This window comes from Vulpes vulpes, chromosome 13, assembly GCF_048418805.1.
Source record: "Vulpes vulpes isolate BD-2025 chromosome 13, VulVul3, whole genome shotgun sequence".
In the NCBI taxonomy this organism is placed as follows: Eukaryota; Metazoa; Chordata; class Mammalia; order Carnivora; family Canidae; genus Vulpes; species Vulpes vulpes.
In genome coordinates, this window is record NC_132792.1 from 43,368,745 (window position 1) to 43,440,833 (window position 72,089).

Consider the following 72,089-nt stretch of genomic DNA (forward strand, 5'->3'; position numbering starts at 1 on the left):
GGTAAGTCCCCAGGCCACGTGTCCCTACTATCAAGCCACTTATATCAAAGGACCTCTGGGGTCAGAGGGGGCGTCGGGTCAAGGGTGGGCCTTTCTACCCCACTTCTCCATCGCCTGAAGGACCACGTGGCGACCTGATACCCCACGTGGGTGGACTACCCGGGGAGCTTCACTCTCATCAGAGCCCATCAGGAACTCTTGTTCCTCTAGGGCCGCCCGGGGGACTGTGGGTGCCAACGTCCCCAAAGCCGCTCGCCCCAACCAAGTTCCTGCGCAAACGACCCACAGGCGACAGGGACCCACAGGCGACAGGCGGCGGCCAGGATCCCGGGGCAGCTGGCGGCTGGGACGGGGTCTCGGGGGAGGGAGTGGAGGAGGGGAACAGGGAGGTAGGGAGGAGGGGGAGGAGGCCGGGGGAAGGGGAGGCGGGGGTGGGGGGGGAAAGGAGGAGGGGGTGGGGGGGAGGGGGTGGGGGGGAGGGGGTAGGGGAACAGGGAGGGAGAAGGGGGTAGGGGGCCAGGGGATAGGGAGGGTAGGGGTAGGAGGCTAGAGAGAGGGAGGAAGGGGCAGGGGGAGGGAGGAGGGCAGTGGGGGGAGGGGAACAGGGGGAGAGAGGAGAGGGGCAGGGAGAGGGGGGACGGGGGTAGGGGAACAGGGAGGGAGAAGGGGGTAGGGAGGGGGTAGGGGAACGGGGGAGAGGGAAGGGAAATAGGGGGACGGGGGTAGGGAGGAGGGGGGCGGGGGGAGGGGAACAGGGGTAGGGAGGAGGGGGCTGGGAGTGGGAAGGAGGGGGAGGCCAGGGGGAGGGAAGGGGGCAACAGGGGGAGGGAGGAGAGGTGCAGGGGAGGGGGGAGAGGGATTACCTAAGGGACCCTTACTGGTCCCGCCTTCACCTTGGACCCTTTGCGACACTGGGCACTGGTGACCCTTCCTTCCTTCTTAATATTCTCTCTTCCTTGGACTCCAGTGTAACGGTTTCTCCTGACCTTTCACGATCCCTGAACTTTGATTTTAAAACCTGTTTCCATCACTTTGTCTGTTACAGCCTCGGTAAGTTGTGCGAACTCAGGTTAGTTGAGGGAGGAGGGGGCAGAAGGAGGGGGTAAGGGGAGGAGAGCAGGGGGGAGGGGGTAAGGGGAGGAGAGCAGGGGGAAGGGGGTAAGGGGAGGAGAGCAGGGGGGAGGGGGTAAGGGGAGGAGAGCAGGGGGGAGGGGGTAAGGGGAGGAGAGCAGGGGGGAGGGGGTAAGGGGAGGAGAGCAGGGGGGAGGGGGCGGGAGGAGGGCAGGGGGGAAGTTGCGGGGGCAGGGGGAAGCGCGCGCCCGCCCCGGGAGGGAGGCGGGGAGCGCGCCGGGCCCCCACCGGCCCCCCCCCGGCCCCCCCCGGCCCCCGCCCGCGCAGCCCGCGTCCCTTCCCTTCCCGCCCCGCAGCAGCCCCGCCGCGCCGGGTCCCCGCAGCAGCCGCCGAGGGTGCGTCAGGAGGGGCGGGGCCAGCGCCGGGGCGGGGCCAGCACGCCGCCGCCGGCCCCGCCCCCGCGCCGAGGCCCCGCCCCCTCCGGCCGAGAAGGGGCGGGGCCGGCCGGCGCAGGGTCCGGACTTGGAGGCGCTGCGGGCCGGGCGGTCGGGCGTCGGTCGGTCGGTCGGTCGGTCCGCCGCGAGCTCTGGCCCCCCGCCCCCCGCCCCCCGGCCCGGGGCGGACGCAGGGAGCCGAGGCGGGGCATCCGGGGCGCCATGAGGGGCCGCCGCCCGGCCGGCGCCGCGGCGGAGGGGCTGGCGGGCTGAGCGCCCGCGGCGGCCGAGGCATGCGGGGCCCCGGCGGGCGGCTGCTGCAGGCGCTGCCCCGGCTCCTGCCGCCCGCGGTGCTCCCGGGGCTCCCGGGGCGCGCGGGCCCGCGGGCGGCGGGCGGCGGCGGCGGCGGCGGGGGCGGGGCCGGGGGCGGGGCGGGCGCGGCGGCGGCGGCGGCGGCGGCCTCGGGCGTCCTGCTGGGCGCCTGCCTGGAGCGGCCCGGAGCGCCCGCGGCCTCGGAGCTGCCGGCGCCGGGCGGGGCCTCGGCGGGCGGCCCCGGGAGCGGCGGCGCGCTGGGCGGCGTGGCGGAGGCGCGGGGCTGGCGCTGCTGCTGCCTGGGCAGCACCTGTTGGTGCCGCAGCGCCGCGCTGGTGTGCGTGCTGGCCGCGCTGTGCTTCGCCTCCCTGGCGCTGGTCCGCCGCTACCTGCAGCACCTGCTGCTCTGGGCCGAGAGCCTCGACTCGCTGCTGGGCGTCCTGCTGTTCGTCGTGGGCTTCATCGTCGTGTCCTTCCCCTGCGGCTGGGGCTACATCGTGCTCAACGTGGCGGCCGGCTACCTGTACGGCTTCGTGCTGGGCATGGGGCTGATGGTGGTGGGCGTCCTCATCGGCACCTTCATCGCCCACGTGGTGTGCAGGCGCCTGCTCGCCGCCTGGGTGGCCGCCAGGATCCAGAGCAGCGACCGGCTGAGCGCCGTGGTCCGCGTGGTGGAGGGAGGGAGCGGCCTCAAGGTGGTGGCGCTGGCCAGGCTCACCCCTATACCTTTCGGGCTCCAGAACGCCGTGTTCTCGGTAAGTGCGGCCCCGCCCCTGCGCGCCCGGCGCCCCAGACCCCCCGGCGGGGCCTCGGCGGGAGACGTGCTGCGGGAGGGACGGCCCCTCCCGGGCGCAGGCCAGTCTGGCCAACAGGCAGCTTTGCCCCTTGGAGGGGGAGATGCACAGAGGTGGAGACGACTGAAAAATGCACATTTTACCCATTGGTCATTTTTTTTGTTTGTTTTTTTCCTGCAGCAGCTTTGGCACCAGGGAGCAAAGGTTTCACATTCCTAGCTTTTTTTTCCTCTTGCTTGCAAAAATGCATCCAGGAAAATTAAAAAAAGGCGTCCAGGGTTTTGACCCAAGTTTTTTTTTTTTTTTTAACGACCCACGGCTGAAGGAAGTGTTTGGGTAAACAGTGCAGGGAGTAGCTCCAGAGTCCGTATGACAGTCTCCTAAAATTTGTTAAGAGGTCCTTTCTTCATAAAGGAATTTGCTTTGATAGAATGCAAAAGGGGAGATTCTCCTGCTTCTTTTTTTTTTTCTTTTCTCTTTTTAAAGATTTATTTATTCATGAGAGACACAGAAAGAGAGGCAGAGACACAGGCAGAGGGAGAAGCAGGCTCCTAAAATTTGTTAAGAGGTCTTTTCTTCATAAAGGAATTTGCTTTGATAGAATGCAAAAGGGGACATCCTCTTGCTTCTTTTTTTTTTTTTTTAAAGATTTAATTTATTTATTTGTGAGACACACAGAAAGACAGGCAGAGACACAGGCGGAGGGATGAGAAGCAGGCTCCCTGCAGGGCTCGATCCTGGGACCCCGGGGTCACGCCCTGAGCCGCAGACTGAAGCTCAACCACTGAGCCATCCAGGCGTCCTGCTTATTTTTCTTTAGAGGAACTTGGTTTTGAAATCACTAGGTAGGGGATACAACAAAATAGGACAGATAACCTTTTGCCTAGTGACCATGTTTTTTTTTTCTTTATGCACCCCTTCTACACTTTTTTTTTTTTTTTTTTTGCCTCGTATCCATATGTTCTGCTTATCCAACTTAGTTTTCTCTAGCTCCGTGCAACTGATTGAGGAATAGAAATACTGCTAGTGAGGAGACCATCTGACTGGAGGAAAAGAACCCAGTCTTGACAAACTTCCTGACTTTGGAACGAACGCATCAGTGACTCTATGTCCCTGCTTTCCTCTTTCCTAAGGTGAAGGAATTGAGCTAGATTACTGAGTTCCCCAAATTCAATGATTGGAAACTACCAAGAGTTCATATAGTGATTTCCAGGAACTCAACCCTTCAGCTTGACTTAAATAATGTGTGTGGAAGTAAAGGGTTACAGCACTCAAAACTGTAGGAATAGATGTATTTAATACTATGGTAGTGATTCTGACACATTGTATTGTTTCAAAAATAAATTGTTAGTCTCTAGAAACTTTCTCATCTTGTTTTGTATTAATAATTCCAACCGCTGATTCCTAAAAGATAAAAATTGGTGTTTTTAGGAGTGTGTTATCCTTTTAAATATCTCCTGAATCTTCTTCTTCTTTTTTTTTTTTTTTAATGATAGGCAAACAGTGAGAGGGAGAGAGAGGCAGAGACATAGGCAGAGGGAGAAGCAAGCTCCATGCACCTGGAGCCCAACATGGGATTCGGTCCCGAGTCTCCAGGATCGCGCCCTGGGCCAAATGCAGGCGCTAAACCACTGCGCCACCCAGGGATCCCCCTGATTCATTATTTTGAATGATTTTTACCACCACCAATTGCTAGCGCACCGACATACTACTTTCACAAGCTGTAACCACCAGGTTAAGCAATTTCAGTAAACTAGCAGTTTACCTAAAAAAAAAAACAAAAAGAAAAAGAAAGAAAGAAAAAAGAATTCTAACTCTACCATTTTTGTGATGAAATCAAGAATTTTTTTTTCTTAATTTTTAAATTCCTTTTGCAAATCTCATGTTGATTCTACTCAATAGCAGGAGACTCATAGAAGGAGACTCATGGAGGTGTGAAAAGAGATAAGGGTCTTTTTTTTTTTCTGGAGAGTAAGTTTTAGTGTTTTTGGTGTTTTGATATGTTTTTTGCCTTAAATTTTTCCCTTTTACAACAACTTATAGTATTAAGTATAAACATGAACTTTGACCCAACCTTGGATAATAATGGATCAAGTGTTCTAAGACTTTGGAAGAGGGTTGGGACTAAGGAACGGTAAAGAGTTTTGTTCTGTTAGTTTGCCTTTTTTTTTTTTTTTAGATTTTATTTATTTATTCATGAGAGACACTGAGCGAGGCAGAGACACAGGCAGGAAGAGAAGCAGGCTCCATGCAAGGAAACCCGATGAGGGACTTGATCCCTGGTTGCCAGGGTCACGCCCTGGGCGGAAAACGGCGCTAAACCGTTGAGCCACCTGGGCTGCCCTCCTTGTGATTTTTCTTGTTCACCTACTGTGTGCTTCCTATCCTAAGCTCTTTCCAAATGTCATTTCTAATCTTTAAACCATCCCTGCACAGTGTATTTATGAGTATAGTGTAGACTGTTGTTTAACAGTTTGGAGCACAGGACTGACTGCTCTGGAGTCCTACTGTCTGCACAGAACCTGTTGACCTTGGTCAAGTTGCTCATCCTCTCTGTAGTCAGTTCATTATTTGCAAAATGGGGAAACTAGTGGTTACTTACATCATAGGATTATTATTGGGACAATTACACAAGATAAATACATACAGTAGAACCTAGCTTAACAAACACGTGTTGGTTTTTGTCACCATTACTATTGTTCTTACCCAAGGTCACTTGGGTACTGAGTAAATGGTAAGGTAAACCTATGCCCTATGGTTTGATGATAGGGTCCCAACCCATGGTTCTATTTCTTCATTGTATGTTTAGTAGCTACTGTAGTCCTGGGTATATAATGAGAACTCATATATTTGTTAATTAAAAATAAGACCATTTTGGGGTGCTTGGTTGGCTCAGTCAGTTAAACATCCAACTCTTGGTTTTGGCTCAGGTTCTGACCTCAAGGTCCTGGGCTTGAGCCCCATATCATCTTGCTCCGGACTCAGTGGAGAGTCTGCTTAAGGATTCTCTCTCTCCCTCACCTTCACCCTCACTTCTCTCTCTCTCTCAGATAAATGAATAAAATCTTTAAATAAGATAGTTTTTTTTAATGCTTTTTAACATTACATGAATAAGAAGTTATACTTTGTGCTTGGGAATAATGTAAGGTAATTATGTAGTTGAAACTGCACTTGACAAGGGGTAACTCTTTTAAGTTGGTGCTGTGGGGTCAAGAGAAAAGGAAAAAAAAAATGGAAAACAGCCTCTTGCAATAGATATCATTGGCATAATTTTACTGTGAGAGAAACAGAGGCTCAGCCCTCCAGGGACTTTCTCAGGGTCACTCAACCACCAAGGGGGGGAGCTTGAAACCAGGATGGGCTGATAAGATTTGTCATACTGTTAAATTTTACTCGTAGCCATAGCAGGGGGGGTCGTAGAGCCAGGGGATATAGTCTGTTACATCTTGTTCATTTCTTAACTACCTGCTTTTTAGCAGTGCCTTTCTTTCTTTCTTTTTTCTTTCTTTTTTTTTTTTTTTATTAGCTTTTTCAACCAAAACAGTTTACTGAGTTCTCCCAGGGTATATGGGTGAAAAGAAAGCTTAGTGTAGGCTAATTCTTACTTTATTATTCTTTTAAAAGATTTTATTCATGAGATACGCAGAGAGAGGCAGAGGGAGAAGCGGGCTCCGGGCTTGGGGACTCGATCCCAGGACCCCGGGATCACACCCGAAGCTGAAGGCAGAGGCTCAACCACTGAGCCACCCAGGCGCCCCAGGCTGATACTTATTTTAGTCTGACTTTCTGAACTTGTGCTCTCTCTGGCTTCATTCCATCTTCATTCTATCTCCAAACTCTCTACCCTTACCCCTCTGCCTGCCCACAGCTCCCCACTTACCTCTCTTGTCTTCTTTCCTTCCTGTCTTTTAAAAAAAATCCTCCCCCTCCCACCCCTTTCTCCTCTATTCCAGCTAAAAGTCATTTTCTTAATGCTCGTGATTAAAGGAATTAATCTGAGCTTACCTTAAAGAGGAAGTAAGATGTAGTGGTCACGAGAGGCATAAGCTTTGGAAATAGTCCTGGACTGGCCCATGCTGAGTTATGAGGGGGCAGTAAGCTGGTGCAGTGAAGGCTTTAGGTGTTTGCCCGGCACACAGGCAATTCTCAGTCACTGTTAGCAGTTATTAGTGGTGAAGGTAGTGGTATTTACATTTTAGACCCAGGAACTGGATCGTAAAGGTTAGTATATAGAAGAAGGGAGGGATCTCTCCTTTGCTTTGTGACTATAACAGACTGTATTGCTTTGCTTTTTCCACGTGTGCTAAAGAGGGATAAGGAAGCTGACACTCTCCACTTTTGAAACTACTGAAATAAGAAAAACATACATATACTTTATAGTAGCAGTTATTAGATCAAAAGAAATGTAATTTCCCAGGTACCTATTGATATTTTTTCCTTTTTTAAAAAAACACACTTTTTCTGGGGGGGGGGGGAGCTGGGAATATTTAAAGCTCCCACCTCCCCCACTTTTAATGTAATCTTGTATCTGTAGTTATTACTGCCTATAAAGACAGATTTATAGACGTATAGTTTCTGCGTGTGTCCCTAAGTATCGTTCTGACCTGGACACATGTCTCGGATGAGCATTTCTTACAGCTGCAGTCAGGACAGGTTAAATTATGCTGTAGTAAAAACCCCTAAATCTCCATGGGTTAAAACGTAAAGGTTTACTTACCTGTGGACACAGAATCAGGTTCAGCTTGGTTTGGGGAAGGGGCAGGGAATCTTTGCTCTGGGTCACTTGTCAGCCAGGCTGAGAGCCATCATCTTTCACTTCGTTACTGTGACATGGTGAATTGCACACTGGTTTTTCAAGCTTTCATCTGGAAATAATCTCACTTTTTACTGGCCTGAACAAGTTACCTGGCCAGCAAGCGGTAACTTCAAAGAGCTAGGCATGTGCCAGGAAGGAGCTAGGACTGGGGTGTTCGGTGGCAGTCTCTATGACTCGGTCACTTGATTATCTCCCTTCTCTCTCTCTCTCCCTCTCTCTCATCCCCCACAACTAATCATTGGCTCAGTCCTTTGGATCTTAACCTCCTGAAAACTTCCATTTGACCTGCTGCCATTACTCTGGTTCAGGCATCTCAGCCTCCTACCTGGTCTCCTTGCCTTTGGACCAAGAATTTCCAACTTTCTCTCCAGAAAGATCTTTTTAAAATGCAAATCTTTTTTTTTTTTTTTAAGATTTTATTTACTCATGAGAGACACACAGAGAGGTAGAGACATAGAGAGAGGAGCAGGCTCTTTTCAGGAAGCCTGATGCGGTACTCGATCCCAGGACCCCAGAATCAGTCCTGAGCCAAAGGCAGATGCTCAACTGCTGAGCCACCCAGGCATCCCCTAAAGTGCAAATCTGATCTTGTTGCTCTCCTTTGGGAAACTCTCCGGTGGGTTTTCTTTTCCCCTAAGGATAAATTCCAAAACCTCTTAGCATACATACCTCTCTCCCGTGTCTTGCCTTTCCTCAATTACTAAGTGAGTAATAACACATCTTTGATATGTTAACTTCTTTAATCCTCAGCATTCTAGGAGGTAGACGTGAGATTTCTGATTCAAACAGCAAACCTGTCTGTAGCTTTGAAACGTCAGGTTCTCCTTTTTCCTTTCCTTTTCCTTAGAAGAAACTTGTCTGTAACGTTGGAAAATAAAAACATTCACAGGAATAACATCCCAGTTATTATTCCAAACATCCTACATGTAGTGAGCATGAGAGTAGTCTCTTAAGATCTGCTCTCAGATGCCCCTTTGGAGACATCTGGACTTTCTGTAGTTTTGGTTTTGTTTTTTTTTTTTTAAGATTTTATTTATTTATTCATGAGTGACACAGAGAGAGAGGCAGAGACACAGGCAGAGGGAGAAGCAGGCTCCATGCAGGGAGCCCGATGTGGGACTCAATCCCAGGTCTCCAGGATCGCACCCTGGGCTGAAGGCGGCACTAAACCACTGCGCCACCAGGGCTGCCCCTTTCTGTAGTTTAAAGTTGCCTTCTGTGAAATGTCGGTTTTAATCCAAAAAGTATCATGTGATAATTGGTTGACATGGGTAACAGAATTCAAAATGGTACTTGCAGCTTCCAGAGGGGAGATCCTAAAAATAGTCTCTGTCTCTTTTTTTACTTTGGTCATGGAAAAGCTTAAAAAAGTCAAAGATCTGATAGGTTCCTTTCCTTAAATAATTCCCCATGGGAAATTTTGTATCCATCATCATTTAATCTTTGAAACCTAAAATAAAAACATGAAGCATACCACGAAAGATTCTCTTATTCATAGGTTGTATAGATTTACATATATGATGCCCCTTAATCATCACATCAGGTCTTCGAGGAGCTATCCATGACTAAGAGGAAGTTACTTAGAGGACTGGTTATCACTTGAAATCAGACTTGGTTCTGGGATCCCTGGGTGGCGCAGCGGTTTGGCGCCTGCCTTGGCCCAGGGCGCAATCCTGGAGACCCGGGATCGAATCCCACATCAGGCTCCTGGTGCATGGAGCCTGCTTCTCCCTCCGCCTGTGTCTCTGCCTCTCTCTCTCTCTCTCTCTCTGTGACTATCATAAATTAAAAAAAAAAAAAAATTAAAAAAAAATAAAAAAAAAAAATCAGACTTGGTTCTGACATTTACTGTGACATCTTGAGCAAGTTAGGGTTGCTCTTTTAAGCCATACTTTCTGTTGTACCATGTGTTTAATGATACCTGCTACGTGATGTGACGATACATAGTTGACTCATTGTTTAACATTTCCTCCTTTCCATCCTCTGCATTCCAAAGAGAGGACATCAAAACTCAGATTTTTTTTCCCTTTTGTAACTTAACAAATATTCGAATTACACTGAAGTGTCAGGCGCTGTTCTAACACGCGCACGTTACTTGCTTGACACTCCTATCAACTCTAACCCTTATTTTACCACTAAGACAACTGAGGCACGAGGTGGCAAAGTAACCCAGGAGCACGCAGTTAGTAAACAGTAGAGAAACGAACTTACCCACGGTTCTGCTGTTGGTCTAAGAAGAGCTGAAATTCTCAGAGATTTCCTGATTCCAGGTGCAGAACACTTGCCCTACAGCCCAACGCATAAATGTAAGGTGGACCTCCTATGTGTCAGGCTCTGGGCAAGGCTCTATACAGTTGAATTAGACATTATCCCAGGACTTTAGAGCAGGGGTCGACAAACTGTGGTCCCTGGCTGGGTCCACCATCTGATTTTGTATGGCACCCAAACCAAAAGGTTTTTTTCATCTTTAAATGATTGGGAAAAAATGTCAAAAGAAGAATATTGTGTGCACGTTACATGAAATTCAAATTTCAGTGCCTTTAAGTAGCATTATTGGACTATAGCCATGCTCATTCAGGTTTGTACTGGTTGTGCCTCATTTTAAGCTAAAATGGCAGAGTTGCGGCAGAGACTCCATGGCCTACAAAGCCTAAAATATTTCTTACCTGGCACTCGATAGAAAAAGTGTGCATTAGAGCTTCATCAGTGACTGTAATAAAACAACCATCCATTAAGCCTGGGCCCCTGCATCTGTAGGACGAGGCCCTTAAACTCTCCTGTATATCTTACTTACCTTTGCATTTAAGAAAATTATCTTTTTAAAAACAAAAGCAATAAGTACCTGGGTACTGGGGGTAGAAGGCAAACAAAGTAGAAATGAGTAAATTTAAAAGTACAAGACCTGGCCCCATCACCCTGGCTCACTTCTCAGTGAAATCATTTTAAAGAATTATGTGTTAGCAAACTGTTAATCACTTACTTTATTTTTGTGGGTCCATAATTGGTTAAAAACAGCAACAGAAAGATTTTCTGTTGGTTTTGGGAGGGCAAGGAGCTGTGAAACCGGGGTACGAACTAAATGACAGCGAAAGATAATTAAAGATGAACTTGAAGCAAATATAACTAATTTATTTTCCTCACCTTTGCACTGAGTAGTCAAGAAAAAAGAGTTTTAGTAATTTAGCTCACAGTTGAACTGAAATTAATTTTACAAGTAAATAAAAGTTTTGGACTGGCTCATGATTGTAAGACCACAATTATGGTAAAATCTTAGCCTCGTGGACTTTTGGGCACCTGTAGTTCTGTCTCAGTTCCTCTGTGAGTTTGGTGAAGTCATTTAGTGACTGGCCCCCAGTCTTCTTATTCGTAAAGAAAGAGGTTAGACAAGGTCTCCTCGTTTGCTCTTAAGAAGGCAGATGTTCTGAGCAACAATTTAACACCCCTCCTTCTTTTAACAGTTTGGCAGTAGTATGTTTTATAAAAATGTTTTCTCATCTTAAATTCTTATTCTGTATTATAGTTATGACCATAGATTCAGATACAGATGATGGGTCATGATACTTGTCACCGTTCCAGCATTATCTAATGATCCTTTCTTCTCACTGTTAATACTGATTCACTGCAGTATTTGTTTAGCAGCGTTCATTGTAAAAATTGAGAAGTATGGCTAAGTACAGAGAAGAAAACCATCATTAAGATTTTGGCATTTATTTTTGTAGTCTTTGCATTAATGAATGCCTGTGCTTTCCTTATATGACATGGGGAGTGATTCTTGTGACCTTTTACTGGATGTAATGAACATTTTGATCATTAAGTGTGGTACAGAATGACTTAAAATGGACACTGTCAGCTATGGTTTTCTGTCTTTGTATCTTTATCCCTGCTGAGAGCTGGGTCTTAGGAATAGAAGGCATTTGATAAATTTTTGCTGGATGAGTAAAAATAATAAGTCTGTGTTGTTTTTCAGCTCTGCCAATAAGATCTTTTTTTTTTTTTTAATTTTTATTTATTTATGATAGTCACACAGAGAGAGAGAGAGAGGCAGAGACACAGGCAGAGGGAGAAGCAGGCTCCATGCACCGGGAGCCCGACGTGGGATTCGATCCCGGGTCTCCAGGATCGCGCCCTGGGCCAAAGGCAGGCACTAAACCGCTGCGCCACCCAGGGTTCCCAGATCTTTTAAATGTATGTTCCAGAAAGTATATGCAGTGAAACGTGTGTGTATTTTTTTTTTCCCCTGGGGAAAGGGTTAGTGTGTGTGTGTGTGTGTGTGTGTGTGTGTGTATTAGTCAGATTCTCAAATGGATCGGTGACCCCTAAAATATTTACGAACCATTAAAAGCAGTTCCTAATTTAAGTACATTGAATAATGAAAAGGTCTGTATGTATGAAGGTGGCCTCTGAATTGTAGGTAGACCTACTGACCTAACCATCTTTGTCCGTAGAAGCCTATACATTGAAGGTCTCTTCAGCTGTTAGAGTGGGGTCTCTCAGAAACCATGCCTTGTTGTTGTTTTTTTTTTTTCTTTCCAGTAGCAAGACTTTCCCCAGTACTTTCACAGTTGCTGCTTAACAAGAGGGTCCCAAGCTTGACATTAGGTTGACCTCGGAGGTTACTGGAAATGCTTCTAGTACTCATTCAGTATTAACTTAATAAGTAACTGGTAGGTACCCAACCTATACCCACTGCTATTCTAGATGCTAGAGTCATAGCAGCAAATAAGGCAAAATTCATCTCAAATCCTTTAAAGTGCTTGCAGTCTAGGAGATCAATAACATTCCTAGGTATGGTATGGCATAAATTTTGCTGATAATTTTCATTTATGACATTATTTCCTTTTGAGGGGTTGGGGGAAGGTATTTTCGATTTTTGAACAACTAATTGCAAGTGGACTTTCTGTCCTAACGTCTTTATAAACAGGAATTATGAGAAGTCCCCATGTTTATAAATAGTTTTGATGTTACAGTCCACATCCAATGAATATTGGTACGTTTAGCACCTAATACATAGTAGGCATCATGCTAGAGGCTAAAGACAGAATGAAGAACAAGACAGGTCCCTTTCTTGACAGAATTAGTAGCCTGGGGAAAGGGCGAAGGGCAAACAGATGGTGAAATCTTCTGTCACTCTCTAGTGTGAAGGGGATGGGGAGGGTCTAGTGTCCTATCAGAGAACTTGAGAGCTTAACACAGGCCTGGGAGCTCAGGGAAGGTTTGCTAGAGACATCCATGACTGAGCAGTGAAATACGGTTGAGGTTGAGGACCAGGACTTTTGCCCAAGTAAGAGGAGTGGGAGGAAAGATAGAAGTTTCCTTGTCAGAAGGAACAGTGTACAAGGACCCAGAAGGAAAAGAGAGCAAGGAGTGTTCTAAGAACAAGAGAATTTTGATGTGCCTGGAACGTAATGTGATGTGGAACAGGAGATCATCAGAGTCTGGGTCTTCAAGCACGTTGCCTGCTGAAGTGAACCCCAACCTTACTCTGATGGCAGTGGGAAAGGATTAATGCAGGACTAGATTTGCATTTTTAAAAGATTTCTTCAGGATTTAGCATAGGTGGTGAGTGGTGGGGAGGTCTCCCTGTGGGAACTAGAGAGGAGAGACTGAATAGGGATAGAACAGACAGTAGGTAGATTTTTTAGGGATTTAGCAAGTGGACGGACAAGACGGGCAGGAGGGAGGAATGAGCCTGTCACTGACTTCTGAGGTGTCTGGCTAGAGGGACTGTGATTGGGGACAGAGGGGGAGAGGTATCTTGGGGAGGGAAGGAAAAGGAAGGGTGAATAAGTTCATGTTTTTTCTTATACTGGTTGTGAAGTTTTTATATTTCTGGAGGTGAAAACCACCGTTGACCCTCAAACGACACAGGGTCGACCCCCACCCCGCCCCTGCTCAGTCACAGATCTACATATAACTTCTGACTCCCCGAAAACTTAACTACAAATAGCCTACTGTTGGCCGGAAGCCCTAGGAAGCCTTAGGGACAGCTTAAGGAGTCGATTCACAGATATTTTGTCTGTTATTACATACAGGTAATGTATTATCTACTGTATTCGTATAATAAAGAGCTAGAGAAAAGAAAATCATACAAAAGAGCAATACATTCACAGTACTGTACTGTATTTACAGGAAGACGTCCACATATACGTAGTTGTAGTTGCCATTTGCAACTGTTTGTGAAATATCGATAGTATTTTGAGGATATATATACAGTAAAACACACAGTTTGTCAATAAATAGTAATTAGATGAAAAGATGAAACCGTATTCATTTTCGTTTCCTTTGACCATTCCTTTCTTAAAATTATTTTGGGGGTTTACGGTTTTTTTCTATATATTATTAGATTAGATATGTTTTTATTGGAATTTACCTTCATTGCAACTTTCTCAATTAAACAGAATCCTTGGGACACCTGGGTGGCTCAGTGGTTTGGCGCCTGCCTTCGGCCCAGGGTGTGATCCTGGAGACCCGGGATTGAGTCCCACGTCGGGCTCCCCCCATGGAGCCTGCTTCTCCCTCTGCCTGGGTCTCTGCCCCCCCCCCCTCTCTCAATCTATGTCTCTTGTGAATAAATAAAAAGAATATTAAAAAAAAAAACAGCATCCTTATTGTATAAGCCAAGAAAATTCAGGAAAGCATAATTTGCTGAAACTAAGATTTGCAGAACTGTGGATAAAATTCGAGCTCTCCTGAACACAGATCACCTTTATATTCTTCATTAGATCCATGTCAAGATATTCAGTGTAAAAATTATATAGTTTCTTAGTGGATTCACTTAAAGCCAGTAAAGCCATTGCATAAATATTTGGAAACTGAGAAAGTGCGGGGGTGGGGGTGGGGGTGGGGGTGGGGGGGAGCTTCCTGGGAGGAGCTGTACTTTGTGCTGTGCCTGAGGGGCAGCAGTCCCCACTTCCAGGAGCATCTGAGTGATCAATCTGAAGATAGAGGTTTTCTAACTCTCAGCCCCAAACATCAGTCAGCTCTTGCTCTTTAGAGTTAAGCATTTTTCTTTTCTTTTTTTATTCTTTCTTTCCCCCTCCCCCTCTCAGATGGGCTCTCTGTTTTCATGATCTCTTTGGTATAAGGTCATGGTCTACATTAACCCCTACTGGCCCAGAGAAACAAATCACACCTCTAAGCAAAGCACAGTACCTTCGGGAATAAGAACGCAGGTGCGTCTACGGTGCTTCTGGAGGATTAAAAGCATCCTTTTTAAACTCTTCCTGGAGTTCTAATGATCACAGAAGCTGAGCCACAGGATAACAATGACATCCCCGTTTGAGATTTATGTTTTTCAAAGAATGGAGCTGGATGCCCATCCTGAATAGGATATGAGCTTAGAGGAAATGCTGGAATAATTTGCAATCTGTTCATCTCAACGAAGTTAGTAAACAGTCGAAAAATGTGTGTGTCTGTGTGTTGCTGTACTGGTTAAATTATTTGACACTCCAGCAGAAGTCGAGAATGATTAGCCAAAATCCGTTTTTTACTCTCTTTAGACATACAGCTTTTCAGAAGGGACATATATATAAACAGTGACCCCTGCTTTTTCCCCAGGATGAGGTTTTTGTCATAAAAGGTTTGGCAGAAAAAAAAATAATAATTAAAAAAAATAAAAGGTTTGGCGATATTTGATTTCTGCTTTGGACAAAGGTCTTGTTAAAGAGTTGAGTTGCAGGCTTGTTTCCCGTTTAGGAGATGTGCTTAACATCGCCTTTTGGGTATTACTGACTTCACATCTGAATGTCAGTTTTATGTTTTCCTTAGAGAAACTTCATCACGTTTAAAGACTATGGACTGAAGCTTTGCATTCTGATATTTTGGAACTTAAATACTTAAAGACAACTTCCAAAACCTGTAATGTTCTATTATCGACTCCAATATCATGATTTTTGTGATTCATCGTTTTGCCGTGTGTACCCATTTTATACATTTGGCGTGTTCGTTCTGTAGGCAGGTCTCTTGCTGTAGGTACCCCAAACTGACAGAGGAGCCTCTCTTCACCTCGTTCTTTGACTAGGCTCTCCGGTGCTCTTCTCCTGGATACAGACTCGTTTCCCTTTTCACCGCAGGCCCCTAACAAGTGTCACCCCAAGTACTTGCCTTGTATAGGGTTCCCTTGCGTGTGCTCTGTAAACTACCCAAACCCCACTGCCAACCGCACTGATACATCCTGTACCTTCCGTGCCACGTTGTCCTTGCTCATTCTCAGAACACCTTAGCTTCCCCATCCCACCTGTCTCTGCCTGCCAAACCATGTTTTGTTTTCAGAGTCCATTTCAAATGCCTCTTCTTCCACATGGTTGCCCTCTGGCCCCTATTCCTGCAGCTAAAATTAATCCCTGTTTACCCTTTAAGATCCTTCTCCAGAATCCCTTATCGCCTATTTTTAGGTAGTTGATGTGTCTTTGCCAGTGTGTAAATCCTTTGAGGTAGGAGTCACATCTTCCTTTCTGTCTCTCGCAGGCACCTGCCAGAACATCTTGGCCTGGGCAGCATGAAGTCAGTAATCATTTAGTTAAATTGTTAACCAGTCACTGTAGTATTCTTTCCAAACCAGCAGTGGTGGATCTCCAGCTAATCATCTGAGTAGAGATGAATGTAGCTTTATTGAAAGTAGGAATTACACATTCATTAGATTGGGTTAGATTGTAGTTAGAGTAACTGTAGGTCACTCTTTTAAAATACCAGATCTTGGGGCACCTGGGCAGCTCAGTGGCTGAGCATCTGCCTTTGGCTTAGGCTGTGATCCCAGATTCTGGGATCTGGTCCCGCATCAGGCTCCCTCCCTGCGTGGAGCCTGCTTCTCTTTCTGCCTGTGTCTCTGCCTCCCTCTCAGAGTCTCTCATGAATAAATAAATAAAATCTTTTTTTTTTTCAATAAATAAAATCTTAAAAAAAAAAAACCTACAACAACAAACATCTTAACATTAGCAAAAAGAAAAAAATTTTAGTTAATAACACTAGTAACAACAATAACACAACATTCTTATCCAGAAATGTTTCTATAATTACTCAAAATCTTTTACCTCTCTTGCTAAAGTTTGATGGTTTTATTTATATTATACATTTCTTATTCGTGTACCTCTAAGCACTTGTGTTGTTGTTATATTACACTCTGACCAAGGAAACCCATAAAGAAATGCAAGTAGGAAGATGTATATTTAAAACTAATACCAAGAAATAAAAATAATATCCATATAAACTAGAATGCATAGGATAGAGTCACGAAATACCATTTTTACTCCCTCAAACTAGGAAAGACCAAAATTTGGTATTTTAAGTTGGTACACAGTTTTACATAAATGGAAATCTGACTTGATAATGAATCAATCTGCTTTAATCTGCTCTTCTAGATTACTGATCTCTCCTTACCCAACTATCTGATGGCATCTTCGGTTGGACTGCTCCCTACTCAGCTTCTGAATTCTTACTTGGGTACCACCCTGCGGACGATGGAAGATGTCATTGCAGAACAGAGTGTTAGTGGATATTTTGTTTTTTGTTTACAGGTGAGTTTGAGGCCAAAGGTCTTTTTTATTTTGATTTTTTTTAAAATTTTCTTTTTGTATGGCATTGCTGATTTAAGCCTAATGTATTTCATTGAAAATAATTTAGGAGGATTTTTCCCTTTTTATATCTTTTCTTGTTCTCTTTCAATTATACTTTATATTTTGACATTTACATTTTAATTGTGTGGATATATGGAAGTTTATTGAACTGAATTAAAACTTATTAAAAATTCTTGGGCAGCCCGGGTGGCTCGGGGGTTTAGCGTCGCCTTCAGCCCAGAGCGTGATCCTGGAGTCCCGGGATCGAGTCCCACGTCGGGCTCCCTGCAGGAAATCTGCTTCTCCCTCTGCCTGTGTCTCTGCCTCTCTCTCTGTGTCTCTCATGAATAAATAAATAAAATAAATAAAAATTCTTTAAATAAAAAAGAGATTGAGAAAAATAAGGTTCTTTTTTGCAGTGATTTTCAAAGTCCTCATTCTTTTTTGAGTTTTTGTGAAGTGTTGTTAATACTATCTGAAGATAATTTTAGTGAGATTTGGTAAAGTTGGGTTTTTATCTTACCTTTTCTTCAAATTATTAAACTCTGCAATTGGTAATTTTAAAAGGGTATTATACTGGCAATGGAAATTTTTTTCTAGTACAATCTGATGTAGAACAAATTTTTTTTTTTTTTTAGAAAGTATTGCTTTATTCCATTCCATTTGTAGTCCATTACAAATTCAAATAAGATTTGTGTAATGGACTGGTACAAATTGACATACAAATTATAGTATACCTACAATTACAAGATTGATAAAAAATTCTGCTATGTAGGCATATTTACTCAGTTCCTTTAAGTTGCAATAGAAAGAGTTTAAAAAATCCATTTCTTTAGTCATGTTACATGTCCTTCCTGAGATTTACCAAAATATGAAATCACCATAACTTTTGATGATTTAGCAATAGTTGATAATAGCTTTTACTGAGAGCTTTATATGCTGTATATTTAAGCTCATTTAATCCCTACCCAAAGGCTAGGAGGTATGTACTTTTATTATCTCCAGCCAATTGTGTACATTTCTTCCCAACTCTCCTCCCTGACATCAGCAGTGGTAAACTTGAAATTGATCGTGGCAGGAGTATTTAGACCATGGAAAATGGCAGGTGCTCCAAATCAAGATTCCTATCTCATCTCCAAGAGCTAGTTTATTGGCACACCAGTGGAGAGTAATTGGTCTAAAGTCACAGCTGCAAGGGGTAGAATCACGATATGAACCAAGGCATTTGACTCTGTAAACTATACTCATAATGAGGACTATTGTTTACTGAGTGGGTAACACTGAGGTAGCCAACATCTTATTGGTCCCTTAACTTGATAGTTTTAAGTTTTATTCTTAAACATACGATATCATATTGGAAATTTAGTGTTAGCAGTATTCTCAACTTTTGAGGTACTATATTGTATTAAAATCACTGTGATAAAGCCAGAGTTGATTTTCTTTCTGTTTTTGAGTACAAGTTCAGTAAACAGAGTGAACCCAGGAATATTTACATTGAACTATAAAGCTTATCAATTAAATGGCTAGTTTTAGGAAAAATTTTGTAATATTTTTGACATTCAGGGAATCCCTTTTTTTTTTTTTTTACTTTTTTTATACAAAGTTTATATATATACACATACACACATACATAGGTATGTGCATACACACACACACACACACACACAGAACCTAAATCTAGGTTTAGAGTTTTTATTATAGTTGATTTATTTTTATTAATGTAGTAGGTTAATCACATCCTAAACTTTTTATGCATTATATCTACATGGTAATTTATGTTTATAATTATCCTGAGGTACTATAACAGTCTAACATACACTGCATTCTCAGATTTTTTTTATTATAAATTTAAGTACCTTTTATGTTTTTCTAGTTTCCTGAAAATGAATAATCCATTTGAAGTATCTTTTCCCCTTTACATTATGTTTGAGTAATTAGAACTTGTTATTTTCAGTAGGTTTCATACGATTTTTACTACTTGATACTTTATATTTCTGTGCATCTTAATGAATCATTCAACTGTAATTGGTAGAATTATACTAAAACAAAATAGTTCACATGTTTGTCAGAAGTGTTTCTAAAAATATAGGGCCTTCTTTTTTCCCCCATCAAGTTCTTACCCCTTTGAGCTGACAAATTTAAGCTTAACATACAAGATGGGGGGGGGGGGGGAGAGCAAATATTTCTTAGCCCTTAACATATGTGAAAAACAACAGTAACTACCACAACAACAAAAAGTAAAGCTGTATTTATGCCTCAGTTTTATTTATTGATGTTACTTATAGCCTCGTATATTTCAGAAGGGGTTTAATTCAGCTTACAAAAGATACACAGGAGAATAAAATAGGAGGGCATATAAGTCCTCTTGAAGAGGGAAGTACATAGGAGAAAAGGATGAAGCTTAGGTTAAAGTTAGTAGAGTAAAAATAATAATAATAATAAAGTTAGTAGAGTAAGTGTATTCATGAGGTTTCTCATATTTTACTAGAAAGCCACAAATTTGCCTCTGAGCTTTATAGCCACCTAAATAGAATCCAGTATCTGTAAAATTAAGCAATACAAAATAGATCCAACTTGGATTCTGTGATCTCTCAATTCCGTTACTCTTCTCCATGCCCTATATTTTCCTGTGTACCCACCAGCCAAAACCCTGGATGAATCCAAGTTTTGATATGCTTTGCACCTGTTGTTTTCAGGAAGTCATACAACCAGATTGGTAATATTTAATTCATTGTCACAAACCTTCTGCTGGTTTCTCAACATTACCCCATTTCCCAACTGTTTCCTTTGTCTTCCCACTCCCTCATTTCATTAATGACTATTGCAAACCTATCTCAGCTCCTCCCAATTTTGACTCCTTTATCCCCATTTTCCTCGTCAGTCTCAACAGATCACCTCCTTTGCTTACCAGAAAAATCAGAAGCCTTCAAATGAGAAAACCTGTAATTTTCATCTAAGAAACCCACTAATAATCTTCTGTTCTGCTCAGGCTCTCAGCTTGCTCTCCACTTGACAGTGGAAGAGATGCCTTTGTGTAGAAGGATTGTCCTTTTACTTGTGTTTGATTCTCTTGTTTTTAAAACAAGTTTTTTTGTTTTTTGTTTTTTTACATTTCACTATGGTGGTGGTGTGTTGGTAAAAAAAAAAAAAAGAAAGAAAGAAAGAAATCAGTGCAAATTGCCGGGCCATCTGTCTAGAAGGGCATCTGGGGAAAATCCCGTGTAAAGATGTAGCCAGTGTACGCTCACTAGGAACCTAAAAAAAAATTTTTCTGCTGGATTTAAGTGTACTTGCTGTGGCTGTCATGTCATTGTTAACTTTGTTGAAATCAGATGCACTTTCCAGTTCTCTTCTGGCTTGATCTCTTAGCAACCTAAGATTCTGTTAACCATGCCCTTTTATTAAAAAACCTTTTTTAAACACTTTTAAAACTCTTTAAACCTTTTTAAAACACTTTATTCCCTTAGCTATTTAGATTTTTTTTTTCCTGCTTACCTGGTTCATTTATCAGTATCTCTTCCTTTCACCCCAAAATTGGTGTTCCTTTCTGTTCTTACTCTGAAAACTGTCCTTTTTGGCAAATCCTGTTACTGTGGTGGCTGCTATCATGTTTATTTGTGTAAGGACTCCCTTAATACAAGAGCTCAGCCTTCTTTCCATAGCTTTGGACCCATTCCCTGAACGGTTTGGGTATCTGTTAGGCACTTCAAATTCAGCATGTCTGAGGCAGAGCTTAGCATCTCATCTATACCCTTCCTAAGTCGTTTCTAACATCTTTTCCATGTCTTTTCATGGCATCACCATAACACTGATAAGTATCAAACCTTGGGTTTTCAGAAAGCAGATCTTGTTTTTTTTTTTAAAGAGAGCTAACCTGCTAGAGAACAAACAGATTTGAAGGCCCACCTTTAAAATACCTAATTTGCTCAGAATTATATTGAGGAATGGATACCTACTTACTAGTGCCCCCCCCCCAAAGAGTTCCAAATTCCCCTCTTGGACCCCCCCGCCCCGTGTGCTCTGCCTTTATCCTCCCACTACCCTCAATGCTTTCCCACAAAACTATTAAAATTATGAGCATGTTTAATTGAAACAGTGTTATATTTTAGGGTCACTATGGTTAGAGCAGCCTTTGAAACTTACTGGGTCATTAAACATCACCTGTTCTAATAACCTTGTTGCACTGAGAATATTTGCTCCAAACTCTGAAGAACTGATTTACAAATGAAGTTTGGAAGTACCATTTAGAAGATGTGTACTGCCTAAACATTGTGATGAACATAGAATGTTAAAGCACATTAACACATAAAGAGGAATCACAACTTCCTATTGGACAGTGGGAGAAGCCCACATAGTGATGTGAAATCATATCACTAGTTGAGTGGCTAAACCTAGACCAACACCTGACTTTCATTTCAGTGCTTTTTCTAGTATCCCTTTGACTCGCCTTTTTTTTTTTATCACCATGTTTCCCTTTATTTTTGTTTTTCCCTGAGCACAATTTCATGTTCACGATCTCTTGTCAATTTCTTTGAAGTTTATTGGCATTTCATTTTTTAAGTGGTTCTTAATATTTTAAATTTTGGCTGCACGGAGGTAGTTCATGTGCATATGGTAGCGCTTCTCTCTAAATGTACTTAGGAATACCTATGGACATTTATAGTCATGCAAGATATGATATTACATTAATTACATGAATAAAATTCAGCCAGCAGACCTCTGTTATAGACATTTTTTTTTCCTTGAAAGAAGCTTTTTGGTACAAAGAGGCAAGTTTGATTTGTATCAAGCAAACATCATTTATATAGATTAAAAGGGATGTATATGCTTGCCTTGGGTTAACCTGATACCCTATGTCGGTTACTTATATGTTGTAGCCTCTACTCCCAGTAGAAGCAGCAGAGGAAAGCATAAATGGCAATGGTGATAACCTATTAAAATTCTTACCTGACCATGTTTAAGTAGCGTCCTGCTTGAAACCTTTCTAATCCAAATATTTATTGGGTTTATTTATTGGGTTTATTCTTCCCTCTTTTTTCCGTGTAAAATATTATTAACCGTAATGTTTTGTTTTTATTCACAGATTATTATAAGCATAGGCCTCATGTTTTATGTAGTTCATCGAGCTCAAGTGGAATTGAATGCAGCTATTGTAGCTTGTGAAATGGAACTGAAAACCTCTCTGGTTAAAGGCAATCAACCAAATACCAGTGGCTCTTCATTCTACAACAAGAGGACCCTAACATTTTCTGGAGGTGGAATCAATATTGTATGACTCTAATGAAATGTATGATTGTCAAGAGCTAGTGTGCTGTCCAAGGTCTAGTGGTCACCTTACTAGTGGGCAGAGACAAGTTCTAATTGTATTACGGCACAAACAAAACTGACTAGTTTTTAAATTGCACAATTTTTTTAAAGGAAGATCATTTTCTGGATATGTAAGTGTAAATGTAGATGCAAATATGGGCTGCACCTCTTGATCATTTATTATGCCCTCAATGGCCTATAGGTCTGCACTTTAGTGTTTTTTTAAGTGTTTTCTTTCTGGGTACTTATGAACAGAGAAATAACCCAAATATTTTTCTGCTTAGTGTCTTTATTTATAAAGTCCATGAATATTAGTCGTAAGCATCTTCCCTACTTAAAATGATGAGTAAAAGTATATACTTTTAAATGTATGATATTATTTAGATGTTCTTTGTCCTTTTCAGAAAATGTAGTGGTTTTTTTGTTTTGCCTTTTGTTTTAAATGGGACCACTTTGCTTCCGTTTTCCAGACTAAGTTAAAAATAGACATTAACTTTTGGTTGAATGTATTTTTGCAAGCATCATTGCAGGGCCATTTACACCTATTCACACAAGCTTAAATCCTACATTGTGGGACTGAAGTGCTCTTAAGATACTTTTTTATTTTCACTGTGTAATATGCAAAGCAAAAGGGAAATCATTTAATGGGTGGTGGCTCAAATTAGAACCCATGTTCTAACTTCATTTCATCGGCTTTACTCTCCTTAGATCTTTCATCAAAGGGCTGTCCCATTGCAGTCTTACTAAAAAGTTTTAGTAAAATAAACTTCTTTTTCTTTTTATATTCATCATTAGGCTTTGAGATAAAGATTTTTTCCTTTAAAATGATGGGCTTACCATCATTGAAGATGTCACTCAGGTGGCCTTGTTTGATCAAATCGCCTTTTTAAAAAAACCAAGCTTTAAGATCATGTTTATAAGTCCACTGAATTACATATATGTCCCCATAGTCTTCAGCTTTAAAACTATAACGTTAATACCCAAATTTGTATTATTTGCCCTACAATAAGGTAGGTTTATTTGATTTGTTTTTTGGTACTTGTTTTTCTCTGATAAGACTCAGGAATTCTGAAATGTGAAATTAAGTCTCAATTCTTTCTCTTGTAGCATGAATTGAGTGTATTTATTAGTAGCACTTAGGAGTATAGCATACAATAATTTGGCATATGATTAATATGACCTATGTATTACTCATATATCACCTTATGTTTTTAAAATGGTTTAATTGTGCACTTGATTCGTTTTTTTTACAACCCAGATTATAGATATAAATGCAAATTTTCTGGTTGGTATCTCTTTTTTTTGCCATGAAAATTCCACCTTATCAGAGACCTCCCATTTGCCTTTTCTTTTCTTTTTCTTTTTCTTTTTCTTTGTTTAAGATTTTATTTATTTATTCATGAGACACACACAGTGAGAGAGAGGCAGAGACACAGGCAGAGGTAGAAGCAGGCTCCACGCAGGGATCCCAACGCGGGACTCGATCCCGGGACTCCAGGATCACTACTTGGGCCAAAGGCAGGCGCTGAACCGCTGAGCCACCCAGGGATCCCCCATTTGCCTTTTATTAGGGTAAAACCTTTGCCCTGATTTATTAAAGTGCAAAAGAATTCTTTGGAAGCAGAGTATTCTAGTCTTATGCTAGAGACACATTGCACTCGATAATTTTAACGTGTAAGTTTTTTGCTTGATTGCAGTTATAATTGTTTTCCTTTCCTTCATCATGTATAAGTTTTCTCACCTTTGGGTCACAGTGAAGTTCACTGATATGTCCACATCAAGAAGACCTCAGTGCAAATGATCCGAGAGGCACCTGATCCGAGAGTCTACAGTAGTTAATTGGCCTCCAAATCCTTCTTTCTTTCATTGATAGAAAAAAAAATGATACTAGAATATTCTTATTCTTTTTTTATCCTAATTATTTTTATTTTTAAAAGTAATTTTAGTTTAATAATCTCAATGAACAATATGATTGATTTATTCTTCTTTGCCTAACCTTGACAATAATTTTCTTGTGCTTCTTGTTTGTTGGTTAGTTTTTGTTAGAGGAATCATTTAAGATCACTCCTTTCAGACTTGTGTTACACTTCATGTATTTTGAAGTGCGTTTATTTACTTAGCATTTTGTAACTTGAATAATTTCACCAAATAAATACCTTTTGGTAGTTTGTAATGAGTTCTTCCAATTATTGCATTTTGCTTCATACTTAAATATATAAAAGGTAGAAGAGAAATAATTTTTCCATATGCTGCCAATTATAATTTTATATAATAAAATCATCCATTTTTACTTAAAATAGTATGGATTTACTATTTCTAAATTACTAATGTAAAGCTGCAGTTTTCCTTTTCTTGATTATTTCTGGCCTCCAGGTAAACAGCAATCTATTATATTCATGTTATTTGATAGCTGAATTTGGTTACTGGGTATTGGATGTGCTCTCTATAAATTTTATGAAGCATTGCCATGCCTTATTCACCCCATCTTTAACCTTGCATCCCAGATTTATGGCCGTAACAGATTTTACAGGTTCCTTTTATGTTGCCCAAATAATGCCTCCCGTTATAGAGTGTGTATTTGTAAAATAAAATGTTTTTATTTTGCAGTATAAAGTTGTTTTATGCACATTTTAAAAAGCATACAACATACCTAATTTCTAAATCTGATGAAAGATACATTCCATTTTTAAGTCTTTTGGGCCTTTTCCTTAGTTTCCATATTTTTTGGTTTATTGTTAAATGTTTTTGTTTACTCTTTGCCAAATTTTGTCATGTAAATTGTTTTTAAAGAGCACATCTTTTTAAAACATGTGTACATGATAATTTACTAAGTGCTTTCGTGTCCATTTTCATTTGATCATCTGATTTGTGAAATAACTTGAAATTTGTACCCTTTGGTTTATGAAAATAATAGAACCAGATCTCTGTCATTAGAACATGTGTTTTGAGTTTGTGTTCAGAAGTGACTGTGTGGATTTATCCAGAGCCAGCCATACTCGTTTTATGTACCTCGTAACCAACTGCAAACCTTCCTAAGATGACTTTGCTTTTATAGGGTCAGATATGACTCTAAAACATTTCTCTCCTTGAGAGGCTAAGTTCAGTAGTTTCTCTTACTTATCCTTGCTGTCACTGAGCTAAGTGGTACAGCTACCAGCAAGTCCCAGCAGTTCTGTGTGTGTTAAATGTGCGACGCTGATTTGGACTGTTCTTGGGGAAGGTGCTATGTATGGCTTACTTATGTCAAAATTTGTGGGACTAGCTTTAGAATGCTTGAGAAAGTAGCTAGGTATCTGCCAGGGTGATACGGGCCAATCTTCAGATGCATGGTAAATCCATGCTATTCAAAACCAAGTGGCATTTGCAGAGAAAAAGAAAGGTTCATGAAGACCTCAGGAACAGTGATACTGACCTAGGTTGATGACTTCAGTGATGGAATTTTGTTTCAGGGGCCCCTCACTTATCAGAACAATAGCTAAAATAACACTCTCTGGTTTTTAGATTGGACATTGCTGATTTCTATTATAATAAGCTATATAGGATATAATTCTTTTAAAGCTCATCTCTTTTTAAAAGCCTTTAAAGAAGGGAGAGGAATCACCTGTGTCCACAGAATATTTGAAACTCAGGAGTTCTAATAACTTTGCATATTGAACATGAACTGTTAATTGCACAACTAAATTATAACTTGGTACTTCTAAATTGCTGAGTGATTGCTGCAAACTATTTTCTACGATACCAGAAGATTTAAAATAGATAATTCGAAGGGTGATAATTGATATCCCAGATCACTTGTGTGCCTGAGAAAATAAAAGGTGATATTTTATTTTCCTTCTTTCTTCTCATTCTTAATTTAGTGGACTGTATCCACGGGAAGGAGCAATTTAGGAGGAAGGGAGGGTGGAATGGATGGAATGGTGGTAACTGACCCTAGATGGAGGATGGTTATGGTTACGGCTCTAGCAGAGGCCCTGTGGAGAAATGATTCTGATCTCTAACATTGGCACTTGCTTTTCCAGTTGGGTTTTTCTAATACTCCTAAGTCATGAAATGCTACCCGCCTGTCGAAAAAGTCCTCAGTCCTTTGTCCCAGGCTGCAGTAATGTTTACGATGCCTTCGTAATACTGAAGGACTTTCACCAATATAACTTCCCTTTGATCTCTACCCTCCTTCCATGACTTTCCTTGAGGGCATATTTTGCTGTCATAACACTTTCAGCACCTAGAATAATACCTGTCCTTGATTATTTGCAGCAGGTCCCATACTGTCATGTGTTCATTTTTTTTGGCCACTTATGGTCAAAATGGCTTGCTAGAACACAAAAATAGGCCCAAGGTGGGGATACCACATGTCACAGACTGCTTTGAACCGGAGAGGTGCCTGTGGAGCACTCATTGGGTAAGCGCGTGTGGCAGTGCGTGTGCTCATTACCCAAGATTGTTCAGTACTTTCTGCCATGCTCACCCTCCTGGGTTGAGGCTGCCTGTCAGCACTCATTGTGGGGAGAACGGTAGTAGTACACTGTATTATGAGTTCAGTATTGAACTTCAGGGATGCACTCAATGCACTAACATAGCATATGTGTGTAGGGTAAATGTAACCACTCTGCCATGTTTGGTCAGAGTTGGTTATCCAATCATTACTAGCTGATATCGCAGTCCTAAAAATGACTAATATTCTGTAGGCTAATTTCTGGGTGAAAGGCTTAAAAAAAATCACAAGCTATGCAGAGACGTGGAATAGAAAAGAATGAGTAGAATTGCACTGAACCAAAACAGAGTAATTTGAAAATTATAAATTCTTACAGTAGGTATACAATTAGAATGGTTGGTTTTTTGGTTTTTTGGGTTAAGATTTTATTTATTGTCTTTAGGGATAGGTGGAGATAGCGGGAGAGCAAGAGGGAGCATGAGCGGGGGGGGGGTGTGGTGGGCAGAGGGAGAAGGACAAGCAGACTCTGTGTGGAGCACAGAGCCCCAACCAGGGCTCAATCCCAGGTCATAAACTGAGCCGAAACCAAGAGTTCGACGCTTAACTGACTGAGCCACCCAGGCGCCCCTAGGGTAGTATGTTTTAATGTAAGTGTGTTTATCCTAGGATGCATAAAATTCATGACCACCGTACGGCAGAAGCAGCTAAGACACAATTCTTTGATTCTGTCCTTATTAGTTACAAAGCGCCTTTGATTGGAGATGTTGTGAAGCATGGCCTGCTTCACGTTCATTATCTCTCCGGGGTTCTGCACTAAGTTGACCTCAGCAAGGAGGGCAGAGAACTGAGTGGTTTTCCATTAAGTTTTTCCAGTTCATTACTCTGAATTTAAGTTAATGAACTGGTTTTGTGTCATCACATTTCTACTTTGAATTGACAACAGGACAGCTTTGCTTAGAATCCACATTCTAGGTAGTTTTCATAGGAAAACATTTCCTCATTATTTATTAGGTGGACTCGGAACAGATTCTGGGAACATTGGACCTGAGATTGTCTTTGCTTCCGCCCACTTGGCTGCTAGCATCTACAGACTGCTGGGCACAGATAAGGTTTGCTTTCTGGGGTGGGGGGTCTTGGCAGAGAAAACCAGAGCTGGGAGGAAAGACTGGAGAGCTGCAGATCTTGGAGAAACTTTTACTTTGAAATTCATGTACTTCTCAATGGAAGTTTGATCTGGGCCTCACCAAACTATGTCAGCTCTCCTAGGCCTCCAGGAGTCTGAGAGCAGCTGAGTCGCCTATTTCCTGCTGCCAGAGAAGGAAAGAATTCAGGAAGGCCATATACAAAGAAGCTTCCTGCAAACTTCCTCCAAGGAATTCACAGCCTGCCTGCTTCACATTCCATCCCAGGCATTTCTGATGTCTGGTATTAACTGCAGTATTGTTTTTTGTGTCCAACAACTGGAAGTAAAGTGAACACAGCTTGAAGGGGAATGGGTGCACCAAATTATGGCACATTCACACCCCGGGAGATTGAGCAGCCTCTTCATAGAAAGGAAGAACTAAGTGCATGTCCATGAATGCTGACGTCCACTCTCCTAGGCTGCTCCCACCCTATTACTGGGCAAGGTGGGGGTGCTTGACCCTGTCCGTTCCTGCCAATGTGGGATTCCTCTAAAAGAAAGCATTTCCTTATGGACACCCCATCTGTCTGGCTGAGGTTTTCTCAGGACGAAACAGCAACCTGAGGTCTGTCTTTGGCTCCTTTCACAGGTGTTAGTCCCAAGTCTTAGTCAAAAGGCCCTCTTGGCCAACTCCTGCTTCTTCCCCTTTATTCTTCACAGGCATTTCTCCCAGTAAGGCTCTTGGGTTTAATTCAACTTGCATCTGTTTCTTGGGAAACCTGAACTGATACAATCTGCTATGATGCAATAAGGGGAAAAAAATCACTTGTGTGATATTTCTGCCAAAAATGCATGACCTGAATCTCTTCATGAGGAAACACCAGACAAACCGAACGGAGGTGCCTTGTAAGAACAACTAGCCTGTAGCCCCCCAAACTGTCAAGATTATGATTAAAAAATAAAGACAAAAACTGTGTCAGGTTGAAGGAGTCTAAAGAGATGACTAAATGCATGTGTGATCCTATATTGAATTTGTGACGAAGGACATCATTAAGGTAACTGGAAACCTTGAACTGGTTCTTCGTATGAGATGGTGATAACCATCCTGATGGCACGAGACGAAATGCTCACTGGAGAATTCAGGGATAATGAATGGATCATCATGTCTGAAACTGGGTTCAGAAAGATAAAAGTCTTTGCACTACTCCTGCAACTTGTCTGTACATTTGAAATTCTCATCTTTAAAGAAGTAAATGTGGAATATGGAGAATGGAGTCAGAGGGGCCAAGAAGGAAAGTCTGGAAACAAATTGGAAGGCTGTTACAGATGTCCAGCTAACAATGAGTGGGCCATCAGGTTTGGTAAGGAAAGAGAGATTCAGGGTAGATTTAAGTGATAGAATTTTACCAGACTCATTAATTGGATATGGGGGATAAGAAAAAGGGTTATAAAAGATAATTTTTTGTTTCTGGCTTTAGCAGCTGAGTGGAGGCTAGCCTTCAGTGTAGCAAGGAAGATTGAGGGGATAATAGGTTTTTAGATATGTAATAGTTGAGAAGCCTGATAGTAGTAGGGAGTTGGTTATATGGATCTAGAACTTAGAGTAGAAGTCTGGGATAGAGCTATAAATTTAGGAGTTAGCAGCATATAGAGCTATTGAGATGGATGGGATCACTTTCCTAGAAAAAGTAGACATTAGAAGAAGTCCCTAAGTTAAACCCTGATGACCTCCACCATTTACAGGTCAGTTAGAAGAAGAAATGCAGCTAAGAAGACTGATTATGATGGGACAAATTTGAATTCTCATCTGTCCCAGGCTTTTCAAATGGAATGTAGGTAGGATTCTGCGTGCTAATCCAAGAGGAAGGCATGCCACAGTGCTGGATTTGTCAGCACCTGCCTCAAAAAGTGTTTTCTTTATTGTAATTTTCAATCAGGCTACAATGGACTGACCATTCCTGCTTCCAGCATCATCCTCCATTGTGATAGTGGCTCAAAACAGGATGAGCTCTAAAGGTGGTTTTAAGTTTGCACTTGTATTAGGCTCTCTCCTCCTCCTAAGAACTTTGGGAATTCCCCTCTCTCCTGGGGCTCATTAGAAGCTTCCTATAGTTAACAAACAGATAACTAGTTGCCTTATTACATGTATAATAGGGGAAAGACTACTCTTATTTTCAATTCACTATCATTGTTACCATCCAAGGGAATTGTAAATGAGAGTTTTCTTAAATACAATTAGCTTAAGGCTACATAAGTATTCGTTCAGACAGTATTCTTATTTAAAAATGTTTAACCCTGGTCTGTGTCTGAAAGAGATAAAACACACATAGATTGATTTTATATTTTTTATATGTTTGCTGTTACACAAATTCTATAAAAATAGCCAGCATTCTTTATAGAGAGATAGGTGGTAGTTCTTTTTGGGTGAGTCACCTCTCACCCCAGAAAGTCACCTCTCACCCCAGTAACCGGTGAATAGGAAAGCAAAACCAAAACTAAGTAGGCAAGAAAACAATTCTTTCGGAGTGAAAAAGAGTGGAGGCGTGATCTTGACATTTCAGTGAGGGGGTTTCTAGGAAGATGTCCCAGATACTCTTAATAACCAAGAAATCTGTCCCATCATGTAAGATGTGTATTTTGTATAACCCCTCCTCAAGATGTCTTGAGAGCTCTTGAGAAAGCTGATGTATAAACAATCTAGCTAGAGTTCTGGGCTTCTAACCCTCCAAAATGTTAATAGTGAAATCGGTAGTAGTAGTAGTAGTGTGTTGAGTTACTTGGGTGGTATTTGCCATTGCACAATCGTTTTTCTCCTTTTTCCCAAAGTTGACCCTGAATAGGGCTCAGCCGAAGCAGATACAGGGAAGTTACGTGTTTCATGGAGTCTTAGAGATGCCTACTAAGGTGTGCAATTCTCCGACTTCACCCTCACTCTCTCAGGGGCATTGGTCTTGTTCATCACTGCATTGCCGGCACCTAGACTAGTGCCCAGCACCTAGTAGATTCATTATAAATATTTGTTGACTTCCTGAATAGTAAAATTAGCATGACCTTGTGTAGATGGGATATGGCTTGCTTATGTTACCGGATTTAATAAATACTCCAAAAATGTTGGCTCTAAATCATTTTTTACTTCTTCACTTTGGTTCTATAAAAACCAGGGAATATAATTTAATACAATTATGCTCTACCAGAGGATCTTCCTTCTTCTGGACTACTGCAAACATACTCCCTTGACTCAATTTCTCCCAGTGGTAGCATCTTACAGAACTGTAATACAGTATCACAACCAGGGTATGACCTGCATATTGATGCAGTCAAAATATAGTTCTATCATAAGGACCCCTCATTTTGTCCTTTTATTTATTTTTTTAAGATTTTATTTATTTATTCATGAGAAACACAGAGAGGCAGAGAGGCAGAGACAGGCAGAGGGAGAAGCAGGCTCCATGCAGGGAGCCCGATGTGGGACTCGATCCTGTGACTACAGGATCACACCCTGGGCCCAAGGCAGACTCTCAACCGCTGAGCCACCCAGGGATCCCTCATTTTGTCCTTTTAAAGCAACACCCACTTCTCTCTTGCCCCTATCCTGTACCTAACGCTGGCACGCATTAATCTGGTCTCCATTACTACAACCTTGTCATTTCTAAAATGCTAATATATGTGGAATTATATAGTATGTAATCTCCCAGAACTGGCTTTTTTCACTCAGTGAATTCTCTGGAGATTCATCCAGATTGCAAATAATTGGAAAAGAATTCAGTCTTACTGGTTACGGAAATGTAAATGAAGATGATGATGATATTATTTTGTTAAACCACCAAAGCTTAAGAAACACACAAAAGATCACATGCAATGTTTGCAAAATTGGACGAAAATGGGCACTTTCATAAAAACAGTAACAGCTAATATTGATTGCCTGTTACATGCTTTGCAAGGTTCTAAGCATTTTACCTATGTCAATTTATCTAACCACAACAACTCTATGAGGGAAGTGCTACTATTATCTCCAATTTATAGATGAGCAAACCAAGCATTGAGAGGTTAAGGTAATTTGCCCAGAGTCATAGAATGAGTTAATGGCAGGGCTAACACTCAAATATTTATTTCCTAGTTTGTTTTTTTTAATAACAAATGCAATATTTATAACATCAAAAATTCACTAGTCCACAATTAAAATGATGCTCCCCTAAGGGAGCAACCAAATATTCTGACGTCATAATTATTTCAATACTCCACTTCATCTCCTGTGTCCTATAGTGCCATACCGACCAACCCAAATGGGTCTTATCACTACTGAAAATTGTACATTATTTATATTTTATCTACAATTTTAAAAATATTTTCCTTTTGATTGTTTCCAAAGCCCTGAAACCATGACTGTTGATATCTGACAAAATGTATTATAAAGTAAAACATATGAACATCTTAGTGTATTTCCTAAGTTCCATGATATCTGATGCAGTCTACAGTAAAACCAAGTTTATAAGGCTTATTTTCTTAAAAGGAGGAGAGGTCATTTATTTTAGATCTATAGATTCAGATTTTTTAAATGAGAAAACAAGTCAATTATCCTGGAGGTATCATTCTCCCAAAACAGTGTTTTAAAACTGCAGCTTTATTTGTGGAACAGGAGTCCATATTAACTAAATGGATTCTAAACAATCAGAAGTATTATAATTATCTAAATGACTTCTGAGTATGGTAAATGGCACATAGATTATGTTAATGATTGAAATATCTGTCTACATTTGAAATAAAATAAGCTATTAAATTTACTATGTTCCCTCTGATAATAGAAATTAGTGAAAGGCAAACAGTGTTCTTCATTGAGCTTTTGTCACTGTAGTTTATTTGCTTCATTTAAAAAGTGTTCTTGTTTTCTTTCAAGTTTTAAAACTTTTTGAAAATTAAATCAATGGCTTAACATTGCTCAGTTAAAAATACATTCTTTATTTTCCTAAACTTAAAAATATTATTTCATGATTACTATGGCTTGTCTTTAAGTTGTGATTAAAATTATGACAAAAAAAATTAAATAAATAAATAAATAAATAAATAAATAAATAAATAAATAAAATTATGACAAAACATTTTGTTTCCTGGGGAAAGTGTTGCATGTATGAACAGGATATCGTTGTCATTATTATCCATAAAACTGGGCAGGTAATATTGACAACGTAGGCAATATGATGAACACAACAACAAAAAAGTCACTGAAATGTGACTCGGAGCACATTTGAACAATTCCTGGTTAACATGTCATGTGATAGTTTGACCCTAGGCCATTATAAATTAATGTTGAATATTTGTTCATCTTGGATTTTTTTGTGTTTCTTGAGATTTGTATTATCCCACGGTAGAATTATTACGTAATTTTGTAAAAAGATTTCTTTGTAGCAAATTCTTCACAGAGAAAATACAGAGAACTCAAAAATAATTCTCAGCAGGTTTCAGATATGAATTATATATTCTAATTTTATCCAGTGGGAAATAAAGTACTAACTAAATTTGCCCTTTACCACAGAACATATGAATCGGCTAAATGAGATACTAATTATATGAATAAGGTAGAGATAGTCTGAGAATTAAATCTTATTTAAGTATTATCACTCCTTTATATTGACAAGTGTCTAATTCATATATTACAGCCCTTTTCAAGATAAGTGAATTTACTTCTCGACCTCATTAAATTCACATTCAAGCTCATAAATTTTTCACATTATTCTTTTGCAAAGCCCAATTTATCTTAGATTCTTAATAAGAAAATACCGTTATGGCCAAAATAAACAATTTAAATGATATTTACTTTAAAAAAAAAAAGATTTATTTATTTATTCATGATAGACACATAGAGAGAGAGGTGGAGACACAGGCAGAGGGAGAAGCAGGCTCCATGCAGGGAGCCCAACGTGGGACTCGATCCCGGGACTCCAGGATCACACCCTGGGCTGAAGGCAGGTGCTAAACCACTGAGCCACCCAGGGATCCCCTGATATTTACTTTTATGTAGAGAATAGATTCATTTCTGAAATAGGGATCTGTGCTGTAAATCCTATAAGTTAAATTCCTGTCTGCCCATTGATTTCTCTTCTGTACCTGGAATTACTCTTTGGGGAAATGCATGCCCCTATCCAGTTTAGCTGTGATACTGCTCTTAGGAGCAGAGCGGGGACATTTCCATAGTAGCAATGTAGCATTTTTCTCTAGTGACCCGCCCATCTCCTGGGAAGTTTCTGTACTTGATTTTGTATGATCCGGTTCCTCCTGTTGGAATAGTCCCAGGGTTAGAGTCCAAGGTAAGAGCTAACAGTTTTTGAGCAACTTCTGAGTGGCAGGCACAATTCCAAGCACTTTACAGGCATAATCGAAACCTGTGAGGTGGAATTTATTAGCCCCTTTACAGATGAGGAAATGGAAGAGCACAAGCTCTCAGGGCTGGGAAGGGCCTGAGAACATAGCTTGATTCCAGAGCTGGGATTAGGACCTCTCTGCGATGTTGCCTTCTTACTTTGGAGCTTGGAGCTTCTCAGTCGTGGATGGCTTATCAGTGTGCTCGGATATGGATCCTCTCAGCCCGTGGGGTTGCTGGACAGGCCCTGTAGCCCAACACACCAGTCTGTTCCCGTGGTTGTGAGCAGCTTCATCCACTTACATCAGTGTGCTACACAAAGAGGATTGTTTTCTATAGATGCCATAGTGTGAGAATATTTGACAAGCACATTGTCCTAGAACAAAGTACACATTTAGAGATAAATATATGAACTATGTTTCCTGAGTTGTAACTGACCTTAAAATAAATATTCAGGGCAGCCTGGGTGGCTCAGCGGATTAGCGCCTCCTTTGGCCCAGGATGTGACCCTGGAGACCCCGGGATCGAGTCCCATGTCGGGCTCCTTGTAGGGAGCCTGCTTCTCCCTCTGCCTGTGTCTCTGCCTCTCTCTCTCTGTATCTCTCATGAATAAATAAAATCTTTAAAAATAAAAAAATAAATATTCAGATTCAGCTGCCTCGTGACAAGTGATAACATGGATACCTGACATAATTCTACTTTCTGTTGCTTTGTATTCAACTAGTACAGATGAAGAAAGTTTGAGAACAAAGGCGAATCATTTCTTCCCTTGATATTTTGTTACAATTCATATTAATTGGTCTTCCCTGTACATTAGGCAAGATTTGCCCTGACTAGAATTACCATTAAGTCTTATGAAAACTGACTTTAATTATTACCGATAATTCATTTTTGACTATTTGGGCTGCCTGCTTCCCAATTAATCGAATTAGCAAATATTTTCACCTTGAATGTTGAGGTACCACAAAGCACATGTGTGCAGAAGGTTAATGAGGGAATGCTTTCTGAAGAAGGGATGTTTCCCAGTTTTAAAAAATATATGTTGGGGATCCCTGGGTGGCGCAGCGGTTTAGCGCCTGCCTTTGGCCCAGGGCGCGATCCTGGAGACCCAACATCGAATCCCACGTTGGGCTCCCGGTGCATGGAGCCTGCTTCTCCCTCTGCCTGTGTCTCTGCCTCTCTCTGTGTGACTATCATAAATAAATTTAAAAAAATCAAAAAAATAAAAAATATATGATGGAGAGAATAGATATGCTCTTGCAGAGCAGCTCATGTGCAGCACCAAAGTGACTTTGGTGACTTCACATCACTTCAGTACCAGAATGAAATAGACATAATAGTTTAGAGTCCCTGAGCACCTTAGAAACAGCTTGGAATGAATCCAACTGGTCATCCCAACTGGCTTAAATCAAAGTACAGACACAAACACTTCCACTCAAATGTTTTCATTGTGTTTGAAGTGATTCGTTCACAATGCACTAATCATGGAAGCTCATTTGGAAGTGTGGTTTGTGGTTTTCCAGATTTTATCTCAATAGAAGTATTCAGGTAAAGATAAACGTGCTGCAGATGAGTCAAAGAGGAAAAAAAAACCAAAAACATTTCCTCTTGATTGCAATAAGCCAGAGAATGATTGCCCACTTACAACAGAACAGGTCCAATCCCGTTTAGCACGTTGGTGGGGGCCATCTTGGGAGCTTTGACCATTTCTCATCTGATCTGGATAACTGATTCCGTGTGAAATGCCAGGGAGGAGGAAGCAAAGATGACTTTGAAGTTGTCAGCCTCACTAACTCAATGGTCATTATCATTGTCCATTGTCAAGGAAACTATCCCCAGGAAGAGGAGTTGGTTGGGTGTGTTTGGGTGGAGAAGATAATGAATTCTTTGGAGAACGTGTAGATCTGAAGGAGCCAGGAGGAGATTCTCATGTGGCAATTTCATGAGAGCAATCGAAAATGTTTGCTTTGAATCACGTGGAAAGATTAGGACTAGAAATTTTGAGTTGGGAGACATCTACTCATAACCTTAGGAGTGAAAGAGACCTTCTCTCCAAGAAGGAAAGGATAAAGATAAGCTAAGGAGGCTCATCACATTACTGGGATAACCAATCGCATAGGAGGAGAAAGGCTGGTGACAAAGGCTGACAAAGGTCACACTGGCTGCCTTGATCTCCTGAACCCACCAAACACAGTTCTCTTTCATCCTCACCCTGGAATGCTTTTCCCACAGAGTTAGAGGTGCTTCCTTTGTACACCCTTAATACGCTTTCTGATTTTTATACTCAACCAGAGATTATGACAGGTTCCTGTCTCACCTGCTACACAATAAATTTATTCATTGAATGAATGAGCTGGATATGTAGAATAGGAAGAGACTGCTCAGGCCACATTTCAGAACTCAAGAACTTGGTGTTCTCATAAATTGGTCAGATGGCGTGTTATTTCATGGAAAATACAACTGAAAGCCCATTGTGCATCAGCGTTCCCAGAAAAAAGGCCAGACGTTTTGAAAACAATGTCAACAGGACTCTCCATTTCTCAGCTCTGGTTTTCTAGGTACTTACCTCGTTCATCTTCAGGCAGGCTTTCCCTACTCCAAAGTCACCTTCTGGGGTCACTTGCCTTCCTCTGTGAGTCTAGAGCACATAGAGCCTTGATGGACGCCCTTCGGCCCCCCACTCCAGGGAAGACATGGGGACAGTTTTGAAAGTAGGGTATGATATGGAGGCAGAAACAATATACAGTAACAGAAATCCATGCTAGGAATCATACAAAGGCCATCAAGTGAAGCAACAGTAGGGGATAGAAGGGAAAGGGAGTAAATTCATTCTCCCTCTTCCTCTGTCTTACTGTCAAAATTACAATCTGTTGGAGAGAAGGATGCTGAGCCTCAGGATCACATTGGCCTTGGGTTGGAGGTTCTGTAGACGAAGGAGAGTTAAAAAAAAAAAAAAAAAGGCTGACAATAAAGCCAGCCACTCAGCATTAGAACACTGAGTCTCAGTGTTTGCTTTTATTTAAATCTTGCCTTTGGTTTGATGTGAAAATATAATTGTGAAAATCTTATGTAAACTTTAAAAGGGTCTCTAAAGTTCTAAATCTATATTCTAGATATTTTATAAAAATATTTATATGGGCAGCCCCGGTGGCTTAGCGGTTTAGCGCCGCCTTCAGCCCAGGGTGTGATCCTGGAGACCTGGGATCAAGTCCCGCGTTAGGCTCCCTGCATGGAGCCTGCTTCTCTCTCTGCCTGTATCTCTGTCTCTCTCTCTCTCTCTCATTCTCTGTGTCTCTAATAAATAAATAAAATCTTTAAAAAAATAAAAAATAAAAATATTAATATATTTATAACGATACAGGTATAGATAGAATGGGTTTTGTAAATCGACCCAGGCCCAAACCCTGCTCTTCCATTTGCTCTCTGTGCGAAACTGAGACAGATGGCTTAAACTTTCATATCTCATTCTCTTTGGCACTCACATTAAGGGTTAAACGGGAGAATGCACACGAAGAGCATTTAGCACTTGCACAGTGCAACAGTCCAAACCAGTAGGTATTATTGGCATTATTGTTGTGGCTTAAGGATTTTTCTTTTTTATTGTGGTCAAACATACAGAACACAAAATGTGCCACTTTAACCACTTTCTAAGCATGCGGTTAAGTGGCAGTAAATATATTCACGTTGTTTTGCAGCCATTGCCATCATCCAGCTTGAAAACGACTTAATCTTCCTAAACTGAAACTGTACCCATTCAGCAGTAACTTTCCATTTCTCACTTTCTCTCCTCCAGACTTTGATAACCACCATCCTACTTTCTCTCTAAGTCTGACAATTCTACACATTTCCTGTTAGTGGAATCCTTTTTAAAATTTTTTAAATTTGGGATTAAAAAAAGATTTCATAGGGGACACCTGGGTGGCTCAGTGGTTGAGTGTCCTGCTCAGGTGGTGATCCTGGGGTCCTGGGATCAAGTCCCACATCCGCTCCCCGGTGGAGAGCCTGCATCTCCCTCTGCCTGTGTCTCTGCCTCTCTCTCTGTGCTCTCATGGATAAATAAATAAAATCTTTAAAAAAATGAATAGTAAAGGCCAACTCCACAGTGTTTAGTCATTAATTCCTGCGGTTTTGCTACTCCATGGGCCACATTCCAAAGGCCTAAATCCCACCAACCTCTTGATAATATTTACTAAGGGGAAGGCCCAATCTCTACATTGCATCTTAATGCCCCATCTACTTCCACAAGCATCACAGAACAGCGTTTGTTTCAGAGACTACAAAACCTGAAAATATTTCCGACCGGGAGCTCAGATGCTTTGGTGCTTTAATTGTGGCTGAGCTGAAAAGTTTTCAGCCTGAGTATTGCAGCTTTTTCACCATCAGCCTCTCGGCTCCTCTCCCCGAAGTGACTGTAAATTTGCAGTCGGTAAGCAAAATAGATGGTAATGAGACATAAATATTCATTACTAACAAATGAGGGCCTAAATCAAGAGATAAGATTAATTATTCAGAAAAAGCTCTCTTTTGAAAAGTTTCTTCTCACAGATGTGTAGCAATTACGCAACCTGTGTCTTTTTATCATGCATATGAGCTCTAGAGCGTCTGCCTGCCTGGCAAGTCTGCATTCCTCTCTCTACCCTGACGCCAAGTCCTGGCTCCCGGGCCAAAAAGTAAGAGCTGCTAAGCCAGGAATCGTCAAGGACCAAGCAAGTTGTTCCCGTAGGGCTGACTTTACCCCCGTGCAATCTCTTAGGGTTGCAAGCTCTTTGACTCCACAAAGACTTTGCAATGCAAATGTGGTTCTTTGGGGTGGAACGTCCTGGAACTGCTGCATCCTGGAGCCCACTGCGGTTCCCTAGCTCAGCGCCTACCTCCCGGGGCCTTCTGTGCCCCAGATGACTTACAACCCTTCCTACCAACGACGCGAGCCACCTCTGCAACTTCTGCTTGCTGTGTCGCCTCCTGGGCAAGCAATGACCTCTGAACGTGGGGCTGTTCCATCCGTCAAACAGGTGGATACAGAGAGCCCTGCGAAGCCCCTGGTGTCACGTGTGGCACCTGGGCGGGGTGGGGGGGGCATGCAGGTTAAGGATTAGATTTAGGAAAGAGGCCTGCAAGTCTGGGCAGTAGTTTTCCAGCACTTTCTCCTGGAGACTCCTCATTTCTCTGCCAACAACCATCTCACAGCCTCTAGCGCCAGAATCTGGGAACTGCAATTTCCACCCCACTTGCCCTTGGGCTAAGCAAGGCCTGTCCGACCTCAGGCTCTCCTCGCAGCAGCTAAGCCTGCGGCTCCAATTCAGCGCCCTTGTGATTTAATTACCTTTATCTCATCCCTACCCTTGGCCCTCAGGACTCCAACAGCGGCTTTGCAGAGCCCGGGTTTGACAGCCCGCCTCCTATCTCTGGTTTTTAATCTAAACAAACGTCAATGAATGGGACAGACTTTTCCAGGGACACTCTGATATCAACAGAGGGGAAAATTCTGCAGGAACAAAAGCAAAAAAAAACAAAAACAAAAACAAGAAAAACCTAAAGAAACAAACTCTCCCACATGAAAGTAACTTTATGAAACCAAAAACTTCCCTGAAAAAGGATTTTATCTATATGTGATTTGTTTGGTTGAACATTTATAAGTATGCTTCTCTTAATGTCTTGCCAGTTAACTCTAGAAAAATGACTAACAGCAAGATAAATGACCCCAACCTCTGAGCAATCAAGAATACCTGATTACCAATGATTTGTCCAAGGTACTATCTTGAACTTCTTAGAACAAATACAACAAAAACTCTCTGTGTAGACTTTACAAACAATTTTTATTTAGAATACCCAATCTGTTTTGGTATTAAATTTAAACTGAAGATTTAATTGTTTACTGTCACAGTTGAAAATACTGGAGTTCAAAACATGCTATTGACTTAATAATTAAGTCAAATAAATTTCTGTCATAAGTGTTAAAAAAAACATGTTTTTTTAACCATGTTTACATTTAATGCTAACTCTGGGCTCTTTGTTACAAAAAGGGATGCTATGTTTGGCATATACTTCTGTGTCTTTGAAAAATCATGCTGGTATTTATTGGTGCTCACTACAGCCGAGGCGCTGTGCCCCACACCTTGCATATATTGTTTCACTTAATCCACCCAGTAATCCTGCGTGGAAGGTGGGTGCCACCCATACCCACTTTATAGATACAAAAACACAAAGGCTTAGAAAGGTTAAGTAACTTGCCTGACTTCACATGGTTTTACGTGGCAGGGCTGGATCAACCAGGCTGACCTGAGAACCGGTGGTCCGAATATTCGGTGATGTGTTCGAGTGCAGGTCCCCAATTCAGAAAAGGTAATACTGAATTATTCCTTTAAATTGTGAAGCCTCTGGAAGGCTTCACTGATGGGTGACTGCATTTAAATTATGGACTCTGCATTTCTCCCCTCTTATCCTCTTTATTTTTTATTAAGGTCCTTAGGTTTAGTTTTTTTAAAAAACTAAAATCCATCTGGTCTCTGTTCCTTGAGATAGGAAACATAAGGCTTCAAGAGGGCCATACAACTGTCCATGTTTGAAATTCCTTGTCCTTATAACATGCTGAATTCATCCAAGAGTACATGGTACTCAAGACCTCAGCGCCTCTTGCGGTTGGAAATATCTTTTTTTAATCAAAATAGTAAGAACATTTGAATAATTTTCTGGGAAGGTGTGCCTGTAAGCTAAGAATTAGGAATGCTTTCTATCCAAGTAAAAAATAAATAGTCCCATTTGTAGAATTTATTGGCTCTATAAAAAAATATCAGGAATTACTTAGGAGATTTTATGCGAGTGAGTTATAACACTTGTCTACAGAGTGAGTCCAGAAGAGAGTTCCCGGGAAGGTTCTATTTCTTCTATTAGAATGTCTATTTTTATTCTTTCTTTTTTATTATTTTTTAGTTCCTATTTTTATATATACTTTATAATATATAACTTATATTTGAAACCATGTATTATTATGTACATTATAATATATATTATATATTCACATATATCCATATATTTTTATGTATTTATGTACATGAAGTACATGCTCAAAATGTTGTATCAATGAAATAAATAATCAAAAAAAGTTTGGAGAGCATGTTTTAAAAAACTTTTGAAATTACAAAATATTAGGAATTCTCATGAACTTGAGAGTTAAACTTTCAGCATTTCTAAAATATAATAAGCATTTATATTTTGTAATCCAAAGAACCAGAATATTTTTTAAAGATACACTGTTTTTATAAGAAAGAGCTAAATCAAGGCAACCCTGGTGGCTCAGCGGTTTACCACCGCCTTCAGCCAGGGCCTGATCCTGGAGACCCGGGACTGAGTCCCACATCAGGCCCCCTGCATGGAGCCTGCTTCTCCCTCTGCCTGTGTCTCTGCCTCTCTCTGTGTGTCTCTCATGAATAAATAAGTAAAATCTTAAAAAAAAAAAAAAAAAGAGCTAAGTCATAAATAAATATACTAGGTGATGAAGTTAAAAGGGCACTTAGAGGATATACTGGGTTCATCTACATTAAAGTATAATGAGGATTAAAAGCCATAACGATATCCTTGGGGCCCTATAAAATTCTTAATTTTGCTCTAGCCTAAATTGTCTTAATTCCTCTGTCTAAAAGTAAAATTATACAGAGTGCCAGTCATTGGAAAATGATTTTTTTTTTCAAGTCATTCGCTTATGCTTTCATTGGGCCCCTTTGTCCCCAGTGTGACCTACAAGGTCTTCTAGTATCCTGAGGTATCCGATCTTACTTCATTGCCCTTCATGAGTCTGCTCCAAGTCTGAGCTGCATTCACTGCTCTAACAGTTGTCTTGCCTTTGGACATTTCCAGAGCCCACTCCCTCTGTATGAGAGAACTACCCATCCCTGCTCTTTGCCCGGCTAACCTCTTCCATCCTTTCAGCCTCAGCTTAAATATTCGTGGCCTCTCCTTTGTGTTCTATGGAATCCTGTTCTCTCCTTGCCTTTAACATTGATCATATTGCATATGTAGTATCTATCTACCAGCCCTAAATTGGTGAGACTCACTTCACATTTCCGGCAGATTGGACTCTGCTCTCCTGTCCCTGGACCCATGTCTAGGTGGAGAAGTGATGGGGCATGACGTCAGCCTTTGCACTTGCATGATGCAAAAGTTTCTCCAGCCCTTAAGTGGGACTGCACACACTCCCCCATCAGCTGCTTTGTACCTTGTGGGGGCTTTTTTAGGATGCTTTGATCTCTTCACTTAACTCAATTATTTCCTACTTTCTCCTTTCTCTTTTCTCCTTTCTGTCCTTTCTTCTTTCTTTAGCTTGTTAGATTGATGGGTTGATCTTCTAATATCTCTGGGTTTTGTTCAGGTACTCACAGTCTGTAGGAAATTAACCTTGGTCCTCTAGGTAGTGTCAGCAAAAACTTATGTGCCAATCCAGATAGTGGCCAGCTGGGACCTGCCGCCCGCCAGGCAGGGGAAAGAGAAGTCACTAGCAGCATAGGGAAGGATCAAAGCGGTTTTAGATGAGAGTAGATTTAGGATGCCATTTGACCCTTGATCCACAATCAGTCTTTTAATGCAAATTTTCCCTCATATGGAAAAGGAAGTATGTGTTTCTTTCTCAGTTTCTAATCTTTTTTTTTAAATCAAGAAATGCATTTTCTTTATCTTTACATCCATTCGCCTCAAGGGCAAGGATGTTAGAAATTATGCCATCAGCAAAATGGGGTTTGATTACGAAGGCAAAAACATTGCTGAATTATTTGAAATTCTGTTTTGTTTATGCCCTAATTCAAATATGACCTTGACTCTGTTTAACTGTAATAGATGGTGTATTATCACCATTCCTCAGCTGTTTTTCTGGATCATGAATTCAGATTTATGTCATATGCCAGTTAGTTGATTAGAAGAGTGTTTTACTTAAGTTGTCATTGTGTTGAATATTTCTTTTGTGGATCTGAATCGCAGATTTGCTCATCCCCCTCTCTCCCAAGACTAGCTTAAACAAAACAGACAGATGGTCCTCAAGTAGGCACCATTCTCAAGATTGATTTCTACAGTAATTTTTTGTTGCCTCTAGTGATACTGTTTGCTTTAATATCTTCTCAAGATTGTGCCTTGCAAAGAACAGCACATGAATTTGTCAGTTTCTCAGGGGACAAAGCTTTCATTTAGATCTTCAATAAATAGGGAAAATTATTTTAAGTGGCTGGAAGTTAAAGTGTGAAATTCTTATTTCAGGATATTATTTGCCTTTTAATGGTTGAATAGATGATGAAGTAAGAAGCATCCAAAGCCTCACATTATTATAGTTATCACAGTAATTATCAATAATATATTCCAACTAAAATTACAAATGATTGATTGGGAGACTGTGTTTATATAGAAACATGGTCTGCTAATAATCATAAACTAAGAACAGCCTGAGCTGGATTTACATATTAATGAGTTTATCTTTTCCCAAATATAGTGACTTAGTTATCTGGCTTGTTTGAAGAGTGAGGTCACATAGTGATTTTTTTTTTTAAGTAATTGAACTAGCTCCTTTTAAAAAATATTATACTCTTAAAAATCTTTTTTCTTGGGGGGATCCCTGGGTGGCTCAGCGGTTTAGCGCCTGCCTTTGGCCTAGGGCCTGATCCTGGAGTCCCGGGATCGAGTCCCACGTCAGGCTCCCTGCATGAAGCCTGCTTCTCCCTCCTCCTGTGTCTCTGCCTCTCTCTCTCTCTCTGTGTGTCTATTATGAATAAATAAATAAAATCTTTAAAAAATAAAAATCTTTTTCTGATGCAAGATATAGAGAATCTAGAAAATTCAGATAAAAAGAACATAATCGACCACAATCCAACTGTCCAGAGACAATTATTGTTAATAGTTTAATATTAACCTTTTTTTCATTTTTTACTTGAATCTAAAACTTTGTATGTATAAAAATAAGTGAAAACAATAATGGAAAAATAGAATATTTGGCACACCTATTTGTGAAGAATGATAGAAAAAGGTAGGCAAAGTCTCCTTAGTGCATGGCTGCTGACTGATTTTAGGCATCTTTTTTTTTTTAAACATATTATTTATTTACCTGACGGAGAGAGAGAGAGAGAGAGAGAGAGAGAGCATGCAAGGAGGGGGAGTGGCACGTCAAGGAAGTGGGGAGGAGAGGGAGAGGGAGAAGTAGGCTTCCTGCTGAGCAGAGAGTCCAGGGCAGGGCTTCCTTCCCAACACCCTGGGATCATGAACCCAGCTGAAGGCCGACACATAATGGAGTGAGCCACTCAGCGCCCCTGATTTTACGCTTCATATTAAAAAGTATATACCTTAATTCAACAACTCTGAGCCCATTTTTAAGAGAGAAAAAAATTATTTATGTCCACTAAACTTAATACATTTTGAACAAAACGATGCTTGGGATGACCTCAAATAATAGTACAGGCACATTTGGTAGGTTAAAAATCAAATATACACTTTTTTGTGAAGCTCACGAGTGTCAACAAAGGGCATGTGCTTCCTTGAGGTTGGTGCCAGAAGAAGCCCTATTCATCCATAATAGCAAAAGTTTGTTGGGAATTCTATTAATTGATGACTAGGAAACAATGTTTTAAGCAATTTACATTTTTATATGATAGTTTGCTACGTATGTAAGCATTCTACTGTGGTTTATATATGATTTGGGAAATTGGGGTTTGACTGACACAATATAATTTAGGCTAGAATGATGCACATGTTTAGCATTTTCCTGCATATTTTCAGTACTGTATTATTAATGTTAATAATATATTACAGGTATTAACATTAATCATGCAGGCACATGAGGTATCTACATATGTCATTGTGGGTGCATAAATAATTTCTGGAAGCATATGTAAGAACTTATTACCATTGTTTGCTTTGTGGCTAGGGACAGGAATGCTAATTTTGAACCATCTGTATATGTTAGCTTTCAAAAATTGAATTATAAAAACACAAATCCAATGTGAAAAATATACTTGTATGCCTTTAAACATGACTAGTTTTATCTATTTATAGGAAAAGCAAACACGGTTTTATCGTAGTGATTCAAGGTCTCCTTCAGTATTAATTGTGTAATCATTTACTCAGAGGCTACCAAGATATTAGGAGCTGTTTACCTCTATGGTGGACTCAGGTTGGTGGTTCTGGAGTTCCAGTCAGATATCCAGTGGTCCCTTTCAGGAGCCATTGGGTAGGAGGTGTCTTGTTGGGGAGGGCCTTGTGGGGAGGAGAGACAGAGACAGAAACAGAGACAGAGCGAGAAAGAAAAAGAGAAAAGAAGGAGGAGAGTGGAGAGAGACAGAGACAGAGAGAGAAAAGAAAAATGCCCTGAGAGTTTCCCATATTACTGCTTCTTTTTTTGTTGGCTGTTTCTGACTCATAAATCTGTTGTTATCAACTACAACTTTCGTTACTTCTCCTAATCAACTCTAGGCATTCCTTAATGACCTCTGAGATGCTGCTTGAGCTGCCAAATGAAATCCTGCCTCTAGCAGCAAAGACTGAGCTTCTTTCCTGTCTGATGATTTTTGGAAGTGCCCTAGGTAACCCTAGGGCTGCTTTGTCCGGCTCCAGCTTAGTGTAGGGACGGGATCCTACTTTGCTAGGGAATGACAGAAATTCCCAGAGTCCCTGTTTATCTGTAGATGTTTGGAGGCATGTGTTCTAACCGCTGTGACTTCCTTCAGAGAAGTCCAAAGTCAGGCTTCTATTCTCAGGTGGGAAAAGAGTAACGAGTAGTAGGACTCTCGGCTGCCTTCATCGTGTTCCCTCTACCACTGCCAACCATTCACCCTCCAAACTTTTCCACCAATGCCTATTTGAACTTATCGCCCTCTTGAGCTTTGGTAAGCAGGCACCCACTTTTTGCCACCTGCCGTAGTGCTGGCCTAGTCTGGAAATCTAGTAGTAACTGAAATAAACTGCATGCCTCAGTAGAGCGGTCTGACCTAGTTTCATATTGGATATTTAGCCACATGATCTATGTGTCTGTCACAGTCATAAGAAGTTCTGACGACTATTTAGTTTTATCAGGGCTTGGTGTCACTTCCTCTTGAGGACTCATGGCAGTCAAGGCTAATTACTTGGACATAATTGCCAAACCACCCACAGCTCTTTGAATGACAGAAAGCCATCGGGAGTCCTCCAACAGCCAGGCTGACACTGGCCTAGAGGCTTCATCTGACCTTCCTGGGGACACTATCCCTTAAGCAATTCTCCACCTTAGAATTTTGAAGCAAGCCACCCACAGGCTGTGCCCAAGTAGCTTGTCCCAGATACTTCGTTGACATCAGTGGGAATGTCTGTTTTTCTGAGAAGCGGTTTCCATTCTTGCCACCATGTCAAGGATGTACGAGGCTCATGTGTTACACAAGTGCAATGACACACGCCTCTCATCACTGCACAAGCATCCCGATGCAACCTGAATTCCTGTGAATCGTCTGCTTGGTTTTCTTCCCCAACACAGCTCATTCTGCTCTGTTTCTGTCTAACCATCAGTTTGCACGTCTCATGAATTTGTTTTCAAATGGACTTTTTGGACTTTAAAACTGTCCCAAGCTCCCTGCTTGCAGAAGACCATCCTTGTTCTTAAGGAACTTAACATCTAGAAGGAGAGAGGAGACCGGTGCCTAATTTACCATGATGCAAGTGAACTGATAGTGTGCTGGAGTAGGGGACCTAGCAACCCGTGACAGCCATTCAGAGGAATAGGTCTCTGGAGTGCAGGAAAACTTCACGAAGGAGGTAGCATTCTGAGCTAAGAGTTAAAGGCTGGCTAGGGTTTTGAACTACAACTAGAAGGTGGAATTGGTATTCCAGGCAGAAGAAATAAGCAAATGGAAGAAGGTATGAAGTCACATTGCTTAGAAAACAACTGGTAGTTCAGTTTTGACTGAAAAAGAGTACGTGGAAAGTAGTACGTGCAAGTAAAGGCTGAAAAGACATTTTGGGGTCAAATTGTGGCAATCTTTGATTTTCCAAATTAAGGAGTTTAATGGAATTAATTACGGTAATTAATTGAAGTAAAATCACTTTTAAAAATAATAAACTTATAATTAAAGCATTAATTGAAGTAATAAAGGGGACATGTCAGGATTAGCGCTTTAGAGATTAATGTGATAATGGAATGCGGAATGGATTGGCCAGGAAAGAGAAAAATAGTAAAAAAGGTATCGACATAGTAGCAAATCTCAGTTATAGCGATATAAGTGGGGATGTAAAATAAGCGAGTGTAATAGCAGAGTATAAATACTGTGAAAAAATATTTCAGTGTATGGCAACCAGTGAGGTGTCTATATACTTGGTAGTGACTTAAAAGAAAAGAAATGGTGTCTTACTCCTTTTTTTTTTTTTTTTTTTGTATCCCGTGTAGCCTCTATCATTTTGCTTTTGCACGTGGTAGGTATTTGATGATGTGGAATCAAGAGGCTCTAGAAGATAGGCCAAGAGCTGTACCCTGCAAAAATGCATGGGACTTTAGTGCCTGCATCTATAAATATCCAATATCACTATTTAGGATGTTTCTGGGTTAGCCAGACTCAACGTTGTTACTGCTAATTGAAAATGCTGGATTTATAGCTCCTGGAAATTGAACTGTACTGCAATACTCTTGATATGCTATCACTGTGATTCTTCTGTACTTCATTCTAGATTTACAGAGGATGCCGCCATTATTTTTAATCTATATTTTTTTTATTTACACAAGTAATGCTTCCTTATAATAAATTCACAGACCACAAGAGCATATAGAATAAGGAAAACAAATTCCAATGCCCCTGGAAAGCTGGCAGGTAACATCACAAGTCAAGTTTGACGCCGAGAGAGGGCACATACCCTTTAAAAGGGGCAACATTTCTCAGCTCTAGCCAGTTGTTGCCAAGCAAGAATACAGGGTCTGGGGTTCTAAATCTTCTCATTTTTAAAAAAGAGATCAGGAAATCCAGGTTTTTTTAAAACACTGGTTCTCAATCTCTCTGTGTGTGTGTTTAAAAAATATATCTGCTGGTTAAATCTAGGCTGATAGTTCACTAGTTTGTAGTCTCTGATATGAAGTAAAAAACTGAAAATCTTTCTATCCCCTAATGTCATTTCTTAAAGATGTGCATGCCTAACAATATGCTGTGTGTCTCCAGAAACGTGTTACATCTTTATTCTGTAGATTGCTTTTTGAAGTTGACAATAGTTTGAGTGCATTTCATATGCCAGCATATGGGGGATGTTCTTCTCCTGCATCTCTTCCTTCTTTTTCATCCTCTTCTTCAGGCTCACAATTTTTCATTGTTAGGATTATGTGATTAAATTACCTGTTCATCTCCTCTTAAGATAAAGTTTTATTATAAATGGATATGCTTACAGATGTATCTTTGTTCTCTTGTGCTAACATAGATTCTATGATGGGATGTGGCTGAGTGGGTCAAAAGGCATGGCATTTGAAATTTTCATAGGTAATTCCAAATAGTATTCCAAAAAGGTACCTAGAATGTTAGAGAGTGCTAACTCTCTCATCTTTTTAAAATACCAGCTATAATCTTAAATATTTTTCTCAGATTAGAAATGTATTTGCTTTTTAAAAAATTTTTATTTCTTTTGGGGTGGTGAGATTGAGCATCTTTTGCTAAATTAATTGGCCACTGTATTCATCAATAAATTACCTGCTCATGGCTTTTGCTCGTTTGCCTACTAGGTTGTTTTGCTATTGATTTGTAAGAGCTTAATATTTTCTCCCATCCTGTTTGCTTTTGGCTGTATAGCTCATGTAGCTTACCTCTGTGCTGTCTTTTCACCGTATGGAAATTTTAATCTTTTATGTAATCAAATCTGCAAATACCAAATATTTCCTATGTGGCTTCTGAGTTCTGGGTCACACTTGGAAAAGCCATTTTCTCTTCAAGATTACCTATAGTTGAAGATTACCTATATTGAAGATTTCTCTTCAAGTACTCACCTATATTTTTTGAGGTACAGCTTTATATCTACATAGCTATATAGATATTTAATCCATATGAAATTTATTTTTCTGAATGATTGGAGCAGGGATCTGCTTGTTTTTTCCTCAGATGGTCCAGTTGTCCAAATGACATTTATTTGGACAACTGGACCTCTGTGTGAGGTGTCATCTTTACTATATATGATAATTGGGGTTGCACGTGAGACCTTTTTTTTTTTTACAACTCATTTTATTAGTTGGATACAGTTGTCATATAGGAAAGCTATTATTATTTATACTCTCTGTCTTATCAAACAATTATTTCTAAGCTATGATTCAGTTTCCTGATGAGGAGGAAGTGAGCAGTGAGCTGAGCTGCCACAGAAGGATGACGAGGTTTGGCCAGCCTCGTGTGTCTCTGAAAGTGTGCACAGAATAGGCTGTGGTTTTACGTGACCTATTAATGCTTCGCAAAAGGGAAATGAGGTGGGTTCCCAATACTCTGAAAATTCTCAGGACTAGGTAGTGTTGATAACTTACATTTTAAAGCAAATTAACTACTAATTGAAAATAAATTAGGATGTTGGCCTGCATTCTCAAAGGGACAGCAAGCACTCAATTTAAAATTCTGAAGAAACCGTTATGAATGATTGTATTAGGAGGCATTGGTTTGAAACGTTGGTGATGATTCAGCACTTTGTTGACATAGAATTTTTAGAAGTTAAGTGACCACATATGTTTTACATGTAACATTTAAATGCCTCATTGAAGGGTGAAAAACATCCATCGAGCCCTTTTATAAGTGAATTGTAACAAATATTTCCAGTAGTAACCATTAAAATTTTACCGAGTTTTATAGTTTACATTGTTCTTTTTTATATTAGAGATGATTTAATCCTCATAAAGACCTGTGAGATGGGAAATGAGGCTCTAGTGTGGTCCTTACTTTCCCAATGAAGAATCTGGGAAATGAGGTTAAACAAGCTGTCCAAATTCATGTAACTCTTAAGTGATAAGGCCAGGGTTTAGATGCAGGTCTCCTGAGGCTTCTGCCAAAGTTCACTGCAATCCACTCTGCTGCCTCCACAAAGATCCACCATATTGTAATATGAGATGAAATATCCTCATCATCTTGTCTTGGGTCCTTGATTTTATGATTGTGCACCACTCTGTGACATTAACATGGCTCGAGTGCACCAGAATGCTCCACTTTACAAGTCCAAATGGCCTCTCTGCCATGGCCAATGGAAGATTTCATTAAATTCCTCCAACATATTTGGTTTATTTTGATACCCATTGACATTATGATGCTAAACAATTGTGTCCTGTATTATAGTCAATTGCAACATACTTCCAAGAGAGGTTGCTCAGTTTTTACAGTCCTACTTTCAACAAGCTCTCTCCTCTGCCATTGGTATGACTATTTGATATTCATAAAGCTTTGACCTTTTTGTGAGTCTTAGAATCTAGAATATTTTAACTTTTTTTACTTTGAACTTTTTGTAACAATCATTTTTTAAATACTGTGAGGCTGTAGAGCTTTTTGAATATTATCTTCCTGTCCCAAATGCCCTCTTTTCTGGTGGAGAGAGGCTAGCATAAAAGAGGGTAGATAATAATGGGCTAAGTGTATCTAAAATAATTGGTACTTTATTTTTTTTCACTTCAAGAATCTCTAATGGATGTCTTATTGATGGCTGGGGAACATACTTTTCTAAAAAATTAGGTCAATCTTTTCTTCCAAATTCCTAAAATTAAAATCTTCTGAGTAGAACAGTGCTGTCTTATCCTGTATGCATTTATTTATTTAGTTAATTGTATATTGAAATTTTCCAAAAATATCCATGATCTTGGTATGATCCTTACTTCTAAAGCACTCATCTCCTCCCTTCTTTCCCACTCTTATCCTGCCCTACTCCTGTCTTATCACTTCTCTCCCCAAATTCTTGACCAGATCCACAGAGCTAACTCATTTCTTCTAAGCTATCTACACAGCCCAAGTGCTGGATAATAGGTATGAGAAAACACATGTAACATATATTTTAAGTTGAAGAACAGCATAGATGAAGAAAGGATTACCTTTAGGGTTCTGTTTTGTCTGGCTCCTGCCAAGCTTCAATAATTTGAACTGTGAATAAAGAGAACATATGACCTGAAAACTAGTAATCAAGGTATAATTAAAAAAAAAAAATTGACCTTTCTGAGAAATTCTCAGAAAGTTCTACTTAAATAAGAAAAAGTCAAAATACCATATGCTGTGTTCATCAACTTTTTTCAGACTATGTGCCAAGGTTTGACACAGCCAGCTTTCAACCCACACTATGACTGGATGAGAAACCTCTGTCTAGACCAGCAACTGCAGGAAGACAGGGAATGAATGTCACATTGAAATGTTTTCTTTTAAATAAAAGAACCCCACGCATAGAGTCTCCTAACCAAAGCCATCTTTGTTTCAAGCTTACATCTGAACTCCTTATAAAATGGGGATACATTTTTTGGGCATTACATCTCTAGCCCTTTAAGGAAGATATCGTCTTAATGTACTAAATTTCCTTTTGGGAATACATGACATAGACACAAGTCTTCTGATATAATATCGTAGCATCCATGTAATTTTTTTTCTTATTTCTATGGGTTGTTTACTGTTTACTTGGTTAACGAGCAAGATATTACCATAATGAGTCAGAATGCCATATTCCCTTGTTACCAACAGAGAATCCTCTAAAGGCTTTGGTTTCTTAGCATTACTTTTTGCCTGGCAATTAATGCTAGCAAAAATGCTGTGGGGTGTTTGAGTGTGGATGATGTTAGAAATGTACTATAAGAGGTTTTAATTAAACATGACTTTTGATATGAACACATACCCTGCATGTTTCTCCATCAAATAATATGGCAAGCAGCCTCTAAATCAATTAGCATTGAATTACAAGATTGTCTTTACTTTAGAAAAGAAGAGGTTGCTCAAAATAATTATTCTTGAAATATATTGGCATTTACTATGTAGCAGGAACCATACTGAAAATCTAATGAGATAGAAAACAGTTATTTACACCCATTTTTCAGCTAAGAAACCTATAGTTGTGCTAAGTCACAAGACTAGTAAACAGCGGGGACAGGATTCAGTCCAGGTCTATTTTAATTTAGAGCTTGATGTTTAGCCAGGCTTATAGCTATAGAGGAGCACAGGGAATATTTGGCTTCCCCTGAACACATCCTTCAAAAGATGTATCTTTTCAACAAGAAAATTAGAGCACCATGTTGACATGATGGCGTGATGTGAAAATTATGTTCGAGCCTGGCAGCAACCACACTATTGTGCTTCACAAGACCCCAAATACTTCATCATGAGACTTTTTGTTTGCTTGTCTTATCTATCTACCCATTACCTGGTGATTCGCTTATTACCTTGTTATTGATTATTTATTAGCCAATTACCTGTTTTCTAGTTTTAGAAGTGTCATAGGAGTCAGATATTACTTTTCTTTTTTCTTTTTAATCTTCTCACATTCAGAGAAAGAATATGTGGTCTTCCTAGAGTCCCTGGAAGGACTAGCTATCTTTCTTCCTCCCACAATAATAATCCTGCCTTTATATGAAGATAATAACAGGAGGTCATAGCATGGAGTTACTTTTCTGCTAGTGGTGGTAACTACACCTAGATGTAGTCCTACTCTTTGACTCACCCTAGTAACAAATATTTTTAAGACATCTGGTAAGATTCTGTAGGTTAGAGATGCTTACAAATGATCTTGGGGTTTGAGCTACAGTGTTAATGGAAAGAGTATGGATGTACCCACACAATCATCCCTATTGGAAAAAGACTTCGAAGTGTTCCTTGTACTTAGAATCTCATTCATTATCTTATCAGCTGGAAAGATTTTCTGCAAACAAGTAGATGATGGAGAGCTTGGTCAGGAATTACATGGAACTCAGGATTTGGTAAAAGCTTCAGTAAGACATTGGACAAAGCTACAGTCCATTCAATGAAATGCCCTAGCCCTGAATTTGTGTTGGGGCCCCAGCTCATTGGTAACTAAAATATTTATCCCGTGCCCTCTATTATGGGTTGAGTTGTGTCCCCCACAAATTCATATGTTGAAATTATAATCGCCAATAACCTTAGAATGTGACCTTATTTGGAAAGAGAGTCACTGCAAATGTAATTTAAGATGAGGTCTTGATGCAGTAAGGTGGGCTCCTAATCCCGTGTGATGGGTGTTTTTTTTTTTTAAAGAGGAAATGGGGCTCAGGGGTTTGTACACAGGGACACCACCATGTAAACATAAAGGCAGAGACAGAGGTAATGCATCTATAAACCAAGAAATGCCAGGTTGCCAACAAACCACCAGAAGCGAGGAGAGAAGCCTGGAGCCGATTATTCCTCACAGCCTCAGAAGTAATCAGTCCTGCTGACACCTTGACCTTGGACATCTGACAATAAATTTCTGTTGTTTGAATAACCTAGTTTGTGAGACTTTGTTATGGCAGCTCTACTAAACTAACACATGGTCTTTCAGAGAAAGATATTCATTGATTTAGGATTATATACATTTCTTTCTGCCTTCAGATTGATATGAAAAATGTTCTGTTTAAATAAATAGTCATTTATATTTTATAAAGCTGTCGTTCAAGATAACCAAATTCTATAGTAAAGCCCATTATAAAAAATTCCCCTTTGTGAAAAAAAAAAAATTCCCATGTGAGTTTCATTGCAGGAAAAGTTTTGTCTTAGTATGCTGCTCTTTATGTTTTCCTTCTTAAAAGTGTCTTAAGGTGATTCTCTCTTTACTCTGGCACCCAGCCACCAAGTGTATTGCCCAAAAACTAGAACCCAAGTGTATAGTCCAAAAGCTGAACTTATGTACCTAAAAATGTCTACTGTATTTGCTTCTTTTAGATGTTTTCTTTTGTTTCCTTATTTGCCTCGTATTGATTTAATTAATATGTAGTTTAAAGGCTTTCAGAAGTGAAAGAAAAAGCAATTTCTTTTTTTTTTTTTAAGATTTTATTTATTTATTCATGAGAGACAGAGAGAGAGAGAGAGAGAGGCAGAGACACAGGCAGAGGGAGAAGCAGAAGCAGGCTCCATGTAGGGAGCCCGACGTGGGACTCAATCCCGGGTCTCCAGGATCAGGCCCTGGACTGAAGGCGGCGCTAAACCGCTGAGCCACCCGGGCTGCCCAATAAAGCAATTTCAATTTTTAAACAAATAAACAATAATATATGCTCTCTATAAATTAGACATGATTTTTGATAGTTCCAGAGTAATCAGAATCATTAGCTGGAGAGTCTTGAGTGCTGACAGATATTATTCAGGGAAAAAAAAAAAAAATAGAGGATGGAATCATGCCTTTGGGATCCAGGAAAACTCTTGTGCAAGCGCGAGTAAAAAACATGAAAGACCCAAGATTTTTCCCATATGGTGTTTGGTCAGCTCACCAATAGTATTATTATATACGATTGGTTCATGGTATCTGTACACGGTTCAACTTTTTTGTGTGAATGTTGAAATGAGGATTGAAGTTCCTAGGAAGCAACAAAAAACACGCAATCAGAAGAGGAGGGGTAATATCGGCTAAAGTCTAAGCAGGGAAGCTCAACGGTGATTGTGGTAGCAGTGCTGCCAGTTAGCAGGCATCGTGGTGTCAAAATGAAGTGAGTCAATGAGTCAGTACTGCGTATCAGTGAGGTCTTAGTCTGGTGATACAAGCTGTATCTTTTACCCTTGCATCAAAGCCCATTAAGCCAGAGACAAAAGAATTCCAGAAATATAGAGCTTCGGTATTCATGTCATGGAGCGTGTGTGCTGGGAGGTTAGCATGGGACTCAAGAAATCACATGAACCTTAGCAACTCTCCAGATGACCAGTGCACCACCATATGCAGCAATGTACAGGGCACAGCACCCAGTACATCCCAGCATCTGTCAATGGAAATGGAGCTTTATCAGCACTGTCTACAGCTTAATGTCCATCAACTGGCCAGAGTCTTTGTTATAACTTCCTCTCCCTCAGCTATCACTGCAGCTGCATGTAGGGCTAGATGAACAGCGATGAGTTCCAGGCACTCAGATCATATATATATAATCTTGTGTAACCCTCATAATAACCCTATCAAATAGATGTTATTTAACCTTGTTTTAAGGTAAGGAAGCTGAAGCTCAGAAAAGTTAAATACTTTGTCTGAGGTAACTCCTTGACTCATGAGTGGCAGAGCTGGAATTCAAATTTAGGTCTGTTAGGATTTAAAATATTCCCATCCAGACATTCCAGGGAAGAATCATTGCTATTCATAATGCTAACTCAATCACTGTCACTATCCAGTTGAGAATCATCCAGGTTCAATTTTGCTATTTACAGCTTTCCAGAGCATTTCCTGTCCCCCTTTCCAGCCCTCCTTGTCATTTCATTAATGTCACTAATCCTGCCCTCCATAGTGCTGTGGACTGTCGGTTAGATTTGGGTACAGGGCTTTTAAGAAAGGGCAGATGATTATGTCCACTTGGAATCAGCAGTAAGTACACTTTCTGATTTCTATGCAGCATCTCAGGATGATTGGTTTTGTCTCCAGTGTGACCTAGTTGTCTTGCTGTTTTGCAAAATTGGGGATCTGGAGTCACAGTTATGTAGGCCTGAATTTGTTTTATGCAGGAACTTCAACAACTCTAAGCTCACACAGAGCACAATGACAAGATGGGTCTTAGCATCCAGGGGGTGTATGGGTTTAGCTACCACACTGTTCCTGCTTTCTTTTTTACTTTACATTATAATATTTAAGTCAAGCAACTATGTTGACACTCACTCCAGCAGCTTGAATAATGGCCAATTACGTCCATGTCCTAATCTATGAATGTTACCTTGTATGACAAAAGGGACTTTGTAGTTGTAATGAAGTTAAGGGTTTTGAGATGGAGAGAGTATTTTGGATTACCTGGGTGGGTCCTAAACATAATTATAAGTGTCTTTATAAGAGGAGGAATAGGAAGACTGGATGGCAGAGGAAAGGTGATGTGACCAAAGCAGAGAGATTTGAAGATACTATGCTGTTGACTTTGAAGGTGGATGAAGGACCCATGAGCAAAGGAATGCAGGGAATGCAGTTCTAGAAGCTATAGAAGGCAAGGGATTTTCCCTCAGAGCCTCCAAGAGGGGTGCAGCCTTGTCAACACCTTAAGTTCAGCATGATAACAGATTTTTGACCTCCAGAATTGTAAGAAAATGAATGTGTGTCAAGTGGGAAGTTGTTTATAGCAGCCACAGGGAACGAATGCACCCGTATTTTGATTTTTAAATAGAATGGGCCCCATGTATTTGAAATATTTTCATCTTTTTTTTTTTATGAAGAACCTTTCAGAAAACAATAATTCCTTTAGAACATTCCATTCAGTTTTGCTAATGAGAGGCTGGAAGCCTAGTAATTGAACTTAAAAAAATATGCAATGCCCCTTTCCAGGAAATTTTTTAGTTAATGTGGGTTACTGACTTTGCTTTTTTTAAGATTCTTTGCTCATTTGGCTTAATATACCTTGGTGTCCTTTGTTCACAAAAAATATTAGGGAGAATTCTTGAGTGTCCTTGACTATATCTCCTAGTGATCTTTTAGCGTTGAGGGTCGGGCTGCAAAAAAACAAATTTATTCCTTTTGCAGATTTCATCTTTTTCTCTTCATTATAGGAGCTCTGGACTAGCTGCTTATTTCTGGTATCTGTGTGAAAGTGTAGGTCTGGAAAAATGCCACTCTGCCCCATACAAAGGTGAAACAGATGAAAGGTTATCAAAGAATAAATCTATGTATACTCACTACAGTCATTTTTGTGTTTACCATGTAAAACAGAATGTTACTGCTCTTTCCCCAGCACCTTCCCTATAGGAATTTATATTCAAAACCTCTTATTTCAATTAGATTTCACAAAAGACCTATGGATTCAGCTACTTTCCTTTTCAAATTTCACTCTCAAGAGAGTGCACCTAATGATAGTGGATTGGCATGGTGAATATTTGAGAGAGGTTCTTAGGCTCATGACCCACTTCTGCCGCTGCTCAGATTTCTGAATGCTGCTTGGATCTCAGCCAAGGCACCTTGAAGCCAGTTTCCATTTAGCTGTGGTGATTTCAGGGCCCCATGGCACTGGCTCATCTCAGCAAAGCTAGTAACTTTCCAGAGAATATACTCAGAGAAAGCAAATGTAAAGATGCTTTCTGGGTTTATTGAAAATGACTTTAGAACAAGATGCCACTTTGTTCTCTGTGGCAAGTGTTCGTGGTATAAAAACAATGCTCTAGGCAGTCTCCCAGATTGGATCAGGAGCTGCTTATTGTAATTCAGAAATTAATGATTGAAAACGCTTTAAAGCTCTTTTCTCAGGAGTATGTAGATGAAGATTGGCTGTCACTTGAACACTTGCTAACAATGGAATGGAATTTTTGTCATATTTAAAACTAAAGATGCTGCTTTATAGCTCTAATACACTTGGATGCTGTGTTTATTGCAATTTGCTGTTGATTGTTGATTATCAATAAATGGATAAACAATTACTGACTAAACAGTTAGAGAGGATGTTACGTGCCCTGAGTGTCCATTGAGTCCTTTCATAATTCATTGTACACGCTTTGAATCTCACTGGAAATCTTAGGAACACTACCTAGTAACAGGAAAAGAAAAGGAATATCTTGGATATTCTGTTATATCTTAACAGGATAGTCGGCAGTGTTTGGAAAAACTTAAGTTACAGGGGCACAGGCTTGTGGTTTAGAGGGAAAGGTACAACTCAGAGAAGAAACTAAAAAATAATGAAAGAGGATAGAGGCACAAGATCAGAAGAGGTATGAGGGCTCAAGAGAGGTGCAACTTGTAACATAGGAGGGGTGGTCATGGACTTAGAAGAGAAAAGGGAGCAGTGAGAATAAGTGTTGGTTTGTTAAATTTGGGGATGGAAGTTGAGGGATGTCACAGTTATTTCAGTGAGTAAGGTACAAGTGAGACCAGAGTTTGAAGGGTAGAAATGTTCATAATAATATTTGTGAATAAGATGAGAGAAAGCCAATTAAATTATTGAAAAAAATCGTCAAGTAGGATGAGGGCTGGGGTAAAGTTGCACATCACAAGCCTAGAGCAGCTAAACTCTGCTTTCTGAGTTCAGGTATCTGCACCTTTGGGTCTATCTGCAGTGTGCCCAGGTTGCACAAAGTGTAGGAATACAGCACATCTTCCTCTAGTGTCAGTTTTACTTGAAACATTTGGAGTAAAATTTTAATTGCTTAACTACTTTGAAAATAATTTTAATATAGATAAAATGAAAATCAGGGTAAAGGTCTTAGGGTAAATACGAAATTTCAGATAAATTAAGTGCTTGTGGTAAGCAGCTCTTGATGACAACCCCCAACAGTACCAGGGCTCTACAGGGGTCTGTTCATTTTCTTCCACCGTTAGAGCAAAGTCTGGAAATGAGTTTGAGATGTGAGGGTCCTGATCTACCCAACAGCCTAGACAATGTGAGCAGGACCAAAGAAACTAGAGGACAGGTTTCTTCCCGGGATGGGAAAGGGCTGTAGGCGGACAAGGTGAGGGATTCCAAGGTGTTTGTGTAAGATTCTACAGGTGGCCTTTCACTCCGTAAGATACAGTGATTCTCATTCCCCTCTGGCTTAGATGTTCTAGTATCACTGTTTGAGAGATTTGGAAACTGAACCTTGGAGAGATAGAATTTTCTGGACACACAGGGGGCCGAGTGAGCGTGGAGAGGCTCTGAGGGTTTATGGGACCAAGAGGCAGTGGAGGGATTGCAGGTCTTGATGAAGGCAAAGGCAAGGCCAGTGGGGATCAGGGCCTAGGCAACAGAAAGACAGCAAGGGGAGACACTGTTATTTATTGGTTGTTTGATACAGAAGTCATGGCTTAGAATAACAAAATTATGTAAGCATCGTTCAAATATGTCAAATTGGCCTTATACCTCCATCCAGCTGTTCGGGCTGGTTTATCCTCTGCCTCTCCATTCCTCTCTCCCAATGACAGACTCCATAATGAGGCTGAGATTCTCTTCCTCTTTTGCACACAAGTCACAAGTTCTACAGATTCAAGAAAGTGGAGGAACCTACATTGAATTCATTCTAAGAAACTCAGTTTTTTTTTTTCTTTCCCACTTCCTCTATTTGGAGAAAAGAACAAACTCTAGTAAATTGTATCTTCCTGCTTCTCCTTAATAACATACATATAGGGTGCCCAAGATTTGGGGATGAATAAGAGCTGTTCCTCCCAGTCATACATCATTGAGCTCTCTGTGGTCTATGCTCAGGCTTCTTTGCTACTTTAAAGGACTTTTTCCATGTAAATGTTAAGAGCAAAATTTCAGTCTCTTGGGGTTTTAAAATCATTATTATTTTTGGTCATTTAATACCTATTTCTTGAGCTCAAACTACATTTTCACCATTGGTTATTTATTTATTTATTTATTTATTTATTTATTTATTTATTTATATTATTTTTTAATCTAGGGATCCTCTTTAGCAGCTACCTTGTTTACTTACAATCATTCCTAAACCCATTTGCTTTCTGATAGATGAAAATTCTAAATTACGAAGTCAAATAGAGGAGGAGCCTGCAGTAAGCATGGCTGGTATAGTTTGGAACCTGATGTTTGAGCATGATCCAGGAGCGTGTAGGAGTCAGGCAGAGAATGTGGGGCCCTAGGATGCGGGAGAAATCATTGTGTGCAGCAGAGCTGGAAGGTCACAGAAAAACTCACAAATTAGGGAGGTCAAAGATACAATTGTGGGCTGCAAAATGCATTCATGAACCGTATGCCAGACAGGGAAGAATCAGCCAGGACAGCTCCATCCCTACCCAGGATTCCCTTCCTCTATCCAACCCATCAGTAGGAACAGCTGTAGATGGAATATAGCTGTAACAGCTCTAAGCCTCCTAATCTTATGCTCGTCCGCCAGTCCAAAAAGACCACCGTGTCTATGTTTGGAATGATTTTTGTCAACAATGTCCCTCTGTAATGATGTAAGTCTGGTAAAGGAAGAGGTGAATGCTAGTTAGTAGACTTGTCTTTCGTGAGGTCAGTAGATTTCTTTATTAAGAATGAGATGCAATCTTGGTGCTTTGTCTGGGAACAAGTATTTCCAGATTCTTTTGATATATTTTGTCTAAACAGCAGACGCCAATTAGAGTAATGATACTGATTTTCAGATTAGACAAGTTAATTGTTAACCTAATACAGATTGACCGACCTAATAAATGTACATCCGAGTTGACCAAGAGAACCTCATACAAATCCATTTCTGAATCAAAACAAATTTTGAGATTGTATTGTTTTGTTAAAGGCAAATGGACAGCACTGAGAGCATAAATAAGGCCAAGACACACGAACAATTCATGATTGTATTTTGAATGTCAAGTCGATAAAATTTTAACATTATTTAGTCATTCAGGAGCAATGATGCAGAAATGTCATGAAAAACATCAATGTTGAATGGATAAAGAAGATGTGGTTTATGTATACAATGGAATATTACTCAGCCATTAGAAACGACAAATAAAAAAAATTAAAAAAATTAAAAAAAAGAAATGACAAATACCCACCATTTGCTTCAATGTGGATGGAACTGGAGGGTATTATGCTGAGTGAAGTAAGTCAATCGGAGAAGGACAAACATTGTATGTTCTCATTCATTTGGGGAATATAAATAATAGTGAAAGGGAATAGAAGGGAAGGGAGAAGCATTGGGTAGAAAATATCAGAAAGGGAGACAGAACATAAAGACTCCTAACTCTGGGAAATGAACTAGGGGTGGTGGAAGGGGAGGAGGGCAGGGGGTGGGGATGAATGGGTGACGGGCACTGAGGGGGGCACTTGACGGGATGAGCACTGGGTGTTATTCTGCATGTTGGCAAATTGAACACCAATAAAAAATAAATTTATTATTAAAAGAAAAAGAAAAACATCAGTGTTGACTTCATAAAGCACCATCTGACAATCATTTCGGGGGATGGTAGCAGTATGATTTCAACAACAAAGCCAAAATAAAACCTAAAGGGTCCTCCTGTCTTCCATTAGACACCTACACGACCAGTCTGAGGATCTTAACAGGGAATTTGGAGCTTTTATCAGAATGACGTTTTCCTTCATGGAGTCTAAGGAATGAGACAGGTGTGTGCCATTATGGCAATTATTGGGATTAAACATCCTCCATAAAGATAGGCAACATTCATTAAACATTTCAGTGTGTGAACTGTGTTTCAAGCCCTGGGACAACTCTGAAAAATCTACCTCTGCTTTTTTTAAATCATTAAATGGAAGGAAGGGGTGTGGGGAGAGACGCAGAGTGAAAATTGCACCAAGAGGGATATGCCGAGAACAGAGTAGAAAATCAAAAGATTTCCTAGCACCTGGGCAAATGTCTGTTTAGGAGAAATGATTTAGAAACCATGAATATGACATGGCCTGAATATTAGACAGTAGAATTTGCTCTTAAGTCTTTTAACGCGGACCTAAGTGGAAACTAATATTTGAACTTGTGTGTATGTATGTATGTATATATATATTTATTTATAAAAAAATATATTTTATTTATAAAAATATATTTTTTTACTAAGCAAAATAAAAAACATGTTTTTATTAAAACATGTTTTTATTAAAAGAGAAAACCCCCTGAGAATAGTCTTCACCCGTTGAGGGCTGTTGAGGGCACCCTGTCTGGGTAATTACTTTCCTTCCTAAGCTGTTTTAAAGAGGCTGTGTAACAAATGGTTCTTTGAAAAGGGAATTCACATGGCCCTTGATTTTCTCCTTTCCTTCTGGAGAGGACCACAGGGTGGACTATTTGGGGAAAGCAACACTTGATTAAAATGGGTAACCGGAAAGGGAAGTCGGGGGTAAGAGAAGTACCACCCAGCCCTTTCGGACCCACCCTGACCACAGCTCCTGCAGCCCAGAGTCAACAACAGGCTCCCAGAATTGTGGCCTCAGGGTGCCTCTTTAATCAATGCCTCCTCAGCTCCTGCCCCACTTTAAAGCAAAAAAGCCATGTATCCCTCCTCCTCACCGAGGGACTGACCTTTAATGTAACAATTTACTCTAAATTTAGACTTCTGCAAACTTTACACTGGAGACCAGAGATTGTGTTATAATAGCAACTATTTAACTTGTGTTAATCTCTGGCCATTCAAAAAGAGAGGTCGCCTCCCTAGAGCCCTTTGTCATCTGAGACACAAAGGGGAAATTTAAATGAGAAGGGCATTTCAACATTTCCACTAAAACAATATTTTAAGGTGAATAGCATTTAGTTACAATGGTCATGCTAAGGAAGAAGAGGAGGAGGAGGAGGAGGAAGAGGAGAAGGAGGTGGACCCCTGCATTCCTGCTCTGAGCCAGATGCTTCGGAAGGTACCTTCAGGGCCCACGATTTTGCATCTTAAAGTTAACCTCATGAGATGTGTTTTAGGGCTTTAATCTATGATGTGGGGACCCTGGGATGGAAGATTAAATCCTTGCTCAAAGTCACATGGCAAGGGTCAGACTCAGGCCCCCGGTGCACCGACTGTAGATGTCACTGTTCCTGCTTTTGGTTCTCTGCGGGCTAACAGAAAAGGGAAGTGAGGGTATTATTGTGATAAATATAGATAAAGTACCTAGAAACAGAAAAAGAGAAAAGTCAAGAGACAACAGGAGGAAAGACTCAGGCAAACTTCAAGAGATCACAGAGGAAGGGGTCAAGGGGGGGTACCCGCAGAAGGGGCAACAGGTCTCCGGGCCATCTGTGTATGTTCTGGGTTGCTGCTGGGGCGACAGAGAGCCCCGGGTTCAGACTCTAGTCGCTCTCTGACAAGGGTCTGCCTGAGTTTGTTTCCTCCTGGGAGAGGGAGAGGGGTCTCAGGCCCCAGCGGGTGACCCCAGCGTTGTAGCAGGGTCCTTCACCTTCCTCCCTAGCCCAGTTTTCTCATTCATAAGGTGGGGATAAAATCAGTGCTTAGCTCACAAGGCCACCTGTAAAGTGCCCGGAACACACGTAGTGTGTGTTCAATAGTCCCCTCGTTACAGGAAAAACTGGAGCCTCCCTAACTGACCCTCACTAGGAGGAGTAGATATTCTAATAGTTAAGGACTAAAGTAAGGACTCCAGCAGCGATCGTCATTTCTGTACCAAGGTTTAAATCTTGTCTTTTCTTCCTCTCTCTTCCCTTCCTCTTTCCTCCTTCTGTCTCCCTTCCTCCCTCCTCTCCTCCCTCCCTCCTTCTTTCTTTTTCTTTTTTTTTCTTTTCTTTTCTTCTTTCTTTCTTTCTTTCTTTCTTTCTTTCTTTCTTTCTTTCTTTCTTTCTTTCTTTCTTTCTTTCTCCTTCTCTTTCCTTTCTTCTTTCTCTCTCTTCCCTCCTATCTCTTCTGAAAGCTTTCTTTTTCCAAGCCCCAAATCAATGTTTGCAACCTTTCGGAATTGAATACTTTGAAAATCTGGCTTTACCAGCATTAATTCTAATCTCTCAACATGATTTTTTTTTAAAAGATTGTATTTATTTATTCATGAGACACACAGAGAGAGAGGCAGAGACACAGGCAGAGGGAGAAGCAGGCTCCATGCAGGGAGCCCAACATGGGACTCGATCCCAGGTCTCCAGGATCATGTCCTGGGCCAAAGGCAGGTGCGTTTATAAACCACTGCACCACCCAGGGATCCCCCTTTCAACATGATTCTTCCCAAGGCCCTTTGCCCTCAGTAAACCACTTTGACGATTTAGCTTCAAAAATTCAGATCAACACCACTAGCTTGCTCCTACCATAGAGCAAATACTAAGGGAAAACAGGGGTCTGAGTTGATTTCTGCAAACCTGTGGTGAATGGACTCACATCTCACATTGGGTTCTTTCATTTATATTTTATGTTCAGTATGTTATAGAAGACCTAAATCAGGGGCGACTGAGAAAAAAGAGCTCCCATCAAAGGCAGGAAGCCAAACTAGAGAAGAGGGAAGAAGACTCAGCAAGCTGTAAAATGGACACACAAGCCAGGATGAGAGTAAGTGGGTACACAATGAAACCATAAAAGCTGTCTTTTGTAGGCCTTACAGATGTGCATACTGGCATGAGGAGCTTGCTTCCCCCTGGGTGAGAGCAAACTGCAGTAAGCCCTTGAGATATTTCCAAACATCCAATATTTGGAGGTTGTTGGAACAAAGTGCTATAAGATTTTTCACTGAGTCGTCACTTCTACAACAGGGCAGGTGATGATACAAAGACTGTACAGGGCCGCTCTGGCTCTTGCACGTTGACTGGCAGTAACTGCTGTGGGCCATTCTAGTTGCTCCATACCGAAGGCAGCTTGTTACTATATTCGGGGAAGGTGTGGGGGGTGAAATAGTATTAATTACAATTGAGAATAACCATTCTGGTCCTTGGGCCTTCTACAGAAACTGTATGCAACAGGTGTAACACACCGTGGGATCCTAGCATGAAATCTGTATCATAAAAATAAAAATCTGCTACGTGCATCTAAGTCAGGCAGAGGCAGGGGGTGGAGGCCTGGAGCAATGGCAGCTCTCCTTCCCTTTGGACCCAAGAGCTCCTCCTAGAATCTTCCGGATTCAGCTAAAATATCAAAGTCATCTTCTTTTAGCTAAAGGTCTGTGCTGGGCTTAGAACATGAAAACTAGAATTGTTTTATTGTTTTATCTGACAAAACATTTCTGTTTATTACAATGAAAAATGTTTAGCCTATTAAGACACCAGTCTGAGAGTCTAATGACCGAAAACGTATCTGTCAAAAAATTTAAATCAAGGGACGCCTGGGTTGCTCAGCAGTTGAGCGTCTGCCTTCTGCCCAGGTCATGACCCTGGGGTCCTGGGATCGAGTTCTGCATCGGGCTCCCCGCAGGGGGCCTGCTTCTCCCTCTGCTCATGTCTCTGACTGTGTGTATCTCATGAATATATAAGTAAAATCTTTACCAAAACAAATAAATAAATTAAATAAAAACTCAGTGTATGTATAGGGACAACATTGTGTTTTCAGGGGCCTACCTCAATCGGGAGTTTTAATTTTAGGACTAAATGGGTTTGTACATCCTTTAGGAGGATTCCCTATGTTCTAATGCTTTTTCAAGTTACCTCATTCCTGATGTCAACTGTATTCCTGATACTTAGGGGGATACCCCACAGTCCAAATAAAAAAAGACAAAAACAGAAACACTGCAGTACTGGACATAACCACAGGATGGCAGGATGCTAACACTTTTGTCTGCGTTTATACCTAAATCTGGCTTTATCTTTGGAAGTTCTATTCACAATCATTTTTGGAGCATGGGATAGAAGAGTGTTTAAAAGACTAGCGTGCTCTCTTCTCTGTCTCTTTCTGTGTGTGTGTGTGTGTGTGTGTGTGCATATAATTTTACTTAATTTTATATATATGTGTGTGTGTAAGTGGATAAATGTGGCATCAATCAAATATTTCATTTGCAGGGGTCAACATAAACCAGAATTATATTTTTCCTAAAATATTTGTGCATTTCTGGACCAAACAGACTTTCATTCTGAAACTCGAACTACTGGCTTATTATTGCAAATCGTTAGTGTGTCAGTTAATTAGTGGAGGGTATAACTCCATCTCTCAGGTAAGCTAGAAGAAACAATAAACCTATTTCTGGATCCTCCATTTTAGTGTTTCCCTAAGGAAGAGAGTGAGAATTTGCACTACTTTCATGTCCAAGAGGTGTACAGAAAAAATATGACTGATTCTATGCTCCTGAGTGGTTGATATCACTATTTGGATTTCAGAAATAAATGTCAGAAATAAGTATTGGGCTTTCCGAGGTTCAGGAATGAAAAAGCTTAGATAAACAGGACATTAGAATATCCTGGGTAAAACTAGCATTTAAGTGGGATGAGTCTTCAGAACCATCTCTTTTACGTCGAGTTAGAACTTTTGTATTTTTCTTAGTTTTTATACTTAGCACTAATTAAATAATTTGGTAATCATAATTATGATTAAGTACTTGAAAAAAGATGGTTTAGTTTAGGGGAAAAAATTGGAATTAAATATTAGAGTGCAAAGACCTAAATTACAAGGACGTGGTAACGTTATAAGACTTTCTTTTTGTCGATGAATTTACCAAAGTTAAACTTTGAAGTTTTATTTTGAATTTGATAGCTTCCATTTAGTGGTCTTTCTTTACATAAATAAATGTCAGCTATTTAAATAATTTGCTTTCTCTCTGAAAGATACATTAACGTGAATCTAACTTTTTTTTAAATCTAACTTTTTTTTTTTTGATAGGCTTTTAAGTCAGGGAGATTAAAGTGTATTATTACTTTTATAACTCTTCCCAAAAATATTCCCCAAAGCTACCAAACAGAGGCAACAACAACAAAAAAGTTTATTAAATTCATGTGAATGAATGAATGAAATCTTGCAAAAACTAGTTAGAAGGTGTATATGTTTACACTTAGTGTACATTTATATTTATGTAATTAAATATATAATTTGATAGTGTCATATGGGTTATAATATACATGCATGTGTAATATACAGATATATGTATGTATAATATGTATATCATATATATACATATAGTATGTATATATTGAGTATTGGAAATTTGTCATTTAGTGAATCTGAAATTTTCTGGTTATGTCTTTTCATATAGCAAAGATAATATATATTTCACTCATTTATTCACTTTAAAAAGGAAATATCTAAAGGAGAAAATTGACTGCTGGATATGTTTTTTTTTTTTTTTTTGACTGCTGGATATGTTTATGTAGCCTTTTAAAGACATTACTCTTTAAAAACTAAATGCTCAAAAAAATAAAATTAAGAAAAAACCCATAATGCTCAAAAAAATAAAATTAAGAAAAAAAACAACAACAAAATGCTCTTTTATAATAACAAATAATGAGTTTTGAATCTGGAGTCCATTTCATTTTCTCACCCTTATTACATGACTGACATTATGTATGATTTGCAATGATTTAAAAATATGAAAGGCTTTTCATATTTCCTGATTCTTTCTCTTGAGTTTTGAGCATTTTCTGTGTTTATCCTAGGATACAGAGCGACTTCATCAAAGTGGGGAAGAGTGAATGTATCTACCTGTTATGCACCCTCAGGTACCCTATAATTGTTTCATCAATCACTCCATGCTACAAAATCATATTTTTGCCCCTGTGGTCTCTCTGTCTCCCTTACGTAATTGTAAGCTCCATAGGACAAGACCGGATCTGTTTTGTTCACCATTGTACCCTCAGTACCTGGAACGTAATAAACATCCTTCTGGCTATTTGTTGAGTAAATGGCTTGAGACCAGTTAGTGCTGCCTGAGACTGATAGGGTATAATATGATCAGGACCTAGGGATCTAGGCAGCCCTCCCTCGCTGTCTGTTCCCTACTTTACTCGGACTCCGTTCAAAAATCTCTTCCAGGTACATCCTTCCATTAGAAGAGTAAGGTGGGTTATTGGTATTTTCATGGGGCAAGAAAAGTATTCTCTGGAAAAAGAAAATCGCTTCATCAGTCCAACTCAGTGCCCATGGTTTGATAACAGTTTGAGGTCCTCAGCCTTTTCTTCCTTGCAGGAGACATGAGGGATAGGAGAAAAGCAGAAGGAGAAATAAGGAGAAGGTATATGCTCCTGCTTTCAACCTTGTCTATGCTATTTCCCTTCCCAGCGGGCTCACTGGAATGAATGCCTGACTGTGGGCGCACCCTCGTGCCCTCCCTTTGTTTCACATTCCACGTTCAATCCAGCAGCACATTCTACGGGCACCTCCATTGCTATAATCCTGGTTGAAGCCACCAATGTCTCTCACTTAAATTACTGTGATAACCTCTTGTCCTTTTGCTCTATTCTCAACAAACTGGTCAGAATGATGCTTAAAACCAAGAACAGATCATGTCAGTTCTCTGCTCAAAAACTTCCACTGGTTAAAAAAAAAAAAAACCAAAAAAAACAACACTTCCAAAACCCAACCAACCAAACAAACAAACAAAAAAAACCTTCCATTGGCTTCTCATTTTACGTGAAAAGCCAAAGTCCTTACAACTGCTTACAAGATCTGGCCCCTGTTTCTCTTTCCTTACTGTCTTATCACTCTCCCCCTCAGATAATTCACTTCAACCACACAGGGCTTCGTGTCGTTCTTGAACCCACAGGACTCAGTCTTGTCTCAGGGCCTTTGCACTGCCTAGGCTTTCAGCCAGAAATCATTTTCTCCCAAGATATCCTCATTACCTTACCTCTTTGAAGTCCTTGCCCAAGTATTTCACTCCAGTGAGAGTTTTTCTGCACACTGTCCTTAAAATCACCACCCTCCACCCCTCCCGCCCCCAACAATCCCAATCTGCTTCCCACACTTGATTTCAAAAAATGAAATTCTTTGAGCATTTCGGTTTTTTTCTTAATTTTATTTTTTTGAGCATTTCGTTTTTAAAGAGTATTGTCTTTAAAAGGCTACATAAACATATCCAGCAGTCAGTTTTCTCCTTTAGATATTTCCTTTTTAAAATGAATAAATGAGTGAAATGGAAGAAGATTGGCATGTAATACCATCTGATGGTTTCTTTGTCTGTTCACTATCTGCCTTGGAATTTTAACAAGTGAGTCCACTCACCAACCAAGTACTATAGGTGCTTGCCAAGGTCCCTGGGGTAAGAGATTTTGTTTGCCCTTGTCACTGCTATATCATTATCTATTAGAGTACATGGCACACTTAAGTACTCAGTAAACATTGTTGAATGAATTACTCACTGAAGGACAAATTCAAATCCTCTGGTAAATCTTCATGTATCACTGACTCTGCAGAAGCCTTGGTAGGAAGACTTTAATTTCTGCTGTGGTCAATGTTTCGAAGGTTAAAAAGAAAGGTGCTTGCTGCATGAATTTTACTCTCCTTTTGCTCCAGGTGTGCTTCCCCTGTCCTCCCTAAGCTCTGTGGGGTGGGGTGCTGCAGGTCATGAAGGTGGGGGCATCAGCAGGAACCTGGGAATTTGTCCCAGGATTTCAGAGGGAGATTTGGGAGCTACGTGCTTTATACCAAATGAAAAGTAACAATATAAGACAGAATGAGCATACAGCTTGGGCGTCAGAGGACAGGCAGCATTTCTGGCTGGTGTGGGAACATTAACTCTGGGGGAATGAGACAAATTTGTTAGCAGAGAACAGGAAAAGAGAGTTCTCATGAATGTGGATGTTGGGAATGAATGGTGTGAGTCACAGGCTGCGTCAGGAAAGCGCACGGTATTTTGAGGGGTAGAGAGCAAACATTTGTTGTCACGTAACCCTACAAGCATAGTTCAGAGAAAAGGGTTCCTGTCCTAGTTTTGCTAAGTCTCCCAAGCAGCATCACGAGTTGGATAGAACTCTCAGGATTCTCGTTTGGGAATCAGGAGAGGCAAGTGTGTGTTCTAGTCCTTAAAAGAGACACAGAAGACACCAGGATCAGGTCCTGGAGAATTTCTGACTCTTTTTTTTTTTTTTTTTTTTAAATTTCTGACTCTTTTAAATGTACACGTGCAGGTTCTCCAAATAAGCTTGACTTGGAATCTCAAGAAAGGAGCCCACTTGCTAACCAAGTACTATAGATACGAGTGATTCAGACAGGAAATCTAGGTGAGGAAGGTAAATTAGCAGCCAAGGAATTGACCCAGGCCTACACGGACACTGTCGTCCTCCAACAGGATCACATATGGTCGTTGTTTGACAGAGAACCCGTGATGCCATGATGCCTGTGATTGGAAGATTTACCTTCGGGGGAACAAGAAACTCACCTATCTTTCTTGTTCAGACAGGAAGCATCACAGCTAGTTCAGGCCCGGGGAAATCAAAGGGGTGTTCAGGAGGAAGGAAAGGGTCATTAGCAACTGACCCTTCTAAACACTACGTAGGGTCACCTCATGGTTTGTCACTTCATCAACAGAAACAGCTGGATTCTTTCGTACTTGGTTGAGGCACATGGCCTAGAGAGCAAAGGAAAGCCCTGAACATCCAGGGGTGCATGGGATGTGCAGAAGAAGGTAAAACCGCCAGTGACCAGGCAAGCAAAGACAAATGGAAACACCACTTCACGACTCAACCGCCCTGGATCCCACTGTACATAACAGGGATTAGATCATCAGGTTCACACGGGCCTCCTTAATTTTTCATAGCTTCCTGGAGCACAAAACAGAAGAAATAAGGATCTCAGCCATGCGGGTGGGAAAGAGCGTAGGCCACGTGTAGTATCTGTGTGGAAAGAGAGGAGAGGGAAGGTTGATGCCTTTGCCAACCTTAGTGGAGCTTTGTTGTCATGAATGAATTTGAAGCCTGATTTGCAAAGTTCTTTTATTTTTTTAAGTGTTGTATGTGGACAACTTTATTTCCTCAGACATCTTTCTGCTCCTTGTGCATTAAATCTTAAAGCCTCAGCAAAGTCGGTAAGTCCAACGTGCTTGCTTTTCCCCTCTGAACTGGTAAGGTCAAAGAGATGTGAAGCTCTGTAAAAACATCCTGGGTGAGAGAGGGGGTTTTGTGCAGAGAGCTCAGTGAGGTAACGCATGCGTTTTTCTTTCGGCACCCAAGGAAAACCCACTCTTGGGTGGGGGCTGCTGTGAGCATAGGCCTCAAAACTGTGATGTACCAATGGGCCAACGCGGGATAGAACCTTCAGCACCAGCCCTGGATGTGCTGATCCTCTCGTTTCGCAGACTCTGCTGGGAAGGTCCCCATATGGAGATCTTCTCTTAAGTCCTCCTAGTTTAGAAGTTTCTCCTCAGACCCCACTATCCTTTTGGTATTTCCCCTTCACTTCCTCACTCCATGCTCCAGGTACCAGGGCTCTCATGGGGCCTCCAGGTTACCTATGTGTACTGAATATTCCATCATCGGGGCTCCCCACAGCATGCCTTGTCCAACCTACTTCAATGCTTACTGGGGCCCTCTTTTTGAACTACCCACAAAAAGAGACATCTGACCAACATATTCACTCTGAGGCATTAGCAACTGAAAACAACTAAAAGTGTTATCACCTTCATTCTAACCCGTAAACCAAGGGTTGGACCATGCCTGGCCCAAATGTCAAGTGATGGAAAGAGGGATATTTGGGTTGAGAGTGTGCTGGCAAGGCCTCTGGGGATGCATAAAACCAGCCCTTCCTACAGTTTGCACTGATGGTTTGGGATCTTAAGTTCTTACAGACAAACTGAAGAGCAAAATGTCCTGTTTTTTTTTTTTTTTTTCTTTCTTAGAATGATGTGTCAACATAAGCTGGAAGCAGAAACAAGACCTCTTTAATGTTTCTTATTTTTCTTTTTTATATTTTCCTTTGCGGTATAGCAGGACACTTTTATAAACTACTGGGACATAAATTGTAAAGCTTTCCCTTCTGTCTTGGTTTCCTCACTACAGAAAAATCTTCAAAACGTTTTAGAAGAAAGGCAAGTTGCCTGTGAAGAAAGAATACAGAAAACTAAAGAACTATAAAGAAACCACGTTTGAAGGATGAGAAGAAACTACCAGTGGAAGACATGTGAAGACTGAACTTGGAAAGCAAACAAAAAATAGTTGCGAACAACTAGGAAATATAAAAATAAAGAAGTTGGACACTAAGATGCTTCTTTGTAGGGCTGAAATAAAGTGCAATTCTGGATCTTGTGAAAAGAAGTGAAAGGAAGAAAAGAAAGAAAAGGAAGAAAGTTTTTAAGGAAAAAGAGACACCATAATAAAAGCTATGACTATTCTGAATTTTTATTTTGTCCAAAATTCTTTTAACATATGATATCATACTTGACTGGACTTATTGCATCATTTTACATTTCTGCTGAAAATTCAAGCCAGATTAAAATACTCTTCATGATGAGAAAGCAGCACTAGGAGAGAAGATGATTGGGAGGGAGACAAATAGGAAACAGGCAATAATAAAAAAAAAATAATTAAAAAAAAAAAGATACCATAATGACAAAGGTGGGTTTGTAAACTCTGAGAGGAAGCACTGGGTAGTGGCTAAC

The 72,089-nt window shown here is 40.4% G+C and overlaps 1 protein-coding gene across 1 annotated transcript; it reads left to right on the forward strand.

Moving 5' to 3' along the window:
* Positions 1-1,600: 1,600 nt before the first annotated feature.
* On the forward strand, positions 1,601-26,111 carry TMEM64 (transmembrane protein 64). Its single transcript, XM_026014297.2, has 3 exons — positions 1,601-2,572; positions 16,784-16,939; positions 22,062-26,111. The coding sequence occupies exons 1-3, from the start codon at positions 1,799-1,801 to the stop codon at positions 22,251-22,253; spliced, it is 1,122 nt and encodes a 373-aa protein (XP_025870082.2). The 5' UTR covers positions 1,601-1,798; the 3' UTR covers positions 22,254-26,111.
* The last annotated feature ends 45,978 nt before the right edge of the window (positions 26,112-72,089 follow it).

What these genes read in the sequence shown, in the direction of transcription:
- TMEM64 (XM_026014297.2), top strand. Translation starts at nt 1,799, where the DNA reads ATGCGGGGCCCCGGCGGGCGGCTGCTGCAGGCGCTGCCCCGGCTCCTG. An exon ending in TCCAGAACGCCGTGTTCTCG is followed by an intron (nt 2,573 to 16,783) that starts GTAAGTGCGGCC and finishes CTGCTCTTCTAG; the next exon opens with ATTACTGATCTCTCCTTACC. An exon ending in ATTTTGTTTTTTGTTTACAG is followed by an intron (nt 16,940 to 22,061) that starts GTGAGTTTGAGG and finishes TTTTATTCACAG; the next exon opens with ATTATTATAAGCATAGGCCT.